We start from the raw sequence: 72,089 nt of genomic DNA on the forward strand, positions 1-72,089 counted from the left end.
AACTAAATTAATACACGGCTGAAGGCCTCGCACAGTACTTGACACTAAAAGAAAATCACAATCCAAAACTACAGAACAGTGGTGCTCAGAAGTGTTCCAAGGGTCGGCCTGGGGAGGAAACTCTAATATAAGTTTAGGCTAGACAGGCAGCCAAGCGTAATACTAAATAATCGTATGGCAACACGACCTAGGGGCATCTGAAGAACCAGCCAACAACTTTATAAATTCCCTTCCACCCGACCAACACGACAGCTGAAGAAACAACTAACAACCTAATCAGTTCCCTTCCACCCGGCCAACGGCACAACATCCTACAATATCAGCGAGGACTAAGATACCAGCATCACTGCGTCTTGATAACTGGCGTGTAAACACAGTCAAGGCACAATAGCCACTAAAAAAAAAAAAAAAATGAACAACACCAAGGCTGTCGAACAACACGCCGTAAGGACAGCATCAACACGGCGACAAAAAACACACTGTGGAACACTACGCTAATTGCCCTCGCCGCGGAGACTTCCTCGCTGCACTGTCCCAACCGACCAACTGCCTACTCCAGTACGCAGATAGCATTAACATAACTGCTCAGTCGAAATTACACGAATTAGACATAGTTCCACGATAACACTTCCAAAAGAAATCGAACAACCGCAAAAGCAATCACTGTGGAACAACCAGGACAAATGACAAGTCGACACACACAGAGAACCGAAGCGGTCGGCGACCAAAGATACGGCGTTCGATGAGATGACCCACCGAACGACCAACCACGGTTGGCCCCACAGAGGTCATGTGTATCAGCAACGGTCGGGCGAGTCTTGGCTGTCCGGACCTCACTGCAGCTCCATTCCGACTCAACGCCATGTCCGTTCCGAACTCGGAGACACGGCGACCCAGTCACACTGGCTCGGACCCAACCACGCAGAGGTAACTCTTGCCCACTGGCCATCGAACACCTCTGCACAAGGAAGGAACCGACCCACGTCCCGCAAGATGACCAACTGATGAGGCCCATAAACGGTCCAAAGACCAAGTACGTGGCGCCCGATAAGAGACGAACCCAACGACCAACCAGCGGTCATTCCCTCTCCAGCACAAGGAAGGAACCGACCCACGTCCCGCAAGATGACCAACTGACGAGGCCCATAAATGGTCAAAAGACCAAGTACGTGTCGCTCGATAGGAGACGAACCCAACGACCAACCAGCGGTCGTTCCCTCTCCAGTCTCCTTGTGTCGGACAGTGCATGTGTGCGCAAGCAGTCGGCGAGTACTGGCTGCCCGGACCCCACTGGCGCTGCGTCCCGACTGAACCCTCGAAACACGACGAGCCGGAAATATTAGCGGTCGCTTCAAGGATCATACGACAGTGGTCTTATAGATACGCGCTGCTGCTGGCACTCACGGGCAAGCGAGCCAGCAACATAGTGACGCTAGTAAATTGAATAAGAAGCGAGGCGACAGTTCCGTAAAGAGAAGCTCTCAAGGAAGGAACGACATGAACACGAGCCGCGCGCGGCTCAATATTACTACCTAATACAATTCTCCTTACTTTCGGATGAGGAGATTGCGAATCAGGGCTATGTATTCGTGGTCACTAATCTTTTAGTGGATACTTTTCAGCCATCGTTAAATATAAAGCACCACTTACGAAAACTAGTAAACTCTAAACACATTGAATGTATCTTCTAGCAAGTTTTCTGTCATATCCCTTCTTTCAAACATAGACAGTACTGAAGTACTCATTCGTAAAACTTCAAAGAACTACGAAATTTATATGTTGTGGAGTTCATTAACGAATAGCTACGAGACAGATCTTGGGTGCGTCAATATTACGTTGGCGTCTGTGTATTATTCCCCATCCACCGCTGTCCGCCTAACAGGAAGTAAGTAGTCCATTCAAAATTCTTCCCAACTATCCTGAATTAAATTGTTTTAGAAGTTGTCATTGTTGTCCTAAAAGCAAAATGAAATTACAAGAGTATAGAAATTCATTTTTTAAATCTTTGTATAAAACTTTCATCACCTGCGAAGATCTTTCTCTCTTTTAGAATTATCAATCAGTTCGGGATTAATCCTGTTGAGATAGCCTAGTTTGAGGTAGGTCGCGTTATTTGAACTCAGTATGCAGGAATGTGTTACGAAAATGATGGTCCTTCTGCTACACTTTTTAATATACCCTGAGCGACCCGTTGGGGATGAATGCGGTCTGGTAATATCTACAGAGGTAACCAGATTATCCTACGCTAGCATTCAGTATATTCTGAAACAGAGCCTAAATCGTAACCTTGAATATGCATCAGACTTCACTTACACTAGATGCAATGTACGTGTCAATAGAGATACTTATGCCATGACAAGAACCTATAACTGCTGACAGATACGACGAACCACTCAGATATTCCTGACTAACTATCAATTCATGTTATGGTTCTTCAGGGCAATACCTGCCCCATTTTTTCTACAAAAGAAACGAAAACGTGACGCTTACTAATTCAGAAATCTCGGGGGCGTAGTAATTCCACTTTTGAAGGGTATTTCAGATAACGAGTGATAGTTATTAATAATCGTCATCATTGTTGCATTAACAGGTCTTTGTGACCTATAGCAGAGAATGGAAAGAAATAACCACAATACAAAAGGAAAAAATACGAAAAGAAAGAAAGATTGTGTAACAGGTAAACGAAATAAGTAAAGAAAGCACGAGACTGAACCATCTCGAACTTGGTGCCTAGCCGGGAGCTTTTGTCGATGGACGCTTGGAGGCGTTAACGACTTTGGAGGATACCACGTAAGCCTACTGTAACAGGCTACTTAGCTTATTCCCTTAGTGAATAATATTATTATTACTGTTACAAATGCTATGAGAAGCAGAGAAGAGGAGGGGAGGAAGAGAAGGAGGTGGATGAAGATGATGTAGAAGACGATGATGTTGAGTGAAAAGATCAAGGAATCTTAGTTTCCATAAATGTTCTGGGTGATGCCTATCGTACAGCAATTTTTTTAATTCCTCCTCCCGCCCTCCAATTCCCTCTCATTGAGTTAATGTTGCCACTCAACTAACATCTGCGTCGACGAGACGTTAAACCACAACCTAGCTGAATTTTCTCATTTTGAGAATCTGTTTTATTTGCTAAAAACATTCGACAGCCTCAGCCTATATCGCACAAATCTTTCCATATTTAAGACTTTGCTGTCATCTTCAGGTCTTAAAAATCTTTTTGTTGTGAAGCGTGTTCATTTTACGTTGGGCCTCTCGCCATGTTGTCTCGTGGATAAAAATCAGCACGTTATAAAAGGTCTGTCACAACTAAAATATTTAAAAATTTATAGAACCTTGAGCAAATGGTATGATGACTGGAGTATAAGTTTGTATGGGACTGAAACATGGACTGTGGATAAATCAGGAAATAAAAGATTGGAATCGTTTGAGGTGTGCGACAGCAGGATGCCTAAAATTAAGTGGACTGACGAAATTAGAGCAAGGAGGCACCTCGTATAATCAATGAGAATAGGAACATGTAGAAAACACTGACCTGAAGGAAGAACAAAATATCACTCTGTATGTTAAGGTATCAGGGATTAGATTCAGTGTTAGTATAGGAGGCAGTAGAGAATAAAACTTGTAGGGGAAGACAGAAATCGGAATATATCAAACACATCTGGAACATTGGTCTACATGCTACTCTGAAGCGACTGGCACGAGACTGGAAATTATGGCGGCTCCCCTCAAAGCAAAAGATTGGCCAAGTGCGGGTAGGACACGCGCGCTGAGGGTTCTCTACACAATAACTATCCTGAGAATCCAGAGTCTCTATGATTTTGCCGGTTATCGATATCGGTGATGGCGAGAATTTGCCCCGAGAATACCATGACTGTGTCAAAAATTCTACCGTAATTGCTCAGACAAGGCCGGACACACAAAAAGAAGCGAGCAGCGAAATTCAGTTTATATATGGAGGAAGAGAAGATTTAATAAAACATTTCATGTTTGCATGCAATAATTTTCGTCTGTAATGCTTTTGACAGATGATGAATGCAGTGTATGTTCAAATGTGATATACTTAAAATTCAAAGAGCTACAGAATTTTTACTTTGCTTACACTGTGGCACTTTACTTCTTACTGAATTCCGTGACTCTAGGTCAACTGGAAATACCATATAGGTGTTCATTAATGAATTTTCGAGTATCAACGTAAACGACCGAACCTTTTATTCTACTTACTTCGAAGCTTAAAGTTTTCACACCGCCAAGGGACGATAGACTTTAGTATGTGACATAAATTTGATCTAGATACGCCAACCCGTTCTAGAAAAAAAAGTGGTCGTAAAACACGAATAGACGGATAAAGGGACCATAAATCTTAGTGTGTTACATGAATTTGAACTTGATACGCCAAACTTCCAGAGAAGGAGGTTCTTAACAGACGAACAGACAGACAGATGGATAACAAATATTTTTTTCGTGTCATATAATTACAAATTAGAAATTTTCCATTTTTTTCTTTACTTGTACTGCGAAGCCTTGCTTCTTGACAGATTTTGTTATTCTAAGTCAACAGAAAGAAACCTACAGGTTTCCATGAGTGAGTTTTCCAGTACCAAAGCCGCGGTTCTAGGCGCGCAGTTCGGAACCGTGCGACTGCTGCGGTCGCAGGTTCGAATCCTGCCTCGGGCATGGATGTGTGATGTCCTTAGGTTAGTTAGGTTTAAGTAGTTCTAAGTTCTAGGGGACTCATGACCACAGCAGTTGAGTCCCATAGTGCTCAGAGCCATTTTAATCTACTAAATCCAGTACCAAAATATGTGACGTAAATGGCCGTATCACTTGAGTGTTTACAATTTTTTTCCTCCAAGAGACCACAAACCTTAGTATGTAACACAAATCTGAAATTGATACTTCTACTCCTTCCTGCCACTAAGGGTTCTTAACAGACGAACAGACAGATGGATAACAAAACAATCCTATAAGAATTCCGCTTTTACGGACTGATTCAAGGAACAATAAAAATAAACTGTAACTGTGAGAGGACTTCAAATATATCTCTTGAGCAGAGTAAGAGATCTCCGTACACGTTTTCCCCCGCCCCCTGTAACATTCCGTTCCAAATTCACTTCGTTGCTAACTACTTGATCTCGATGTTTTTAACTGGGAACGACTCTCGGATAATACCTTCAGTATACTGCCACGCAACCTGCAGATGTGTTCCGTGATGTACAGACCTTCGTAAGGCAATCGTGTTAAGGGCTCTGTAGCCCACTCCGCCGCTGTGCTTCGTTACCTCAGGTGTCTCGTGTTACTCGCCTTGGGGAGACACATATTGCAGTTACTTCTAGGGTCGCCCCTCAGGAGTTACCTACTACGCTCTCCAGAGCGCCGCTGCACTCACAGGTCCTCAGCTGCCCACTTATATCACTTTACAATACACTGTCACCTCACATTGTTACGAATACCTTCTAGAAGCGGAGCCTGCTACAGGAACATTCTCTACCATCCACTGGTTGTGCCATTCCGAAGGAATATTATCGTGATATTACTCAGTACCAAGCTCCAGGTGGACACACGCTAAACACAGTTGCCTAGTAATCCAACTCATGTTGATATCCTCACAAAGATTTTCTCCTGTTAGGTGAACAAGGAGACGGTATATATTGAAGGGCGATTGAATAGCATCCTGCAGCAAATGAATGTGACTTTTGCACGACCTTAAGCACCTGAAAAACCTGCTATAAACAGTCACTAATTAACTGAAGGTGCATCCTCACTCCCACAATCGTAGTCTACCTGAATATCGATAGGAACTCTTTGTTCGTAATGTGGAATAACACGTTCCAAAAACAGTGGGAACACCTGGAAACAACAGAGCTCCAGACAGCTACCATCATCATTATGAGACACTTTCAGTCTTAATGTGACGTGTTTGTGGTCATAACAATGAGAATGAACAATGTACGTGGTTCAAAACCGGTTTAGTGTGTTTAAACTAAGGAATTAGGACTAACATTTGAAGGGATCATTGTCTACTCCCTGCCCTTCACACTTCACACACAAACAATTACTGACATAAGCGGGTCCCTTCCTATACAGAGTGAGGTGTCATAACTGTTAATGAACTTCTGTTAATTTATTGACCCTCATTAGCAAGAAACGTAGTTCTTATCGCTGTTCAGTCTCCATGACATAAATTTTCCATGATTTCTTTAAATCGTTTAAAGAGCCACCTTACTTCCTTTAAGAAGTCGCGGCCAATTCCGATTCGTCTTGAGTCCCAGCTGGTGCTTCGCTGTGATATGCGTTAAGACTGTGATCCTTGCTGTCTTGTTATTATTGCTGAATTTTATCGTAACGATATATCCTTCACCCTGATATGAAGTGGAATGATTATCATGTAAAAGTGGTTCATTAACGCCCACAAGAGATATTCAGAAACCTGGAGTCGAGATCGAAATACTAAGACACTATAAACTTACAAAGATGTACGTAGATATTTCTTTCAGTGCCAACAGCTTTTAGTTCTGGATCTACAAACCACCCACAATAAACAAGCGTATTATTTCTGTGATACCAAATTCAATATAACAGGTCGTCAAACGTATTCATCAAGATACATTGAAAGCATGTTTGTGCTTGATGGTTCCAACGAATTTAATTTCGATACAAAATGCTTGAATTTACGATGCTTTTATTTAAAGGAAAGTCACAACGCCAGATAATTGTAAGGAAATTCTAGAAAAGCTGCAAAGGATTAACACTTGTCGGTTAATGTTTACTACAATTGAAAGTCTAAATGATAACACTTCGGCCATGTGACTGTCATTTCACATTCATTTTCACACAATTGCAGCTGCGGCTCTTTAGCCATTAATTAATTACCATCGGAATTAATTATTATCCTATGGTAATTAGTCAAAATGAATGCCATAGCACATATGGCAAGACCGCTGATATTTTCTATAGACAAAAATGACCTGGCGGACAAGATAGGCAGCAATCTGAGGTTGTGTGCTGATTATACAGTGGTGAATGGGAAGGTGTCGAAGTTGAGTGACTGTAAAAGGATACAAGATGACCTAGACATGATTTCTATTTGGTCTGATGAATGGCAGCTAGCTCCAAATGTAGAAAAACGTAAGGTAATGTGGATGAGTACGAAAAACAAACTTTTGGTGCTCAGGTACAACAGTAGTAGTGTCCTCCTTGGCACACGTCAGGTCGTCAGGTGCGGCGTCGCACAGTTTCTATCACCTCTTCTAACGAAGCATTTCTATAACGATTGAATCCACGATATCCAGTGATTTATGGCGGTATATGACAAATTTGAGAATTAGGATAGATATGTATGCGGCCAGAAGATGGCATAATGAAATGCCGAAACTGGTTGCCTTCACAATAAAATAAAATAATATCTAAAAGTGCACCGCTGATGGTGAATTTTACTGAGACTAACAATTACAAACTACCGTATCAAATGTACAGATATTTTTTCTGAACTGGGCAACAGTGAAGAATCCAAAGTAATATAAATTTACCGCAATTTCATAAATTGACAGTAAAATTGTGTAGTATTTCCAAATCTACTCTACACTAATAGTGCAGTAACATTGGCGGAATCCCCAGATACATGAGCACGCGTTTTGATTCTCCACGAACGGAGTTTAGAACAAGGCGAAAAGCTAGAGAATTTGATGATTTCAGCAAAATGTTATAACTAGGTTACTATGACAGAGCAGAGTACACAACAGCAAGAAAAATACAGAGTGATCTCCATGAAAAAAATTAATTATTCTGGCTCGGATATACCCGCTGTTCTTCTTCTCCTCTCATTTGGTTTTTGATTCAGTAAGAGTGATGGGCGGTGAAATTTTTTAATCGAATGGAATCACACTACAGCAGTAAGAGCGAAGTTTTAGTTGAAAATGCTGTTATTGCAGACTGAGGGCAGTAGTTTTGTAGTATAATACGATAATACTTCGGTTTCACAAAACCTTACGAACAAATATTTTGCTCTACTTCAACGGAAATAATATCTGACAGCACCTAAAGCTACTTTTGTACTGGAAAAAAAACCGTAGTAGCGGCATACAAGTATTGCGCTCTGTCGCGCGTGAAGTCTCTTGTAAATAAAATGTGTTGTAGGTGACACGATACAATGATAGTTCAGGTGTTATCAAAATTAATTTTATAATTTTCGTACCAACTTTTTTGCTGGGAATTTCTACGAGGTCTAACAGAATGCAAATTGATCAGTGACGATATTCTGTTTCACGCATGCGAAAAAGTTTCATAGATTTTCGGCATTTATTTTTCATCTTGAAACACTTTTACGTTTTCACCATCAAGTATGTCACATGCGTCTATAAACGCTAAGAATGTTCATGCATTTTTCAGTTCATATGTGCTACTGCTTATGTTTTCTTTTTTTCCACAGGTTCAAAAAAAATTCTTGTTGCGTTAGTGTTTATTTATTTATTTTTTCGTGACGACTGGAAAGAATTTTCTTTTGGAAAATACTCCATCGTATTCTACATTAAAAATAGAGAAGCGTTATTCTTATCGGAATTTTTATTGGTACTTGAAATTGTCACTAACTGGCAATACTCTAAGAAGGTGAAATGATCTTGATCTGTCTTGTTTCGTGACGGCGACTATAGCCACCTTGGTTCTGCGCAAGGCATTGGTGTGTGGTGCTTCCCTCACTGCTTAAGAGGTTCGATAAACCCTCTCACTGTGCTTAGCTGTGGTGTGTAATACTGTATGTGTGAGAGCTTGTGTGCCTGTGGTGCGCCAGGGTCTTGGCTATGTAAAGCTGGGTAGCCTTGCTATTCCGGTCACACAAAGGAGATACTCATGGCGATATGTATCACCAACTCACATTTGAGCATGAGCAGATAGTGTGTCGCAATCACCTTCTTCGTACTGAAGGACGGAACTCGGTTCGCGCCGGAAATAACTCGGGGCCGAGAGCGGCATTCGGTACACGAGTAACCCCCGGAGCGCCGAGTGGTGGGAATCCCCTCCCCTTCCACTGCTGCTGCTGCTGCTCGAGTTATCTGCCCCAGTGAGCAGCTAATTAAAGCGAGTGCGGCGGTATTCTCGCGCTGCTAATGAATCAAGTTGCGTGATGCGCCCGCGTTGCATTAATGCGCGCGCACTTGCCGACTCGCCGCGCAGTCTTCAACGCCACAGCTCAGACGAAAAGTGCCGGCTGAGGAGCTCCGTGCGCATGCGTCGTGCCCAATGTGCCGATAGCACCATCTTCGCGAGGCGCCTAAATTTTATCCAGCGGATGTAAATATAGGGTGAGTCAAAGCGGACTTTGATATGATAGAGAAAATTATTAACATAAAAATGGTTCAAATGGCTCTGAGCACTATGGGAGTCACCATCTATGGTCATCAGTCCCCTAGAACTTAGAACTACTTAAACCTAACTAACCTAAGGACATCACACAACACCCAGTCATCACGAGGCAGAGAAAGTCCCTGACCCCTTCGGGAATCGAATCCGGGAACCCGGGCGTGGGAAGCGAGAACGCTACCGCACGAGAATAAGTAGATATGTCATTTTATAGCAAACAACCTCAAGTTTGTCACAAAGGTGTGGTGTTATTTTGGTTCCATTTGATGACAGTTTTTGATGCGGTAAACATCTCATGGGTATCAATTTATTCCCACACTCCTTGCTGCAAATCTTGTGTAATTTGTGCAAAGAGAGCGCTGATTCGATTAAATTGCTTGGTATGGGAGGAGCATACACACGATTTTTAATGAAATCCTAGAGAAAGACATATAGTGGTTCCAAGTGTGGGGACAGAGGTGGCTCTGCGACTGGCTCTTTACTTCCAATCCACCGACCTGGGAAGCGATTACCGAGGAGACCTCGAACTTCCGTGAGGAAATGAGGCAGTACGCGTTCTTGCTGGTAGTGAGCCATCCCATCAGGATCATCGTCATCCATCTGTGGAATTATAAAGTTTTCGAACATATCCAGACAACGCAATATCAGTGACAGCTTTCTCTATGAAGAAGAATGGGTCGTACACTTTCAGCTTGCCAAGGACACAAAACATGTTAATTTTGGGGCTGTCAAGAGCGTGTTCCAGGGTTGCATGCGGATTTTCGTTCCCCTGTATTTTGGATATGAAATGCTGGCTCATCGATGATGATTATTGTGTTCAGGAATGTCTCGTCGTCCTGTGTCCGATGCAATATTTCTGCACAGAATTCCCCACGAGCGACCTTATCTGCATCACTGACGTGCTGTGGCGTTGTCGATCTGTGTGATTTCAAGTGTAAACGTCTAAGCAGTACTCTCCAATCTTCTGTGGAATAACACACAGCGAGCACGCTCCACACCAGTGAAAGTAGATACTTCAACTGTCCGCTATGCTGGCGCTCCTGGTGGCGGAACGAGGTACTGATGCACTACGTGAATCAAACTTGGATTGTTTGCTACATAATGATACATCTACCGATTCTTTTAGTAATAAATTTCTATTTCATTCCACGGTCGTAATGTTCTTTCCCACTCACCCTGTACGTAGGCACCTAGACCGTCCTACTTTGGAGTTTGCGTTGCTGGTTTCCAGTTTTTACTGGCGCACGAGGTCACACCGATGTCCATTGTACGATGCCAAAGTCAATCGACAAGGCCTGTTTCGCAGTCATTATTTGGGAGTCTTGGTACAGTACGAACACTAGTGAATTGATAGATCCACGAGAACCTAATTTATTTGTACTAAATGGGGTCAGATGTAATCCGACTTAGAGAAGATCTGGACAATCCGAAAATATTTTACTTGTAGACAACTGCTAAAGAGCGCCGATTAACATATTTCAACGCACGCGGATGTTTTGATTTTCCTAACAGGGGATTTGTGTTTTCCGGATGCATTACTACAAGGCATAATTGTAACTCGATCTTTTCACCTCTTACAACCCCTTATCTAATCAGTAGGCTACTGCCTTACTGGACAGCATTCGATAAAGAAGTCCACATACATTATCATCATAAATCTGGTGTGGGATTAACTTTTAGGGAGGAAATTACTTCATCAAATTCTTGTTTGAAATTTTATGCAGCCATCGTATCCCTCGAGATGCTTTCACTTGTCACTGAAAGCTGGCATATGTCATGACGAGCTTTCCATCTTTCCATCGAACCTTGGCTGGTCGTGAACTTAGGAACATCATCGTATAGCTTGTTATATTAACTTTAGCGCCTTTCCCTGCAGAACTGGACCGGGTAATGGAAAACCATGCTCTTTTTCTCGCTGAAATAAAAGAACAGTGCTTCATCCAGTGTTTCATTTCTTGCTTTCTATATTGCACCGTGGTTCTGTAAACTTTCTATAGTCATCATTTTGAAGTTTTCAGGTTATTTCCGGGTTTTCCTCCAATTTCACAACATTGATGTTCCTACACCGGCTATGTTTTCATACAGTTCTCGTTGTCTATTTTAAGCGCTTCCAATTTTTTATCCATCGGAACAATCATTTTCTTTTGTGTGGAAGTTCCTTCACTCACGCGCACTCAAAACACGGAACCAAAAGTACAATTCCAGTACACCTTCCTAAATCTGCGAGGAACAAACCTTCGTTAGTAACGGTAACTGGAAGCTTCAGACCGGCGATCTCTGTTGTATCTGCGCTGCCAACATGACAACTATTAGCATACGCTCCGCACCAACCGTATAACACATTTTCGCGTTAAAAAAGGGAAAATAAAACAAAAAATGAATACAGATAAACCGGAAATCTGGATTCATGACGACCGTTTGAACGTGGTTCTTGTGTATCAGGAAACCGAAATTAAATGTGTCGCGGGAAAAGTATTTGTAAAACGTATTTATTACGTGTTAGACGTCAAACAGCAACAGCATGGGTTTGAAAGAAAGTTGTAATTATTTTTGCACGCTGTATAAAGTAAGTGTCCCATATTATTATGGGGTTTGGTACCGGTCCATCCAAGTTCTGTACGAGCTCATTGCCTAGCTGCTTCTGGAGAGCCGTTGTGTGCTGATCTGTCGTGTTGCGTCTCTTTGTCATGATGTATGGCCCCTTTTTAGTTGTCTCCTGGCGATGTCGGCTTGCAGCTGGCAAGCTCCTCATTCCCCATTATCTAACAGACTGGCGTTTCATAATAGCCTACGAGGTTATAGAGGTGAACGTGGAATGTTCCGGAAGTAAAATTGTGTAAAACGTCACTAAAGACTAGCCACAGCGGTCTGTTAATGGCCCAGAGTTGGAATTGGTCAATGACGTTGCCACATATCCATTGAAGTACTTAGAAAATAAAGTTAATAATAGCAGCACACAAAACACTGTGGTTCGTAGCGTGTCGTGTCGTGTAATGTCTGTTTGTATGAATCGTGTTATTGTATTAATGCAGTGTAAAGACATACATACGCTGTGAAATCTATCGTACGAATCTTGTTGTTGTTGTTGTGGTCTTCAGTCCTGAAACTGGTCACATGCAGCTCTCCATGCTACTCTGTCCTGTGCAAGCTTCTTCATCTCCCAGTACCTACTGCAACCTACATCCTTCTGCATCTGCTTAGTGTAGTCATCTCTTGGTCTCCCTCTACGATTTTTACCCTCCACGCTGCCCTCCAATACTAAATTGGTGATCCCTTGATGCCTCAGAACATGTCCTACCAACCGATCCCTTCTTCTGGTCAAGTTGTGCCACAAACGTCTCTATTTCCCAATCCTATTCAACACTTCCTCATTAGTTATGTGATCTACCCATCTAATCTTCAGCATTCTTCTGTAGCACCACATTTCGTAAGCTTCTATTCTCTTCTAGTCCAAACTATTTATCGTGCACGTTTCACTTCCATACATGGCTACACTACATACAAATACTTTCAGAAATGACTTCCTGACACTTAAATCTATACTCGATGTTAACAAACTTCTCTTCTTCAGAAACGCTTTTCTTGCCATTGCCAGTCTACATTTTATATCATCTCTACTTCGACCGTACGAATCTTACAAACTGAAAACAATCTGCGAGTATCTTGAATGTATTAAAATGCAGGTATCTAGTTTTATCTCTGAAACATCCTTTAAATTGAAGCAGCATGCGAATACGTAATAGCAGTTCTCTTTGATGGTAAGATTCTGTTAACTGTTCATCTGCTTTATCAGAAAATACATCTCACCTATACCCACAAACTACAACCACACCGAGTGAGGCGGCGCAGTCGTTAGCACACCGGACTCGCATTCGGGAGAACGACGGTTCAACCCGCGTCCGGCCATCCTGATTTAGGTTTTCCGGGATTTCTCTTAATCGCTCCAGGCAAATGCCAGGATGGTTCCTTTGAAGTGGCACGGCCGACTTACTTTCCAATCCTTCCCTAAGCCGATGAGACCGATGACTTAGCTGTTTGGTCTCCTCCCCGAAACAACCCAACCCAACCCCTACAACCGCATGGTATTAAACTGCCTTTCGTTGGTAGTGCTATAAGTTCATACTAGTAAGGTCTCAGGGCTATCTTTTTATTAAATATCAATATAGTTGAAACTTCCTGGCAGATTAAAACTGTGTGCCCGACCGAGACTCGAACTCGGGACCTTTGCCTTTCGCGGGCAAGTGCTCTACCAACTGAGCTACCGAAGCACGACTCACGCCCGGTACTCACAGCTTTACTTCTGCCAGTATCCGTCTCCTACCTTCCAAACTTTACAGAAGCTCTTCTGCGAACCTTGCAGAACTAGCACTCCTGAAAGAAAGGATACTGCGGAGACATGGCTTAGCCACAGCCTGGGGGATGTTTCCAGAATGAGATTTTCACTCTGCAGCGGAGTGTGCGCCGGTAGCTCAGTTCGAGTCTCGGTCGGGCACACAGTTTTAATCTGCCAGGAAGTTTCATATCGGCGCACACTCCGCTGCAGAGTGAAAATCTCATTCTGGAATCAATATAGTTGTTTAATAAAATAACCAGTATCATGGGTAACGTCCTAGCATGAACAACTGTGTGTACCATCTCGTAATATTTGAAACTTCTCTCGATAAATATTTGTGTTTTCTTAATTGATGAAACATCGTCTTTGCCACAGGTTCTATCAGCACACACAAGCACGATGTTTTCACGTAAAAGTCCTTCAAATTAAGCAAAATACCTAGACACTCTGAAGGATTATTATTAATATTTTTTAACCAAGTCTGGGTTGAGTATTATTAATCAGTTCAGAAATATAGTGAAATAACGTTATAGATCTTAAGATGGCCTACAACAATATGAATATCCTCTCGCGCCTCTCGCGCGTTATTTAAAATATCCACAGACACTTCTTAAAGCGTAGGCTGGTGCGGTTAGCAAATACTACAATAAGAGAGTACAAAAGTAAGTAAAATTTCATCTGTTGCTTGAAATTACGTTTAACAGCAATCGCATCTGGCCTCTAGCACACTCAATATATGAAATCAGAAATCGAAGAAGAAGAAGAAGTGAGAACGAAAAAATTCATCAGATTATTTGTTCTAAGAATGACAGTGATCATAACAGTTCTTTGTAGGTCATGCCACATTTAACTAATATTTTTCGTAATATTTGTGTAAAGAAAGTACGTCTTCATCAGTTTTTGTCACTTTATAGCTCGTAACGAAGTTTTTCGTGGTAAATAATGTTCACTTTCACGAAAGGTTAACGCGCAAGTGTCTGCTGCAGGGGGCAAGCGGTACAACACGTTATATGCGAAGAAAAGGAACGTTATCAAGAGCAAGAAATCACACAATCAGAATAAACAACTCACCTCTGAAGAGAAAAGATGTATATAGGTGCCTTGATGTAAACATTGATAAAAAAAAAAACTTTCATAAACACGTCGAAACAGTTAGCGTAAGAGGCACTAAAGTTCTGAACAAAGTATCAACAGTTGACCAATGAACCTTTCAACTGCCTCTAAGTGCAATAAGATAGAATCTTAATCGCTATTGTGGGCTGCGGGTCGTGCCTATGAGCTCTTATAGCAAGAAAGATAAAGACAATACAGGCTCTTGGGCGAGCACAGAGAAATGTACAACACCAACTGTAGGGACGGCGAAAGAAGTTCTCTGAAGGAAACGATGGTTCTGTACAGAGGTGTGACAGCACTGCGGCGTTGCCGAACGGACGTATTCAAGATCGCATTGTGGCGTGTATACGTCTGACTAAAGAAGGCCACGGACGACAGAAACTGGATTCGGCCGAACGTTAGTCGCGAATGCATTTACGTTCGACTTCTCATTCGCGCCAAACGAAGGGCTTAGGGCCAAAGGAATTCGGCTACATGGAATTCGCAGTTGGCTCTGATAACATGTTGACTTTGCTCCCGTTTTGTTATTATTTAAAATAGTGTTTTAATCACAGTTTCACCGGTCGATATTGGGAGGGAGGTAGAACATTACACAAGTGCAGCATTTATTGTACTGTAAAAACGTAATCTCCAGAAAATGAAGAAGAAGAAATGAAGCTGGTGGACAACCCTCTCTTGAAAAGAGGGGGAAGTGTGTTGGGACAAAATTAACGTTTACCTGAAAGTTGAATTGGAATATGGGCTATTAATTTTTTATTTTTTTATTTTTGTGAATAAAAGCTAAAGGTTTCGACCTGTTATTGAATTGGGTAGGTCCTAAGATATCCAAGGAAAACACTTCTTTTAGAAGAGCTGCACCTGCCGCGAAATATTAAGAGTCACTCCCAGTTTTGTTTCTCTTTGTCGTTCACAGTGAAATGATGTAATAAAGACACCATTTTCTTTTTCACTCGTGCATATCACTCTCCAATAACTGAGTTATTTTCCTCCAGATGCCTAGTCTTTTCATTTCTTTTCATAACCGCAGTCCTTAAGGGCCCATAAGCATTCCCATTCACGATAAAACTCCTTATTAGCTTTAAATCTCTCTCCGTACCACATACCAAATTCCAGTATTTTTAAACACAATAAATACACAGCGAGAGCAGGTGTTGCCTGCAAAGGAAACAGCGATTGTTGAAATTAAGTTTTTCAAGACCTCCACAAATCACAATCATTATGGTTTATTCGCTGATTTCGTTACATAATTTAACATCCAATTACAGTAAATTCCATGGTTTCTGACGAACCTCCTGCGAAATTAAAGAGCGAAACCGATAACACATACCAAGTGTGATTTGTGGCTTTCCTGAAAATATACGCACTTGTTCCAGAAACACACCAAATCGTCACTGGACGACGAAGCATTCTACCCGACGTCCACACTGGGCTCCAACGCTAACCTACCGCCAACGCTTAGATGTTACCGTCAGCAGACCGAACGGCAACCAACGGCTTTATTGACTCCGATTTGCAGTCCGTACACATTAAGAAAATCACGGCTAACGAAGCGGTTGGCTGCCGTACATTCGCCTTCGTTGACCTAGTGTGTACGCGCCTTTGTGTGGCTGGTCGTATCAGACGCACGAAGCGTCCACGCTGAGTCCTCCACTGTACCTGTCAGCGAAGTTCTTCCACTGACTCTACCATAGCTTTCTACTAATGTATACAGCCATAAGAAATAAGAGGTACAGCATATTGGCTTAAAGAACATGAATAATATGATGAAGAAGATACCGGGCACAAAAACCATATTCTTTGACAAAGAATGACAAGAAATCTGGTGTGACGGGATCGGGAGGGAAGGGGGGGGGGGGGGGGAGCAAGGAGTAAACCGTACCAGCTCGTAACATAAAAGAAAGATAAGAAGTGTCATATGCATACGGAGTAAGGGAGCTAAGTGAGCTATACACGTCGTTTCAGATCTCCTGTTTCAAATTGAAACAAGCGATAATGGGTCCACTACCGATTATACTGAGCTTACGGTATAGTGGTTCAAAAATGGCTCTGAGCACCATGGGACTTAACATCTGAGGTCATCAGTCCCGTAGAAGTTAGAGCTACTTAAACGGAAATAACCTAAGGACATCACACACACCCATGCCCGAGGCAGGATTCGAACCTGCGACCATAACTGTCTCGCGGTTCCAGACTGAAGCACCTAGAACCGCTCGGCCACACCGGCCGCCACGGTATAATGGAAAAGATTTTTAGTGGTGGTAATTTCCTATGGGATCAAACTGCTGAGGTCATCGTATCGGTCCCTAGGCTTTCCTTAAACTACCTTACTCTAAGGACAACACGCACACCCATCCCCGGGGGAGGACTCGAACCTACAACGGGGGGAGGGGGGGGGGGCGGGGGCGGGGGGGGGGGGGGAGGTTGGGGGAGAGCTGCGCGAACCGTGACTAGACGCCTCAGACCACAGGGCTACTCCGCGTGGCGGGTGCGAAAACCAGAATAATGACATAGAGAGACTTATGTGGCTATGATGAATCCCTTCCTTCGAAAATTTCTCTCCGTCATACCCCCTGTGTGTCACTGATGGCGTTTGTACTAAGACTGCAGTACATCCGAGGTGCCTATTTGATTCCACTGCCCTGGGGAGTACATGAGTTCTAATTAATGTTCGCCAACATGCAATCTTCTATAGTTGTTGTCCTCTGCGCATAAAACAGAACGTTGGTCATGAATCTATTATCTTGAGGCTGTAATAAACTCTTAGACATTAACTGATATTGTATAAATAATTAAATTTTCGATTAATTTGTTTATACGGGACGCCATTAGCTTTTTATTAGCAGAATACGAAAAACTGCACAATTATATTCCACTTTATGAATCACAAATAATTTCCATTTTTCACACTTTCACAGAAAATAAAACAACGAACTGCGTATTTGGGTAATTTCTATTAAGCTGTTCTCAATTGCAAATCCAAATAATCAGAGATTGCTAATTAAGATCGAAGCCGATATCGATCAAGGCAGACAACACGTCTATCCACCGATATCCCCGAACCGGCTCTGATCTTATAGCCGAACCACTTTGTCCGCCATCCACGATAGGTGCCATCCGAAGATCCCAGAAGTGCTTCGTCTGCCTTTTCGTTTAGTAATTGTTTATTATTCTGCTGGTAATTAACAATTTTGAAATAATGAAATGTTAGCCTGCTATTGAGAGACCTTTTGCATGAAATGCAAGTATTTCACTGTTTAGTTTTTCTAACCCAGCAGCCAGTCGCGGAGGAGCACGACAATTTAGCTGGTACCCGTGCCGCACAAACCATCTGTCATCGGTACCTCACATCACATTACGTCATCTTCCCGCTGCTGCCTTCTCAACTGCTTTAAGAAGAGCTTGTTGAAGCTGAATATGATAGCTGTAAAGCCAGAAATATTACGAGGTACGGAATCAATGGCCGGAAATGCATAGTTATTGTATTGTGGATATAAGCAGCGTACTCCGTATAAAAACAACGTAGTTCATAGTAATTATTCAGAGTGAAGTCCGCCAGTTTCAGTTCACACTTGGTATCGGAGCATGAAATTCTGCCACACTCTCTCACAGGTCTGTGATGTCTGTTGTACCACGAGGCAGAGAGCTTGGAACCTATCAATCATGTCTTCATTTGTTTCTTCAGAGGGTTTCATATACCGACGTCTTGAAGTAACCGAAGTGGAAAAAGTCAAGGCCGGCCGCTGTGGACGAGTGGTTCCAGGCGCTTCAGTCCGGAAACGACCTGCTGCTACGGTCGCAGGTTCGAATACTGTCATGGGCATGAATGTGTGTGATGTCCTTACGTTAGTTAGGTTTAAGTGGTTCAAGTCTAGGGGACTGCTGACCTCAGATGTTAAGTCCCATAACGCTTAGAGACATTTGCACCGTTTTTGAAAAAGCCGAGACGCGAGATCCGGCGATCGCGCTGGTCATGGGACAAAAAATGGCTCTGAGCACTATGGGACTTAACTTCATAGGTCATCAGTCTCCTAGAACTTAGAACTACTTAAACCTAAGTAACCTAAGGACATTACACACAGCCATGCCCAAAGCAGGATTGGTACGTGCGACCGTAGCGGTCACGCGTTTCCAGACTGTAGCGTCTAGAACCGCTCGGCCACCGAGGCCAGCTGTCATGGGACAGGACATCAACTTGCCAACCAACGATGCGGTTGCGTGTTGTTCAGATGCTAGTGGAGATTAACATCGAAGTCGGCTGGTGCAGTGTCTTATTGAAACCAAATCATTTCACAGACATAAAGCGATACGGTCTCCAAGAGTAGCGCATTTCACAGAAACAGCAGGTAATGTGGAACGATTAAAAAGGAGAGCAGCGACTAAGGTCCTATTGACGACGACCAATCGTACGTTGACAGAGAATCGTTGCCAGTGGTCACCGATGTTGGTGGAGTGGGAATTGTCCTCCATCCACACATGCTGTTACAACTGCTGAAAACATCATCATGGGTGAATGAGGTACAAACTGGTCAGGCGTATGTGCTGTTTATCACCAGAGATCTTTGCGAGAGTGCGGCAGAACTGCGGGCGTCGATGCAACGCATGCACTGAGACTGGAGGTCATCGCTTTGACTAGTTATATGAGCTACGTTGTTGTTATGCATTGCACGCATTGCATGCGTTTCCGACAATTAGTTCCCTACCTGAATATAATCGTTCGTGGTCCCTCTATCACCCGTGAAAACCTGACCTAAAAGGTTTGAGACACCCTGTATACTAATGGTTAGGACATGGTCCACGTCCCAGCTACTTACTGAAGACACTCTGTCGCAGCCGCGCGGGATTAGCCGAGCGGTCTTTGGCGCTGCAGTCGTGGACTGTGCGGCTGGGCCCGGCAGAGGTTGGAGTTCTCCCTCGGGCATGGATGTGTGTGTTTGTCCTTAGGATAATTTAGGTTAAGTAGTTTGTAAGCTTAGGGACTGATGACGTTAGCAGTTAAGTCCCATAATCTTTCACACACATCTGAACACTCAGTCGCATCACAGGCACTTGTCAATGTGCAGCAGCCGGTATCGCGGACTACATCTCTGCGAGTGTGCCAGTAGACAAGAGGTTACAAACCAGGAGAGGAACGTCTCGGGTAAAATGGAGGTATGCCTCGGGAGGGCAGAAGGTGAGCAGTCAGCTCTAGCGATGGTCAAACTTTCAGGAAACATTCCTCACACACAAAGAAAGAAAATATGTTATGTGGACATGTGTCCGGAAACGCTTACTTTCCATGTTAGAGCTCATTTTATTACTTCTCTTCAAATCATATTAATCATGGAATGGAACGTACCAGGGTGACTTCAAACACTTTGTTACAGGAAATATTCAAAATGTCCTTCGTTAGCGAGGATACATACATCCACCCTCCGTCGCATGGAATCCCTGATGCGCTGATGCAGAATGGCTTATTGCATCACTGCCGTCCGCAATACGAGCACGAAGAGTCTCTACATTTGGTACCGGGGTTGCGTAGACAAGAGCTTTCAAATGCCCCCATAAATGAAAGTCAAGAGGGTTGAGGTCAGGAGAGGGTGGAGGCCACGGAATTGGTCCGCCTCTACCAATCCATCGGTCACCGAATCTGTTGTTGAGAACCGTACGAACACTTCGACTGAAATGTGCAGGAGCTCCATCGCGCATGAACCACATGTTGTGTCGTACTTGTAAAGACACATGTTCTAGCAGCACAGGTACAGTATCCCGTATGAAATCATGATAACGCGCTCCATTGAGCGTAGGTGGAATGCCTGCCCAAACGTTCACAGAAAATCTGTGTTGATGACGTGATTGCACAATTGTGTGCGGATCCTCGTCAGCCCACACATGTGGATTGTCAAAATCTACAATTTGATCGCATTGTAGTGAAGCCTCATCCGTAAAGAGAACATTTGGACTAAAATGAGGATTGACACATTGTTGAATGAACCATTCGCAGAAGTGTACCCGTAGAGGACAATCAGCTGCTGATAGTGCCTGCACACGCTGTACGTGGTACGGAAACAACTGGTTCTCCCGTAGCACTCTCCATACAATGACGTGGTCAACGTTACCTTGTACAGCAGAAACTTCTCTGACGCTGACATTAGGGTTATCGTCAACTGCATGAAGAATTGGCTCGTCCATTGCACGTGTCCTCGTCGTTCTAGGTCTTCCCCAGTCGCGAGTCATAGGCTGGAATGTTCCGTGCTCCCTAAGACGCCGATCAATTGCTTCGAACGTCTTCCTGTCGGGACACCTTCGTTCTGGAAATCTGTCTCGATACAAACGTACCGCGCCGCGGCTATTGCCCCGTGCTAATCCATACATAAAATGGGCATCTGCCAACTCGGCATTTGTAAACATTGCTTTGACTGCGAAACCACGTTCGTGATGCACACCAACCTGTTGATGCTACGTACTGATGTGCTTGATGCTAGTACTGTAGAGCAATGAGTCGCATGTCAACACAAGCACCGAAGTCAACATGACCTTCCTTCAATTGGGCCAACTGGCGGTGAATCGAGGACGTACAGTACATACTGACGAAACTACAATGAGCTATAACACATGTCCACATAACACCTTTTCTTTATTTTTGTGTGAGGAATGTTTCCTGAAAGTTTGGCGTACCTTTTTGTAACACCCTGTATAGTGAAGGCTGTAGTGTTGCGTACACAACGTATAAAAGGTCAATACATTGGCGGAGCTGTCATTTGTACTGGAGAGATTCGTGTGAAAATGAGTCTGACGTGGTTACGGCCCCACTATGGGAATCAGCAAACTCTGAATGCGGAATGTTTGTTGGGACAAGACACGTGGACATTTCACTTCGAAAATCGTTAGGGACTTCAATGTTCCGAGATCCATAGTGGCAAGAGACTTAACGACCGAAAGTAGCCGTTTTCAGTGCTAACAGACAAGCAACATTGCGTGAAATAACAGCAGAAATCAACGTGGGACTTACGGTGAACGTATCTGTTAGGACAGTGAGGTGAAATTTGGCGTAAAAGGGCTATGGCAGCAGAGGAATGCTTCTGCAAGCACCACCACATCGATAGCAGCGTTCCTCGTGGGCTAGCCTGGCAGATGAGTGCCAGTTTCAGTTGGTAAGTGCTGATGGCAGGGTTTAAGTGTGGCGCAGACACCACGAAGCCTTGGGGCAAGATCGTCAACAAGCCACTGTGCAAGTTGGTGGTCGCCCTATAATAGTGTGCATTGTATTTACTTGCAAGGGACTGGGTCCTCTGGTCCAACTGAACCAGTCATTGACTGGAAATGGTTGTCGTGAATTATCTGGGACCATTTGCAGCCATCCAAAGATTTCATGTTCCCAAACAACTATGTAATTTTTATTTATGACAATGTTCCATGTTACCGGGCCACAATTGTTTGCGATTGGTTACAAGAACTTTCTGGACAATTCGAGCGAATGAGTTGGCCACTCAGATCTACATGAATTCCGTCGAACAACTGTGGGATGTAATTTAAAAGTCACAAATTTCTACACCGGCTACACGTTCGCAATTATGGACGGCAATAGAGGCAGCATCGCTCACTATTTCTTCGGCGGACTTCAAACTACTTGCTGAGTCCGAGCCACGTAGATTGTTCCACTAAGCCGGACGCCGGAAGTCTACACGATATTCGGAGGTATTCCACTCCTTTTTTCACCTCAGTGTAAAGCGCAATGGCACATATTCTGCCAGGTACCATCTTAAATGACTGAGTACAAGAATGATCACTTAGCACAGAAAAATAAATTCTAAAATATGCATCTAAGAACTTTTAGTACCACTGGAGTCTGCCTTACAGGAATCTTCTGTGCCATGAACGTGTGAATGCCGTTTGTATAATTTGCCAAATGCATGAGAATTTCTTAAGCGCACAGGTAGAATAGGTTCCTGTTTACAGATTTTGGGCTGTTATATTAAATATTTAATGAGAGAAAATCTGGAAACAGGGCTGATTGTAGTGCTGCTGTTGCTACAGTTTTTATAATTCCACAACTCGCCTTTTACTGACGGAATTCACTTAATATGAGACAGGAGAAAGCAGTGGCGCTGCTCGTTGTGTGAAACATTTGTAGTGGCTGACAAAGTTAAATGAAGAATGGGTGCTTATTGCAGGTCATGACTGCAATTAAGCAAGTGGTGAAAGAAAAGCAAAGGATATGTCGGAATAAACGAGTTATACAAACACAATATTTGTTAGTAATTCATTCAGCTCATAAAGAGTAATTTTACGGGACAAACAAGTCTGCAGTGGGGGTCATTACACAACACCATGCGAACACGTTAAGTCAAATACAAAATAAGTACAAAATTGTTTTCATTGTGCAAAAGATTTTAAATTACGACTTCCAGCAGTCGAAGAGGCTTGCTTCCAATTGAGAGAGGGCACGTAATGACGCAGAGTTTCGTCCTATGTAATTAATATGTGTCAGTTTAACAGTACATTCTCCTTTCTTAGTTGTGTATGCTTTCAATGGTGAGTTGTACACTTTTTATTTTCTTAATACAAAGACTAAACATACATATCTATTTTGGAATGTTTCAAATTGTACTTGCTACAGTATTCGTTTTTGTACTTTTCTGTAATATTAACATAAATTATGTGGCTTATGTAATTTAGTACTAAGCCGATAATGTTCTAATTATTATCTACTTTAGGTAAATGAAGAGGAAGACAGTTGAAAGAAGTTAACTGTGAGCATAGTCTGATGAAGCACACGTTAATGAAAAAAGGTTCAAGTAACATTCAAAGAAGTATTTAGAAGCAGTATTCATATTGTGACTTACGTAGAATTATTCAGGACGAAGTACTGTAGTGGAAAGGAGTTAAAACGAAGCTATTTTGAATACTTTTCAAACTAATGAAGTGCGGTGCAGCGAACAGTAGTGAAGCTGCGCTAGAAAGGGTCGACGAATTGTAAACTGAGGCATCTCATACACAAGAATTATTTAATGCACTGTAGAGGTGTGTCATGAAAAGCAGAGAAGGCGATTTGGAAATAGAAAAGGACTGGCATTAATTTTCTGAGGAAGCTTTACAAGAGAGGAGTAGCAGATTAATAACAGACGGAGATTCATTCTATGTAAAGGACGGAGTAGCGAAAAGGACTGTAAGGTATATCTGGTGAGCAGGAGAGGAGAATGAACTATGGTTACAAAGCGTGAAAAAAAAAAAAAACAAAAAAAGAAAACTGGAAAGCTGTAGTGTCAGCTACGGATTGTGTAGTGCAGACGGGCTGTGTCAAATGAACGAAATTTCTTTTAATTTTTTTTTGTTATTTTGTAATATTTGTTGAGTGTTACATAGACTCTTCTCGTGTTCGGCGGATAATTTAGAACTGCTTTAGCTATCTGTTAAAGATCTGAAAAAATTAAGTTTTGGATAAAAGTGTACCCCACTAATACAAATATGTGAAATAGCGAGACTGCGTATTGTAGCCATTGTTTTCGCACAAATACGTCATCTGAATCTCATCCACACGTTGCCGTTGGATAAGTTTTCTAGAGTTGCGTGTTTGACAATATAATTTTAAGAGTATTATTCAAATTCGAAGCGGGACAGCCATCTTAGATCAGCAAGGACTGTCAGGTCTAGAGACACATCTCCCAGTTTCCCGCTACCAGGAGTTGTCCCCAGTCTGTGGTAAGTACACCGCAGAGAGACATCTGCGATCACCAACATAATCGTAACAATTTTTTAAGACATCACGCAGTGCAGCAGTCATCGTTAAATCAATGCAGTTCAGTAAATTATTAAAATATTGAAATATTCCTCTACAGGAAAGAATTAAATACTAATAGTTAAATAGAATATTCAATGCCAAACCAAGTTTTCTGTAGCCAGCGTAACTGTAGTTGAGTACACAAGCATTGTACTTTCACTCGCAGTCAAATAATGGACAGCTTTCGTATATATTTGGTTATATGTTTGCTGGTTTTGTGATGGGTTTCCTAATGACGGCAAGCGAGAACTGGCGATCGAAATAGCTTCATCTTGTGTTCGAAATATATTTAATGTAGCTATATTTTCATGTGTGCAATCGGAGCAGGCAAAGAACTGGCGATGTAGGTAGTTACAGCTTGTGATCGAAGTATGTTGTATGTAGCAATTGCTTTTGATGTGTCACATATTGGACAATCACAGCCCCTATCAGTCTTTAACCTAAAGAAAAAGCTGAAACGGAATGAACTGCCTTAACATAAGAGATTCGCCAGTTCAGAGAAAACATATGGGAATGTGAGTGCCAAGGACTTGACCCACGTAACCCCACTCTCCTAGATCAGAGATTCGCCAGTTCAGAGAAAAACAGATGGGAAAGTGAGTGACAAGAACTTGACCCACGCAACCCCACTCTCTTCCGGAATAAATTCGAGAGTATCATGGGCAAAACCGTCACCGAAGAACTATCTTCGCGAATCGATGATCACATCACGGCGGACGAAAGTTAGAAGGCTCAAAATATTACGCCATTTACTCGAAAAAATACACGATCATCCACAGGATCTCAAATTTGGCGATAACCACGAGCAAATTATTACTAGAGAACTTCATTCACTTCTATACAAAAGTACCATAGCAGCCGACCATCGACTATTGAAAGAAAATATCAGAGTATGAGTTTCTGTCATACTGACCGGCAAAAATACCACTCATGGAAATGACCCATTACACTTCTACCACAGGGACTTGTTCAAAAACTAAAACCTTCATTTATTGCAGACTTAACTCAAAAAAACTGTACAATCATAATGGAAACACGCACATATTATTATTCCGAAACCTGGAAAACCCAAAAGCAACCGTAACTCATACAGACCATCAGATTACTTCCAATAACTGTCAAAATCTTTGAAGTAACAATTCACAACAATTTGCAGAAGCCTACAGCATTGTACCACATGAACAAGCTGGTTTCAGAAACGGTCACAGTACGCTGATCCATTATTAACTCTGAACTTGTGAAGTAGCAGAACAAACTACCTTTTGGCTTCTGTTTCGGCCGACGTTCGTCTGATGATTTTACTGACGTTTCGCCAGCACGAGTGGCTGATATTGTCAAAGCTTCACCCTCCGCTGCCGGTGGTGAGCTAGCAACGGAGGGTGAAGCTTTGAAACTGCCAGCCACTCGTGCTGGCGAAACGTCAGTAAAATCATCAGACGAACGTCGGCCGAAGAACCCGTGACAGAAGCCAACAGGCAGTTTGTCAACAAGTGGCCACGAATGCCTTGACAATTTTGTAAAGCAGCAGAAGCTTGCAACTTAACAGATGTAACGGTTGCCCGTTTTCTGAACACAGGCCCCCCTTCGATAACGCATAGCGTACGGGGCGTCTTCAAAAAATGCTAAAATACTGCTTTGCACCTGAAACAGTACAATTAAGAGAAAACCACATAGGAAATAGAAAAGTACGAGTTGGGGATCAAAAATCGTCCTACTTCACACCAGAAGAGTGAGTCCGTCAGGCTGCTGACATCTCTCAATTACTATATACGACATATATTTGACATCCTCAGACCCAGGGGGCCGAATGAGGATATAACTCTGTACGCAGATGTCACCACTTACTGGTGTCATGTGGGCATCTACAATGCACTCAATGAACAAGCCAACAGTTCCATCAGCAAACATGAAATTGGCTCAGTAAATGGGGAATCAGACCTAATGCAACCAAAAATCTTACTAATAGGCAATAACAAGACGCCACAAACTCAACATCCGACTTTGGAGACAAGAAATTACTCGCAATCAAACGTAAAATCTCTTGGAATCTATCTAGATGAACTCTTAAACTGGCAGAAAGTTAGTTCGTCTTACAAAATACCAAAGACGTGGAGTGGAACAAACCTGAAACCAGTTACCCTTCTTACATACATAATATTTGTCCAACTCATTCTCGAACATGAATATCAAGCATGGATTACGTAATATAACCCAACGGAAAAAAAAATCTGCCTAGTGACTAGAGGACACTCCGAATAGCTGAAGATCTACTCATGATTTCCCAACACATTCTCTTTATGAAACATTGAAAACAAAAAAACATACGAGATAGACTGAAACAACAAATCGCCACTTCTGGGCTGACAAAATCAGTTTTCCACAGTTCAAATATGCATTTCTTCCCTGCATTATTCTCGAAGCAGTATCGAATTCATACCAACAGAATCCTCTGGAAAAAAGAGAAATGAATGAATCTGTCAACAGACCAATTACACCTACAAGGATTGGGATGATTAAGCAACATATATAGAAAGAGCAACTTATTGAGCAGAATCACTTCATTCAACTCCTGTAGAACAAGACAATATGTTTTTACTCAGACTAGATTTTCAAGTTTTTCAATTTATAAAAAATTTAACAGAAATTTTCTACAAAATTCCAGGATCACAGTACAACATCATCAAGACCGCTGAGATAATGTGAAGATGTATTAACCAAACAACGGGCAACCAGTCCCAGCTGGGATTTTCTCGACCGTGAGATTTTCTCTCAGCCGTAAAGCAAATGTCGGGATTGGGAATGAAGGAAACATAATGAAGAACATCTGCCTCTCAGCTGCCATCCATAAGCAGTTAAAAATCCCACAACATTAAGTAAACGCCCAATTGTCATAAATAAATGGTATCACAATTATCACAAACTACAACAATTGCCTGAAAAAGTCTATGCTCTCCTGCAGCACACTATCTGCTTCAGAGATGGAATGAAAGATTAAATTTTTTTTCCATTCTTCCTGCAAAATAATGGTACGTTCAGGTATCAATAGTCACAGTTAGCGAATATTCACCGTCCTCTTAGGCCACAAACTCTCAATAATGTTGGTATCTGGTGCCTAATGGCCAGGTAAGATGCGATTGTTCATTCCAGATCTCACAGTGTCACTCTTAGACGACGTGAGCTGTGAGGATAAGGGCGCTGTCGTTGTGAGCTGTTAGCCCAGCAGCAGCTGTTGCATCCAAGAGCTACGTGTATAGAGCGTCCCCATATTGTTGATTAAAACATTTTGATTTTTAAGGTTTTTCATCTAGTAAATCTTTTGCTATTGGTTACTGCGTTAAGAATTTCTTCGTCTATAAGCCTCATGTAAATTTTGGTGGAGCCATCAAGTGTGTATTTCTGAATTCTTTTAAATTTTCTTAGCTTGGTTTAATTTCACTTGAATAAACTCCCATTTATTTGACGTACACTTTCACCCTATTTGAATTTCATTGAATATCTATATTGGCGTAAAGTTTAAAGCAGCCACAACTGCTGATCTTTGAAGTATGAGTAATCTAGGCTTGATGACCTTAGAGCAGTAAGAACAATTAAATTTTGTTAAGATATTGATTGGCTACGAGTCGTGTGTCATGCAAAATTGTTTGATAACGGAGCTCTGTAATTTGCCGAGATACCGAGTTTGTTTGATAAATTTGTATTGTGTACTAGCTCCCTAAAGCCTGAATGACATCGTGAACGAAAGTGGTCATGATGATACGCGCAAGGCCGGCCGCGGTGGCCTAGCGGTTCTAGGCGCTCAGTCCGGAACCGCGCGACTGCTACGGTCGCAGGTTCGAATCCTGCCTCGGGCATGTGTGTGTGTGATGTCCTTAGGTTAGGTAGGTTTAAGTAGTTCTAAGTTCTGGGGGACTGATGACCTCATCTGTTAAGTCCCATAGTGCTCAGAGCCATTGATATTCGCAAGGCACTAGGCAAGAGGAGATCCCGTAGCTAACCCTTTTCTTGTAAACAAGCGTAGTTCCCATATTTAAAATAATTAAACCTCAGAACTAGCCCGAGTAAATCCAGCACATCGTTAATCTCGTTCGTCGGACGACCGCTACGCGTCCTGAGATTGTAATCGATTACATCCTGTACATGATCAATAGGTATACTCGTATACATGTTCCAAATGTCCAGCATGGCCAGATGGTATTTTTCAATTCATGAGGTTTTGAGTTTAATGTTCCGTATTATGTAACCAGAATTGTGCAGGATGAACTTAATGCTGATTCAAATATGTGTCCAGGATTGGTTCAGTATGGTGGCTTTTGGCTTTTCTAGAAATCACAAGAATATACCATGGGAGTGTTCTATGCTGTTTTATGCTATTTCATATTTGACGTCCGCTACTTAGCAAAAAATTGCTGACTTTCATCTCTCGATCGTTTCATTCTATTTTCTCGATCAGAAAATGACTTTATTTAGTCAATATGTTGATCCTGTTGTAGATGGGATGTTGGACGAGGGTGGAAACTGTCTGGATGCGCTTTATTAAAACTCGTCTGAGTTTCACAAGTGGTTATTATTTCCAGCTACAGTGCCCCTCTTCCTCTCGGCCTGCATCACTGGGTCCCACAATGCTGAGGACACCACTTTGCTGTCTGCATAACGGTTTGTCATAGAATGACTGCCTCAGCGACCCATGCAGCTCACTGCTGTGTGTCAGCCTTGTATGGCTGTGGAGTCACGGCGACATCAGAATGCGTCAGCAGTCGACTCAGAGCTCAGCGGTCTTCGCCCCTGCCACCTCAGCGGTGCTCGCTGGGAAGCAGTAAGGCGGCCCGGACCGGTGGCGTGCTTCCTCGCCAGCATGGCTAAGATAGCGGCGAAACCAGACGCCCGTGATCCGGTATCCGAATCTGCGGCCCTCATTTCGGCATGCCTATGGCATGTGTTGGGAGCATACAGCACTGCCCGTAGTGGCCAGCCGTAGCGTGGCCCACTGCTGGCTGGCTGTGGACCATGCGCTGGCCTCAGAGGGTCAAACCAGAGACCTGCCGTGTACTGGAGAGATGGCGCGTCATCTGCTGCTGTGGGTAGCCAGTGGTGTGACATGCCCTGCCGTCCAGGAGAGCTGTCACACTTGAAAGCCTTGTCAGTGAACCAGCGTCTATTTATATGATGCTGTGCGCCTCTGTTTTGCTAAGGGCACAGTTCCGAGTCATGTACTCATAACACCTGGGCTGGGCAAGTGAACCCCTTCTGCCTGTACCTTGCGCCATGCAAACCACTGCGTTCTCTCTTTTCAGTGGGTCTACGGCCCTGTGGCCTCCATTCTACTTCGCAACCGCTGGTAGCATAACTTCCTGTCAACAGGCCAGCACCTGCCAGTAACTTCTGCGCTCCCAAATTTTGCACCGAAACTAACCTTAAACGGTGGTGCTGCTACACTGTATATCTTTCCACTTTAGTTGTGTTTTCTTGGTTCAAATTGCTCTGAGCACTATGGGACTTAACATCTGAAGTCATCAGTCCCATAGAACTTAGAACTACTTAAACCTATCTAACCTAAGGATATCACACACGTCCATACCCGAGGCAGGATTCGAACCTGCGACAATAGTGGTCGTGCGGTTCCAGACTGAAGCGCCTAGAACTGCTCGGCCACACTGGCCGGCTTGTTTTCTTGCCTTACACGAGCTTGTGCCTTTTAATTTGTACAGGTTGCACATGATGATGCTGCAAAACTGGTCGTAATTATAAATTAAATACTTGCAGCTGAAGTGGCCTTGTCTCGAAATTTAACTATCCCGTGGAGGGTACATGTGCTACACGGAATTATGGTGATTCGAATCCTGATGCAGGAAAATTTTCGCTGCCAGTGTTATGTTATGTCCATCGAATGGAGACGCTAATCGAGAGAAGTAGGCAATGTGCCGGCACCGGGTAGCGCCCTCTTCCTTGTCTTCACCCATAACAACACAACCTCGACACTACAATGTACAATCTCCTATCACAGTCACGGTTACGTCCTTGATGTTATAAAGTACCCTGCCTACAATTGCGATGCAGGATTCCTGCATCTGCTCCCCTACGCTCATGCCTGAGTATGGCAATTATTTGACTTTAACGAACAGGTTACAGATAAGAGGGAATCACTTATGACAGCCTCACTGCATCTGCTGGACCATCTCATGTGCTATGCCAGATGCAAACACGTATCAAAATTTTATGTGTTGTTTCCCAGAGATGTTTTATGTGACTTCGAGGGTTTTTAGAGGGTGTCAATATCTTGAAGAAATCGAGAATGGGAACCCTTGTATAGCAACATCATTCAACGACGCTACAGAGCATTGAATTTGTAGGCAATGGAGTCTGTCACAAGCAGTGTTGCCAACTTAGTGGATTTTCCACTAAAACTGGCCGTTTCTACCCTCATTTAGGGGCGAAATAATGCTTCTAGTAGCTGGTGGATTGCATAGTAGTTTAGTACAATCCATTTTCAGTTATTGAAAATGTGATCTCTCAACCACAAAACTATTGATATGTTTCGAAACATGTTCTTTCTACTTTATTTGATTTCAGGAGTATTTAACTTCTACTGCGAAGACAACACTAGTGCATTACAATGTCACATCAAACGAATCCTCACATTCGCATGCGGGATTCCCTGTATAATGAACAGTATGTAGTAGCAACAATTTGTACATTATTTCACATGCGAAGGCGGCTTGCACAGATGCAGCGAGTGCAATAATCGGTTTCAAAAAATGGGTGCTCACTTTTTTCATTGTCACGAATGTGCACCTAGCGATTGTTGGCTCATGCAGGGTGCGTCACATCTACATCTACATCTACATCCATACTCCGCAAGCTACCTCACGGTATGTGGCGTAGGGTACCCTGAGTACCTCTACCGGTTCTCCCTTCTATTCCAGTCTCGTATTGTACGTGGAAAGAAGGATTGTCGGTATGCTTCTGTGTGGGCTCTAATCTCTCTGATTTTATCCTCATGGTCTCTCCGCGAGATATACGTAGGAGGGAGCAATATACTGCTTGACTCTTCGGTGAAGGTATGTTCATGAAACTTTAACAAAAGCCCGTACCGAGCTACTGAGCGTCTCTCCTGCAGAGTCTTCCACTGGAGTTTATCTATCATCTCCGTAACGCTTTCGCGATTACTAAATGATCCTGTAACGAAGCGCGCTGCTCTCCGTTGGATCTTCTCTGTCTCTTCTATCAACCCTATCTGGTGCGGATCCCACACCGCTGAGCAGCACTCAAGCAGTGGGCGAACAAGCGTACTGTAACCTACTTCCTTTGTTGTCGGATTGCATTTCCTTAGGATTCTTCCAATGAATCTCAGTCTGGCATCTGCTTTACCGACGATCAACTTTATATGATCATTCCATTTTAAATCACTCCTAATGCGTACTCCCAGATAATTCATAGAATTAACTGCTTCCAGTTGCTGACCTGCTATTTTGTAGCTAAATGATAAGGGACCTATCTTTCTATGTATTCGCATCACATTACACTTGTCTACATTGAGATTCAATTGCCATTCCGCCGGCCGCGGTGGTCTAGCGGTTCAGGCGCTCAGTCCGGAACCGCGGGACTGCTACGGTCGCAGGTTCGAATCCTGCCTCGGGCATGGATGTGTGTGATGTCCTTAGGTTAGTTAGGTTTAAGTAGTTCTAAGTTCTAGGGGACTGATGACCACAGATGTTAAGTCCCATAGTGCTCAGAGCCATTTGAACCATTTTGAATTGCCATTCCGTGCACCATGCGTCAATTCGCTGCAGATCCTCCTGCATACAGTACAATTTTCCATTGTTGCAACCTCTCGATACACCACAGCATCATCTGCAAAAAGCCTCAGTGAATTTCCGATGTTATCCACCAGGTCATTTATGTATATTGTGAATAGCAACGGTCCTATGACACTCCCCTGCGGCACACCTGAAATCACTCTTACTTCGGAAGACTTCTCTCTATTGAGAATGACATGCTGCGTTCTTTTATCTAGGAACTCCTCAATCCAATCACACAATTGATCTGATATTTCGTATGCTCTTACTTTGTTCATTAAACGACTGTGGTGAACTGTGTCAAACGCCGTGCGGAAGTCAAGAAACACGGCATCCACCTGTGAACTCGTGTCTATGGCCCTCTGAGTCTCGTGGACGAATAGCGCGAGCTGGGTTTCACACGATCGTCTTTTTCGAAACCCATGCTAATTCCTACAGAGTAGATTTCTAGTCTCCAGAAAAGACATTATACTCGAACATAATACGTGTTCCAAAATTCTACAACTGATCGACGTTAAAGATATAGGTCTATAGTTCTGCACATCTGTTCGACGTCCCTTCTTGAAAACGGGGATGACCTGTGCCCTTTTCCAATCCTTTGGAACGCTTCGCTCTTCTAGAGACCTACGGTACACCGCTGCAAGAAGGTGCGCAAGTTCCTTCGAGTACTCTGTGTAAAATCGAACTGGTATTCCATCAGGACCAGCGGCCTTTCCTCTATTGAGCGATTTTAATTGTTTCTCTATTCCTCTGTCGTCTATTTCGATATCTACCATTTTGTCAACTGTGCGACAATCTAGAGAAGGAAGCACAGTGCCGTCTTCCTCTGTGAAACAGCTTTGGAAGAAGACATTTAGTATTTCGGCCTTTAGTCTGTCATCCTCTGTTTCAGTACCATTTTGGTCACAGAGTGTCTGGACATTTTGTTTTGATCCACCTACCGCTTTGACATAGGACCAAAATTTCTTAGGATTTTCTGCCAAGTCAGTACATAGAACTTTACTTTCGAATTCATTGAAAGCTTCTCGCATAGCCCTCCTCACACTACATTTCGCTTCGCGTAATTTTTGTTTGTCTGCAAGGCTTTGGCTATGTTTAAGTTTGCTGTGAACTTCCCTTTGCTTCCGCAGCAGTTTTCTAACTCGGTTGTTGTACCACGGTGGCTCTTTTCCATCTCTTCCGATCTTGCTTGGCACATACTCATCTAACGCATGTAGTACGATGGTTTTGAACTTGGTCCACTGATCCTCAACACTATCTGTATTTGAGACAAAACTTTTGTGTTGAGCTGTCAGGTACTCTGTAATCTGCTTTTTGTCACTTTTGCTAAACAGAAAAATCTTCCTACCTTTTTTAATATTTCTATTTACGGCTGAAATCATCGATGCAGTAACTGCTTTATGATCGCTGTTTCCCTGTTCTGCATTAACTGATTCAAATAATTCGAGTCTGTTTGTCACCAGAAGGTCTAATATGTTATCGCCACGAGTCGGTTCTCTGTTTAACTGCTCAAGGTAGTTTTCAGATAAAGCACTTAAAAATATTTCACTGGATTCTTTGTCCCTGCCACCCGTTATGAACGTTTGAGTCTCCCAGTCTATATCCGGCAAATTAAACTCTCCACCCAGAACTATAACATGGTGGGGAAATCTACTCGAAATATTTTACAAATTATTCTTCAGGTGCTGAGCCACAACAGCTGCTGAGCCCGGGGGCCTATAGAGACATCCAATAACCATGTCTGAGCCTGCTTTAACGGTGACCTTCACCCAAATCATTTCACAATTCGAATCTCCGTCAATTTCCTTCGATACTATTGCACTTCTTATCGCTATAAATACGCCTCCCCCTTCACTATCCAGCCTGTCTCTGCGGTATACATTCCAATCTGGGTTTAGGATTTCATTACTGTTTACATGTGGTTTCAGCCAACTTTCTGTCCCTAGTACTATATGGGCGTTGTGACCGTTTATTAATGAGAGCAGTTCTGGGACCTTTCTATAGACGCTCCTGCAGTTTACTATTAGCACATTAATATTGTTATTCCCTGTTGCATTTTTGCCTCCTCCTACCTTGCCGCGTCTCAGGAGGCGTCTTGTCGGGCCTAGGGAGGTGCAGAAGAAGTAACTCGACTGTCGTTCGTGGTGTGCACTATACATTTGTGATTCTCAGTGTATGGTATTATTTCACGACTTCAAGCGTTTATAACTATGCCGAAACCTCAATATACGCAAACAGTTTCGGGATTCTTGCCTTCAAAACTCACATTTGAAAGATAGGCTTCAAGTTACTGATAGGTCAGGTAGCGAAGTGCAAATTTGGTGGTACAGTTTTAATGAGTCACTATGGAGATTTGTAGTCCGATAGGATGTCAAAGGAGCATATACAAAATAGGAAGGTAAGCAACCATTTTTTAAATTCATTAGTCATTCATCGATAGGTTGTACATCTTTGACCACTCTTTGACTAAGTAAATTGTTGATGGTTGTAACTATGCAGCCTAAAATTGCGTGTAAGTCAGAGTCCATTGGGAATAAAAAAAAGGAAAAAGCATGATTTCCATTATTCACCACCATGCATACTAGTATAAGTGTCGTCGACCGTTTGGGAGAGGTAATTAATCACTGTCATGGAAAAGATATCGAAAAAGCTCAGCTACACCGTACTAAGTGTACCTCAATTAAAAAAAAAGAAGGAAACGTGTTAGCACCATATTTCACTGATGTTCTAAAACAATACCGCGAAGGTCACCAATTTAGAGCTTATAAATTGGTGAATCTACTGATATTGCTGTACATAAATACTTTGGCTTCATTATGGTTAATTACAGTAAATTACACCAAATAATAGTGTATACATACCTTGACCTTGCTAAACTGCCCGAGTGTAATGCTGCAGCTATTGTTTCTGATATAAAGAAGAAATTTCGACGATTCGAATCGCGACTTGAAAACTTAATGGGCATTGGTACGGATAATGCCTATGTCATGGTTGGACTAAATAACGGCCTATTTACGAAATTGAAAGAAGAGGTACCACACCTGCTTTTGGTACGTTGCTTGCGTCATTCCTTGCAACTGGCTGTTTCGCCTGCTGCAAAATGATTTTTACCGAGAAATTTGAAGTTTTTAATTAAAGAAACATATTGTTGTCTGAGTTGTTCCTCTTCCAGACATTCTCTTTATTAAGAGCTATACAAAACCATCAACTATGGACAGAAACCGTTAAAAATATTTCAAGCTTGCCGGAAAAGGTGGTTATCAATAGAATCCACTGTATCAAGAATACACTTGCAATGGTCAAAGCTAAAAACACATTTTTCCGTAGCTAAAATGCGCGAAAGGTGTCACAGGGCAGAGCTGTTGTACGCTTTGTACGCGAACGATATTAGTTACACATGTATTTCATTTTTATATCCAATATTAACTGAAATAAATTGAGTCAACAAAATGTTCGAGTAGAAAGATACAGATCACACCAAACTCTTTGATGAGTTGACCAACGTGATAGATATGCTTGCCAGCATAGATACGTCACTGCACATAAAGAGAACATTTTTACTCAAAATATTTGTGTTTTCTTCGGTTGAAAATGTTATCTGGGACTCCGCTTTGAGGATTACCATGGGAAGACGAATAAATGTTGCGTAATCGCTGGATAACATTTATAGTAAGTTTGATTGAAAAAATAAAAAAATAGATTACCATACAATTTGTCGTTGATGAAGAAGTTTCCAAAATAAGTGTTATACAAGCACTTAATCACAACAAAGATAATCTAATTAATATAATGGCTCAGTTCAATACAAGCGTAGAATTTTTATCAATAGTGGATGATTGGCGACGACAATTAGGAACGAGAGCAAAGATACAAAAAAATTTAGCAATGAAGAATTGCATTTCAAAGATACTCAAGGGGAATCGAGATTTGACGAATTAGCGACTTTCGCGATTCCTCTCGTAATACTGTATCATTCCAATGCCAATGTTGAGAGCCTATTTAGCAGTATGAATGTAATAAAGAACAAGAAGAGGAACAGAATGAAGTTAAGTCTTTTAACTGCTGTATTAAGAATACGCTGTGGTTTGAGGTTGGAAGGAAAAATCTGCAACGAATATGAAATTCAACTAAACGTTGTAAAACAAATCTGTACCGAAGAATCGTATTAATCTGTATCCGACGATGATGATGATGCAGACAAAAACGATTCATCTGAAGGACGATATCATTGAAATAATTAGCTATTGTTGTAGAACTTATTGTGTGTTCCTGACATTGACTTGCTGATTTATTTATTGTATGTTGTTTGAATTATCGTGAATATTTTATTACTCAATTATAAAAGAAACTATTACTAATATACTTATTGTTTTCTTTCATGATAATTTTTAAAAATCGTAGTGGAAATCATGGCGATTTTGAGAGTAGGGACAATTTTGTTAGTGGTTTTCTGGTAATTTTGCACTTGAAACGGGTGGGGAGCTCGCTTTAACTATTGGCAACACTGGTGACAAGGCCACCGCTTCGGCAGCAAACGTGACATTGTACACTGACGGACTGTAGGTGCAACATCTCACAATGTTGTTTGTTATTCAGTGATCGTGAATGAATGCCACGATCGCCATTAGAGAAGATCGAGTTAGCTGCTGCGTACACAGGCCTTGTCTCCTATGAATGTCATGCTCTGTTGCCTCCGTGGATGACCGTTTCAGGCATAAGTTTCCATCTGCAATTTATTTTTTTGCTGTAAACCGAAAACCATTGGATTTTAGAGGGTACCAGTAGAAAAATAAACTGCCGTTGGAAACCTACCTGACAAACCGTCATCTTCCGAGGCAAAAAAGTGTCGCACTCATAGGAGACGAGGCTCTTTCTCCACTGGTGATCATGAAAATCAGTCGCGAACACTGAATAACAAAAAACATTGCGAGACATTCCGCCTAGGGTCTGTCAGCGTCCAAATTCCCGTTTGCTGGCGAAGGGATAGCATACTGAGGGAGCCGGCGCCTGTGATTTCGGTGTTCCGTAGCGTCGTTAGATTTAGTTTCCGAACGTGGGTTCCTATCCACGATTTTTTCCTCAACACACGCTCTAGAAGCACTCGAAGGTTGTCGCAAAATTTCTGGGCCATTATGATAACATTAAAATGGAATTTTGTTTGACCAATTTAGATAACCGTTTGTGTCGTCTTGTGTACCATTGCAACACTGTGACAGTTACAGACTTTGAAAACATGCATTACAGTTACAGTTTTGCTAAAGTTGCTTGTAAATTGCGTGCCAAGTGTGGCAATATTTTGCCTACGTTTCCTAGTTTGGCATTACTTCCTGTGGGTTGTCGCTGGCTTGTGGCGTGTCTCTCTGGCAGAGGTTGGGTTGCGTTGTTTGGGGGAACAGACCAAACAGCGAGGTCATCGGTCTCATCGGATTAGGGAAGGACGGGGAAGGAAGTCGGCCGTGCCCTTTCACAGGAACCATCCCGAAATTTGCCTGGAGCGATTTAGGTAAATCAAGGAAAGCCTAAATCAGGATGGTCTGACACGGGATTGAGCCGTCGTCCTCCCGAATGTGAGTCCAGTGTGTTAACCACTGCGCCACCTCGCTCGGTCTGGCAGAGGAAATGCCTGTCGGCTGGCGCTGAGGGCAGAGGGAGTGGACTGTTATCAGACACGAGCATCGACGGTGCCATTTGGCCGCTGGCGGAAGTTTGGCTGCACGTCTAGAGCAAGCTTGGCAGGTATTTTGGGCCCACTGAGCTGACCAGATGTGGTATGCTAGAACCTATGGCTTATAGCCCCCCTCTAACCATGGGCCTTGCCGTTGGTGGGGAGGCTTGGGTGCGTCAGCGATACAGATAGCCGTACCGTAGGTACAACCACAACGGAGGGGTATCTGTTGAGAGGCCAGACAAACGTGTGGTTCCTGAAGAGGGGCAGCAGCCTTTTCAGTAATTGCAAGGGCAACAGCTGGATGATTGACTGATCTGTCCTTGTAACAATAACTAAAACGGCCTTGTTGTGTTGGCTTGCGAACGGCTGAAAGCAAGGGGAAACTACAGCCGTAATTTTTCCCGAGGGCAAGCAGCTTTACCGTATGATTAAATAATGATGGCGTCCTCTTGGGTAAAATATTCCGGAGGTAAAATAGTCCGCCATTCAGATCTCCGGGCGGGGACTACTCAAGAGGATGTCGTTATCAGGAGAAAGAAAACTGGCGTTCTACGGATCGGAGCGGATGTCAGATCACTTAATCGGGCAGGTAGGTTAGAAAATTTAAAAAGGGAAATGGATAGGTTAAAGTTAGATGTAGTGGGAATTAGTGAAGTTCGCTGGCAGGAGGAACAAGACTTCTGGTCAGGTGAGTACAGGGTTATAAACACAAAGAGTAGGTTTAATAATGAATAGGAAAATAGGAATGCGGGTAAGCTGCTACAAACAGCATACTGAAGGCATTATTGTGGCCAAGATAGATACGAAGCCCACGCCTACTACAGTAGTACAAGTTTATATGCCAACTAGCTCAGCAGATCATGAAGAAATTGAAGAAATATATGATGAAATAAAAGAAACTATTCAGATAGTGAAGCGAGACGAAAATTTAATAGTCATGGGTGACTGGAATTCGAGTGTAGGAAAAGGGAGAGAAGGAAACAGAGTGGGTGAATATGGATTGGGGGAGAGAAATGAAAGAGGAAGCCGCCTGGTAGAATTTTGCACAACTTAATCATAGGTAACACTTGGTTTAAGAACCATGAAGGAAGGTTGTAAACATGGAAGAACCCTGGAGATACTAAAACGTAGCAGATATATTATATAATTGTAGGACAGAACCAGGTTTTAAATTGTAAGACATTTCCAACGGCAGATGTGGACTCTTACCACAATCTATTGGTTATGAACTGTAGATTAAAAGTGAAGAAACTGCAAAAAGGTGGGAATTTAAGGAGATGGGACCTGGGTAAACTGAAAGAACCAGAGGTTGTACAGAGTTTCAGGGAGACCATAAGGGAACAATTGAGAGGAATGGGGGAAAGAAATACAGTAGAAGAGCATGGGTAGCTTTGAGGGATGAAGTAGTGAAGGCAGCAGAGGATCAAGCAGGTAAAAGGACGAGGGCTAGTAGAAATCCTTGGGTAACAGAATAAATATTGAATTTAATTGATGAAAGGAGAAAATATAAAAATACAGTAAATGAAGCAGACAAAAAGGAATACAAACGTCTCAAAAATGAGATCTACAGGAAGTGCAAAATGGCTAAGCAGGGATGGCTAGAGGACAAATGTAAGGATGTAGAGGCTTATCTCGCTAGGGGTAAGACAGATACTGCCTACAGGAAAATTAAAGAGACCTTTGGAGAGAAGAGAATTACTTGTACGAACATCAAGAGCTCAGATGGAAACACAGTTCTAAGCAAAGAAGGGGAAGTAGAAAGGTGGAAGGAGTATTCAGAGGACAACATTATGGAAATGGAAGAGGATGTAGATGAAGATAAAATGGGAGATACGATAATGCGTGAAGAGTTTGACAGAGCATTGAAAGACCTGAGTCGAAACAAGGCCCCAGGAGTAGACAACATTCCATTGGAACTACTGACGGCCGTGGGAGAGCCAGTCCTGACAAAACTCTACCATCTGGTGAGCAAGATGTATGAGACAGGTGAAATACCCTCAGACTTCAAGAAGAATATAATAATTCCAATCCCAAAGAAAGCAGGTGTTCACAGATGAGAGAATTACCGAACAATCAGATTAATAAGCCACAGCTGCAAAATACTAACACGAATTCTTTACAGACGAATGGAAAAACTAGTAGAAGCCGACCTCGGGGAAGATCAGTTTGGATTTCGTAAAAATACTGGAACACGTGAGGCAATACTGACCTTACGACTTATCTTAGAAGAAAGATTAAGGAAAGGCAAACCTGCATTTCTAGCATTTGTAGACTTAAAGAAAGCTTTTGACAATGTTGACTGGAATACTCTGTTTCAAATTCTAAAAGTGTCAGGGCCAAAATACAGGGAGCGAAAGACTATTTACAATTTGCACAGAAACCAGATGGCAGTCATAAGAGTCGAGGGGCATGAAAGGGAAGCATTGGTTGGGAAAGGGAGTGAGACAGGGTTGTAGCCTCTCCCCGATGTTATTCAATCTGTATATTGAGCAAGCAGTAAAGGAAACAAAAGAAAAGTTCAGACTAGGTATTAAAATCCATGGAGAAGAAATAAAATTTTGAAGTTCGCCGATGACATTGTAATTCTGTCAGAGACAGCAAAAGACTTGGAAGAGCAGTTGAATGGAATGGACAGTGTCTTGAAAGGAGGATATAAGATGAACATCAACAAAAGCAAAACGAGGATAATGGAATGTAGTCGAATTAAGTCGGGTGATTCTGAGGGAATTAGATTAGGAAATGAGACACTTTGTGGGGCGGCGAAGAAGTTGTCGAATGAGTTGTTTGAATGTTCATTTCACGTAACAGACTATTGCCGATGCAACATATGTGGGACGGCGAAGAAGTCGTTGTTTAATGTTGAATGAAAGTTGAACATTGCCACCTTAAATCACGCGAGCCTGGCAACTAATTTGGTGGCCAGTCAGAAAGCGAAGGGAAACTTACTGACCTTAGTTCCCAGTCTGCACGGCCACATTCCTGTACAGCCCAGCTAAACGAAAAATATCCATAGTTCTTCACGAGATTAGGGCTGCTTCAATAAAATTTAAAGTTCCAAACAAGATTTTATTATCTTAAAGGCTCACACAAATTACTCGAAACTTCTGAAAATGCTAAAGACATTAAATATTGTTAATTCAGCCAATCGTTTAATAGTTCAGAGGCGACTTCTACAGCAAGTTCCTCCCGAATAGTTCATTACTCTAACTAACGGTGCTCTATTAATAGTTCGCAATAATGTTAAAAAAAAAAGATTAATGCTCGCCTTAAAAGTGGAGTTAGTCACCACTTGCCACGCGGAATTATACTTCACACGGACGGCACAATAACAGTTTGTTACCGAAGTCTAAACGATCCAGGACGGTGTACAGTCCTCGCGATTTTCAATGTCCGTTTACATTGCTAAGTACGCGCATGTCACAGCCCGCTATGACGTCACCCGAGGCGAGGCGCGATCGGACGTTAAGCTCGCGTGGACTAGGCGTTGGTCTAATGCGGAGTGAGCTTACTACTGCCTCTGCCGCTCTTTTTATATAGCTCCGGCGCGTACCGCCAAGAGAGCATCTGTTCTTTCCGTTCCTATGCAGATGCCTGCAGCCTCCAAATGATCGCTATCTCAGGCACATAATCTTAAATATCACATTTAATAATAGCTTTACAAACTTCTCAATTTTTGTATACATACATCTGAGCAGTACAGAAGCACGTAGAAAATCTCAGCCCGCTAAAATTAAAACTTTACTCTCTAGAATTTTTACAATGGAACTAACGGTAGATTGTTACCTCTGAACCATAGCTTTATCAAGACTTGTATCAGCTGTTAATTATGCTACAAGACTAAAACTTGGTGTAGCTTTGTTAATTGTCCTATCTGATCATTGGTCTTAAAGAATTTGTTTTATCATTAAAATTTAAAGTACTTAATCTATAATGCTTATGTACATTTTACTCACAAAAGTAGTTTTTACTAAATTACTAAAAAACTAGAAGAGGTAACTGATTGTGGTATTTCCATTATTATTATTAGGGTGAACTGAAGCATCCTACCAATTTTCAATATTGTAGCTCTATTATTTCGCGCCTCTGATTTTTCCGAAAAACGCGGATTCTGGAGTCAATTTTAGTTTTATGGTTTTGGAAACCAGCACCACTCATTAATGACTTCTTACTGCACCTTCTCACCAAATTTTGGCTTCCTAGCGTCATTATTTAGCGCCTCCTATTTTTCTTTCAAAACGTGAATTTTACGTAAACTACTAATTTTATAACGTTAAGATTTGTTACCTGAAACATTATTACATAGAACTATACTTTAACAAAGTTTTACACACAAATCTTAATTTTTACTTTTATGTTAAATGTGGTGCAATACTATATGCAGGCGCGTTACGATGACGTGACGCTACTAGCAGTGAACTAGGGTAAGTCCCGTGCACTCGCTCGCCTCTGTATCTTATACATGATACAGCGCTTGCTTTGCTTCATCACCCCCTTTTTAATTTTCGTGAAAATCTATTTTTGAACAAAATTAAATTTCTAAAAGAACAAACAAGCGATGGATTACTTTAGTATACCTCTTTCAACTTAAGTTGCTTCTTCTTAGGAAATTCCTTATTACTACATACACAAAATAACCATACTCATATACACATAGAAAACCTAGTACAGAAGACATTCACAAATTATTTACATACATTTACATGGAAATATAAATTTTTCAATGGTTACAAAATAGTTATTTTTTTTTCTTTAAAATCAGTCTCTTCCTGAAAAAGAAAATACACACGACTTTTATCACTGCAACGCACTCACATTTTTCTTTTACTATAATACTCGGCACTGTGGTGGGTGTCCTATTGTAACACTCATTTAATTTCACTGATTGACAAAATTGTGGGAGGAAATTGTATTCACTGTGGTTTGCGTCTCTACTTCCAATCTCCCTACCGCTTGTTGTCAGTCATTCATGCAGCCTGCATGTCCCTGAGAAACAGACAATACAGTCTAAGTTTCTGTTTTCAACTTATATCCAAGGTAGGACAAAGTACATTTTATAGTTTATATTCTGGCACTATTTTACTAATTGTGAAGTTGTCAGAAAGACATTTAGCACTAAGTCGTATCTGATACAATAGCTCCTACTTTCTTCTTTCATAAATAATCTTTTAGGTTCCTAAATAGTGAAAATTCTTTTAGCAAATTAATATATTAAGATCTTGCTTCAACTTAGAAAATTGAGTAACCTTTTAGTTTTAATGTACTCTGGCTTAATTATCATATGGATTAGTTCATCAAAGAAGTCATTTGCTGACCAGCACTTTGCTTTATTGTATGAATTACTAAATAAATTAGTTATTTTCAGTATACCGATTCCAAATTTCTGCATTTTCCAATATTTGTGTGTTTCTGTTGTCTGTTTAACTATTTATTTGCCTCAAGCAAGATTTAGCGTTTTTCACCATTTCACGAGACGTGAGGGAATTATTCTTTAAGCCTACATCATTTACTTCAATTTACTTACTTCACTTCTTCACCTTATTCATTTTCTCCCTTTTCTTCCAGATTCAAAATACTTCATTTCTCCACTTCTTTCTCCCTTTTCCTTTTGTCAGCCTATTGACGTCCTGTTTCTATATATTTGGTGCGATCCTCACACCACTTCCACACATCTCCATTTATTTAATTCTAAAACGCCATTGCTTGCCTCTATGAGCATTACCTTCTTACGCTGTTTTCCTTCAGACAACCTTATTTCTAGCCACACACTACCTTCTGCATAATCTCATGGATTATTCATATTCATACCGTACTTCGTATACTGCAAAGTGTCTCTCTTAGTTGTAGTTTCTAACCCTTTACAATTACATGAAATATTTTAATTTATTTATTTTAGCCATGTTTGCCTCTTATTGGTACTCAGACTTTTGTTTTGCCATTCACTAGGTAGATCCTTACTAAGAATACTTAAAACCTAATAGCATATATACAACATGAAGACATATGTGATTCTTACCTGTTATGATAGACCAGAAGAAGGGAATGAAACTTGAAAAGGAAATAAAGTTTCACCCAGCTGGGACTGCACGGTACGCCAAACCGTGTATCCGTCAAAGAGTGGCAGACTCCCTACAGTAATTAATTACTGTTAATTTTAAATTCCTTTAGATCCACAATATTTCTAATAGGCAGTTCCCAAGTTTCATTACTACCGCCTATATGACTTCCTATAAAAGACTCTCTTATCACTTTAGAGTCAGGTAAAGTTAAAATTAAGTTGTTCTGATCAAAATTGACCTTTCCCTGGTACTTTGATAAGAAATCAGTACCAATCAACATATCAACACTTAAGCCTAGCACAATCAAACAAGGATGATCTATTACTACGTCATTTATACCAATGGGTATCAAAGCTTCGTGTTGAACTGGTCTAGAGACTTTTCCAGTAGCACCTATAATCTTTAAGCCACTTACTTTCATAACTGTTAACTTCTCTTTATTGGGTATGGTGTCAAAAAATGTTTGTGATAAAGCACTTGCTTCACTGCCACTGTCAAGCAGACAACGCACAGTGACTCCTGATATGTTTACTTTGATAACAGGGTGAGTTATTTTACATTGAACAGGTTGCTCACACACCTCGTCTAATAAATCTCGTTCTATGTTCTTCCAGCTAAAGTAATTCTGATCAGTTGCAATTACATTTACATTTACATCCTGGGGCTCATCATGCTCTATAATCTTAGCTGCTTTCTCTAATCTGTCCACTAACTTTAAATCGAAGCATCTGACGACTTTTTCTACTTTTGTTTGCTGCACATCAGCCAAACTATCCTCTACCTCTGAGCAACTGCGTCCCTGCGCAATATTGCTGTTCATAAGAATGTCGTCACCTTCAACCATTTGTGGCACGTTTACACAGCTACTAGATTCTTTCACCTCGTTACTATTTCTACCCCCTTCATTCATCATTTCCTCCTCTCTAAAGTTTTGCAGTACTGATTCTACTTCTGCTACTTCTACTTCAGCTTTTAGATTGCCATTTTCATCGAAGATGTAAGCTTTTACTTCATCATTATTCCCATCAGACTCAAACCCATTATCTATTTCTTCCCCATTATCTACCTTGAGTTCCTGTTCTTCCTTGACCCATTTTTCTAGTGTATCCAAAATATTATCCACTATTTTGTGAGAGTGGCTTAACACATCACTGGTATTATCTGTATTTATTTCGTCATCCATGTTGTCTGTCTGTGTATGTTGGCTGATTGTCTGTGTTTCCGTTACTGGCTGTGTTACTGTTACCGCCTGGTGAGCGCCAGTTTCCTCATAGACGGGATTTAGTTTCCCACACGCGGCCTGTTGTGTTCATCTGTGACACCACTAGATATAGTAGCATCATGACTCCCTTCTTGTCTTAATGGCATAGTATTTACTTCTCCACTTTCGTCATAGTAGTTGTTACGAAAGCGTGGTGAGTATCTACCCCCTCTTCCTCTGCCACGGCTTTGGTTTCGATAGTTTGTTTTGGTGTGCCTAACTTCCATATTTCTAACGTTCACGTTTCCATTATTTTGTACGTGATTGTTAGAAGATTTGTTATTCTGCTGCACCTGCTCCTCAGCAGCAGCTACTCTTTCCACTCTTTCCAGATATTCAATAAATTTGTCTATATTATCTCTAGGGGCGGAAATGATCCTTTTCTGCCAGTACCACGGCAGCTTACCTTCTAAACCCATAATGATCATATCTGGCTTCATCTTTTCTGTCAAATGTGACAGTCTTGAAACCCACTTCCTAGCGAAATCCTTTACTGATTCACGCCTTGGGAAAAACTTCTTACCACTCCAGAATTCCCTTAACACATCATTTTGTTTGTTATGTGACCAGTATTCGTTGAGAAATGCAGACTTAAATTCAGATAAAGTTTTACATTTGATCATTACATCCGCTGACCATCGCAAAGCATCACCTGACAAATGACTTCTTATAAATGAAATTTTTTCTCTTTCTGACCAAGTGTTGGGGAGAACATCCTCAAAGTCATTCCAAAATTCAAGAGGGTGAATGTACTTATCAGGATCAAAGCGCAAAAACTGTCGACACCCTATAAAAGCGGCGTCAACTGAAGTCACATGCTGTACAGTAGAATGACTAGAATTAACAGAGGTTACTCTATTTTCTAGGTTAGCAATGTTAGTATTTAATTCCTCTACTTGTGACTCTACTGCTTCTATCCTGGCAGAACATCTTTGTTCCACTGCACCACGAATTTCGGTACAGGTTTCTTTTACTTTCTCAATGTTTTTCTGACAAGTATCTACTTTAATTTGTACCTCTTTAACTTTGTCAGAGCAAAGTTTGGACTCGTTGCTCAATCTTTCGGACAACCTCACTTCCAAAAGTTCATCTGCCTCTTGATAATTTTTTTGAATTTGATCTATTTCACATTTGAAAGTACTATGCATTTTAGTTAACTGTTGCCCTACTTTTACTTGAATGTCATGATGAATAGCATCTATCTTATAATTCAAACTATTCCATTTTGATTGCAGTTCTTCTTTTAGTTCTTTATTACTATCCTCAATTTTAGCCTCAATTTTATTTTGGTTTGATCCGAGTTTGGCAAACAGTATTTGCATCCAATCCGGAGCTTCTACCTTGATACTTTGTATCTCTTGACTTGACTGAGCTGGAGATATATTGAGCTCAGTTTCACTACCTGACAAAGTTAGCAACTCTACTGGCTCCCTTTTGACTTTTATTTCACTTATTGATTGCATCCCTGCACTCTCATTTAAATTAAAGTCATAATTTACTGGTGACAAATTACGTTCTAGTTCAATATTTGAGGAATTAATGGAACCATCCTCATTAAACTCAATTCCTGATCCTGAGGATTCTTGGTCAGAGACCGGTTCCCTTCTGAAATGTACACTACTTTCCATATCTTTTAGTTTGTTAGCAGCAGTTAATAAATATTTTAAAAGTCTTTGGCTTAACTTAAATGCTTGATTTCGACGAATGATGTCGTCGCGGTGTACCAGCAATCGTGATGCGACGCGTCGCGACGTATTGAAGGCAGCAGCAGCAGCTGTAGCGTCGAGTACCGCCACAGGAATCGCCTACTGCAATAGCTCCAGGGGGGGGGGGGGGGGGGGGGCAGCAAGGCACCGTTGACCGCTCGGCGCAGCCGGCAGCTGTCTCGCAGATCAGCGCAGCTCCGCGATGACGCACCGTCTTCCTTTAGTCTCAGCGCCGTCGGCAGCCGCGATCCAGCATCGTCGCCTTCCTCACCATCGTCACTAACCAACGTACAGCGGTAGACACTTATTGTTTATACACCACACCCGCCTTTACTGGTAACACTGTTCCCACACTAGTTCAATTCAGTGTCCTGTTATTGCCTACCGAGTTCGTTAATTTATACCAATCGCTTTCACACATCGAGCACTTTTATTTGCTTTTAATTCAGTTTTCCCGGCCGATAAGCACCATATGTGGGGCGGCGAAGAAGTTGTCGAATGAGTTGTTTGAATGTTCATTTCACGTAACAGACTATTGCCGATGCAACATATGTGGGACGGCGAAGAAGTCGTTGTTTAATGTTGAATGAAAGTTGAACATTGCCACCTTAAATCACGCGAGCCTGGCAACTAATTTGGTGGCCAGTCAGAAAGCGAAGGGAAACTTACTGACCTTAGTTCCCAGTCTGCACGGCCACATTCCTGTACAGCCCAGCTAAACGAAAAATATCCATAGTTCTTCACGAGATTAGGGCTGCTTCAATAAAATTTAAAGTTCCAAACAAGATTTTATTATCTTAAAGGCTCACACAAATTACTCGAAACTTCTGAAAATGCTAAAGACATTAAATATTGTTAATTCAGCCAATCGTTTAATAGTTCAGAGGCGACTTCTACAGCAAGTTCCTCCCGAATAGTTCATTACTCTAACTAACGGTGCTCTATTAATAGTTCGCAATAATGTTAAAAAAAAAAGATTAATGCTCGCCTTAAAAGTGGAGTTAGTCACCACTTGCCACGCGGAATTATACTTCATACGGACGGCACAATAACAGTTTGTTACCGAAGTCTAAACGATCCAGGACGGTGTACAGTCCTCGCGATTTTCAATGTCCGTTTACATTGCTAAGTACGCGCATGTCACAGCCCGCTATGACGTCACCCGAGGCGAGGCGCGATCGGACGTTAAGCTCGCGTGGACTAGGCGTTGGTCTAATGCGGAGTGAGCTTACTACTGCCTCTGCCGCTCTTTTTATATAGCTCCGGCGCGTACCGCCAAGAGAGCATCTGTTCTTTCCGTTCCTATGCAGATGCCTGCAGCCTCCAAATGATCGCTATCTCAGGCACATAATCTTAAATATCACATTTAATAATAGCTTTACAAACTTCTCAATTTTTGTATACATACATCTGAGCAGTACAGAAGCACGTAGAAAATCTCAGCCCGCTAAAATTAAAACTTTACTCTCTAGAATTTTTACAATGGAACTAACGGTAGATTGTTACCTCTGAACCATAGCTTTATCAAGACTTGTATCAGCTGTTAATTATGCTACAAGACTAAAACTTGGTGTAGCTTTGTTAATTGTCCTATCTGATCATTGGTCTTAAAGAATTTGTTTTATCATTAAAATTTAAAGTACTTAATCTATAATGCTTATGTACATTTTACTCACAAAAGTAGTTTTTACTAAATTACTAAAAAACTAGAAGAGGTAACTGATTGTGGTATTTCCATTATTATTATTAGGGTGAACTGAAGCATCCTACCAATTTTCAATATTGTAGCTCTATTATTTCGCGCCTCTGATTTTTCCGAAAAACACGGATTCTGGAGTCAATTTTAGTTTTATGGTTTTGGAAACCAGTACCACTCATTAATGACTTCTTACTGCACCTTCTCACCAAATTTTGGCTTCCTAGCGTCATTATTTAGCGCCTCCTATTTTTCTTTCAAAACGTGAATTTTACGTAAACTACTAATTTTATAACATTAAGATTTGTTACCTGAAACATTATTACATAGAACTATACTTTAACAAAGTTTTACACACAAATCTTAATTTTTACTTTTATGTTAAATGTGGTGCAATACTATATGCAGGCGCGTTACGATGACGTGACGCTACTAGCAGTGAACTAGGGTAAGTCCCGTGCACTCGCTCGCCTCTGTATCTTATACATGATACAGCGCTTGCTTTGCTTCAACTTATAGTAGTAAATGAGTTTTGCTATTTGGGGAGCAAAATAACTGAAGATGGTCGAAGTAGAGACGATATAAAATGTAGACACGGGTTCACAGGTAGATGCCGTGTATCTTGACTTCCGCAAGGCGTTTGACACAGTTCCCCATAGTCGTTTAATGAACAAAGTAAGAGCATACGGACTATCAGATCAATTGTGTGATTGGATTGAGGAGTTCCTAGATAACAGAACGCAGCACGTCATTCTCAATGGAGAGAAGTCTTCCGAAGTAAGAGTGATTTCAGGTGTGCCGCAGGGGAGTGTCATAGGACCGTTGCTATTCACAATATACATAAATGACCTGGTGGATGACATCGGAAGTTCACTGAGGCTTTTTGCAGATGATGCTGTGGTGTATCGAGAGGTTGCAACAATGGAAAATTGTACTGAAATGCAGGAGGATCTGCAGCGAATTGACGCATGGTGCACGGAATGGCAATTGAATCTCAATGTAGCGAAGTGTAATGTGATGCGAATACATAGAAAGATAGGTCCCTTATCATTTAGCTACAAAATAGCAGGTCAGCAACTGGAAGCAGTTAATTCCATAAATTATCTGGGAGTACGCATTAGGAGTGATTTAAAATGGAATGATCATATAAAGTTGATCGTCGGTAAAGCAGATGCCAGACTGAGATTCATTGGAAGAATCCTAAGGAAATGCAATCCGACAACAAAGGAAGTAGGTTACAGTACGCTTGTTCGCCCAATGCTTGAATACTGCTCAGCAGTGTGGGATCCGCACCAGGTAGGGTTGATAGAAGAGATAGAGAAGATCCAACGGAGAGCAGCGCGCTTCGTTACAGGATCATTTAGTAATTGCGAAAGCGTTACGGAGATGATAGATAAACTCCAGTGGAAGACTCTGCAGGAGAGACGCTCAGTAGCTCGGTACGGGCTTTTGTTGAAGTTTCGAGAACATACCTTCACCGAAGAGTCAAGCAGTATATTGCTCCCTCCTACGTATATCTCGCGAAGAGACCATGAGGATAAAATCAGAGAGATTAGAGCCCACACAGAAGCATACCGACAGTCCTTCTTTCCACGTACAATACGAGACTGGAATAGAAGGGAGAACCGATAGAGGTACTCAGGGTACCCTCCGCCACACACCGTCAGGTGGCTTGCGGAGTACGGATGTAGATGTAGATGTAGATGTAGATGTAGACTGGCAATGGCAAGGAAAGCTTTTCTGAAGAAGAGAAATTTGTTAACATCGAGTATACATTTAAGTGTCAGGAAGTCATTTCTGAAAGTATTTGTATGGAGTGTAGCCATGTATGGAAGTGAAACGTGGACGAAAAATAGTTTGGACTAGAAGAGAATAGAAGCTTACGAAATGTGGGGCTACAGAAGAATGCTGAAGATTAGATGGGTAGATCACATAACTAATGAGGAAGCGTTGAATAGGATTGGGAAATAGAGAAGTTTGTCGCACAACTTGACCAGAAGAAGGGATCGGTTGGTAGGACATGTTCTGAGGCATCAAGGGATCACCAATTTAGTATTGGAGGGCAGCGTGGAGGGTAAAAATCGTAGAGGGAGACCAAGAGATGAATACACTAAGCAGATTCAGAAGGATGTAGGTTGCAGTAGGTACTGGGAGATAAAGAAGCTTGCATACGATAGAGTAGCATAGAGAGCTGCATGAAAATAGTCTCAGGACTGAAGACCACAACAACACCAACATGGCTTATGGATATTGGTTGTAGCTTGTCACTGTTCTTTATTTGTCAGACCAGGGGAATTACGCGATGTACATGATGTGCAGACAGATACCTGTGTTAAGCAACTCGGTATACTTAACAGGTATAGTAGCGTCGCATTAACTATAACCGGCATTATCTAATAATTGGCCAAAGACAGTGTGTCGTTCTACTGTTTCACTTTATGTAATTATAGGAGTCCAAAGAACACTTAAAGTACCGTACAACATAATAAAACTGCAATCTAATTAACTACAGAGAATTCCGCGTTTTATGAATCAGGTATGCAGCCCCGGAAAGGCACGATCATTCGCTGCCAACAGTTCTTCCTTGTGACAGGTTTCGCTTAGGTCACTGCAGACCATAAAATGTTCATAGCCCTGCCTAGCACCGCATTAACAACATGTATCATCAAATAAGTCTTGTACCTTGTCACCCGTCTTCTCAAACTTTTGATGGTTTTCCAGGTTCCGTATTGGATATGGCAGCCTCATAGTAGCTTCTCTTTTGCTGTCCCTAATTTCCCAGCAGACGTTGTTCTCCACAGCCCAGTTTGGTTGGCTTTTGCTGAGCTTGTAATTGGTGCTCTTGTAAGTAGAAAACTTCTTCTGGATTTCAGTCATAATGGGTACGTGTAGTTTCCAAAACTAAAGATGCCTGGAATCTGTTTCTTGGTCCTTCTTTTCATTCTCTGCTGCTAACTGTCTTCTTACTTCTGGCGGTAATACTCCCATGAATGCAAAGATGTTGTTGATTGGGATTGGTCTTAAGCAGCTTGTGATTATGCAGCCTGTCTCATAAAGACGCACATCCACTTGGTTAGCAGACTGGTGCGGTAGACTCTGCAGCAGAGAGACACGATGCAAGTGCAGATGAGTGAAGAACGCTGGGCTGCACTCCCCATATAGAGTTTGTCAGCTCGCGGATAAGAGTGTTCCTGGTGCATACCTTCTGTCTAATGTTTTACACTGTTGTTCGTAGGTTAAAGCACGGTATGACTTTGACCCTAGATTTTTAGGCTGGGCACAGTGATTTAGATTGCATTCTTTTCAGGTAATGTTCATCTTTCTCCTTAATGCGTAGGTGGTGAGCAATGGACTGTGTTAATAAGTGATGGTGTGAGGTGGCCTAGAGCGTGTTATGTTGGCTATATAGGATACATACTATACACTGATAGTATGCTAACAGTCAGGTAAACAGTTTGCTAGATGTTTTTAAATATTATATTTTATGAGCAACGGCGCTGCTATTCTGGTCGTGAGCATGGTGAATAGCTCATGTTAATATTAGAATAAGCCAAGGTTGTTTTCTGTTTCTAATACTGAGATGTTTCATGTTGGTCTGTGTTATTTTATTGTGCCTTTTATGTTCACATGTGGACTGAACTTTATGTACTAAGGTGCAAGTTTATGGCAGTGAATTCAAATGGTAGAAATTCTATGGGTCTTTAAAACGGATGCTATTATTTTAATAATTATAGCATATATGGTAAACATTTGATCTTTTAGACGCAGTATTTTTCTTAAGATGCCTTGCACTGGCTCATTTTCGTAAGCTGTAGCGTAGATTCATTTCAGTTTCATTTAACCTGAGTCTGTTTTGAATAATTTGTTGCTGTTGTTAATATTTTATTTTCGTTGTAGTTCGGTTATGATTCCGGTGGTCATAGCCGGTTCTTCATGTAAATTTTGTTTAATCTCAGTTTTTGTTAATAATATATTGCTTAATCAATATTTGGTCTTGGAAATATATTGTGTATGAATCTGGTGGTTGTAGCCAGTTGCTGCAGTCGAATCATATCTATATCTGAATGATGTTATTTTATCACTAAATATATAAACATTGCACTGTGTGACGGTACGTCACATAAAGGACATTTGGAGAAACGGAAAGGAAGTTTTTGTTATGAGACGTGTGAATTATAAATTATTTCAAGACTGTGTACGTGTACGTGATGTATAACAAATAATAAAGAACGTAAGATATTAGTATCAAAACACAAATATCAACGTAATTAACAAAACACAGTTTCTTTGGTATAATCTCTGTGTAACGTAGGCCATGAAGATCAGAGACAATGCTTTCATTGAATTATCCTGTTTTGTTTCGTATAGCGGTAGGGCGTCATTGTAGTGCTGCCTGATAATTAACGTAAGTTTTATCTGTATTTTGAAAAACGTAATAGAAATTGTAATTAGAATGTGTGTATTATTGACTTAGTTGTTACCTCTCATAATCGCAACCATTAATTATAATTAACGAAGTTTTTACAGGACTTCGTAGTGCAGTGAGTTCACCTCCCCTAGCAGGATTTGGTCAGCCATTATGCTGACGATTCACGTTATTAAATGTAAATGCGAGAGACTTCTCAATTTTGATCTTTCATTAATTTCGAAGTTAAAATTAATTTTCAGTTACCAAAATACACAGCACTGAATGAGTTCAGTATGTTTCATTTTGGCCGCCTAACGGCAGACGAGATTCTCTCCAGTTTTGCCTTGCAAATAATGAACAAGAAATATTGAAAATCATTACATTCTGCAATATCTCAGTTAATCTTTCTATAATTTTGTACACAAATAACCAGTAGCCCCTGAGACCCATATTTATAATTACAGTTTGCGTAAGAATACGCATATTTTCTTATCTAAATAGCAGTGCTCACGCAAACTATTTATTAGAAGGCGCTGAGTCGCGTGCTGTGTTTAAGAAATATTATATCGTACGTACTTTGAGGGAGCCGATGTCCGTACGAGTGTTATCGCGGTATAAGTTGATTAAAAGTCTAATGCTAGCCCTCAATATTCAAAGCCACCCCAACCAAAATCATAAAATACATAATTATAAAAATAAAAATATACACTTATACCGTAATAACTGGTAACCAACACTCAACCAGTCTATTCCAGCATTTCGTCCTAAGGGCTCAGCTGCACGTAACAGTTACCACTGTACACATTGCAGGTAAGTGTCATCATCATGCGCGAACTGACCTACGATGTCAGTGTTAAACAGCAAAGCGTCGGTTCGCTTTCAGTGGTAAAGTAACGCAGCAGCCGTTCATCCGGAACGAACTTCGTTTGAGAGCTGGATCATTAAGCCCTGCTCGCGGTCTGTTTGACTGTTGCCGCCTGCAGCGACAACAACGCGTTTTGTCCGCGCGAGTTGCTCGCTACCAGTTTGACCGAGCCTGTGACTACGGGCAGCTGACGGTCGCGGCAACTTTGTAGTCATGGAACGTTAGAGATATCGGCTGACGAGCAAATTATCACTGGATTGAACTAATTTTTGCCTTAGTGCTGCTATTAGAATGGATGGAAATGTGGGCAAATGGGAAGTGTGTTGTTTGCCGTCGAGAGGGGAAGATAATGACGACATTTTGATTGCAAGAAAACAATCCATTTCATTAATGTTTATTTACTGTATATTGAACCTGAAAATGGACTAAAGGAAGACCGTTGTCATAATTTAATTGCGGAGAATGGAAATTAAACCATCCGTTAACATTTACTTTTACAAAACGTGAATAATGCTTAATCTCGCGAAATTTGTTAGGAAATACTATTGTTAACGTACTGTTCTAGTGTTTTTGCTTAATAATTCTTAAGACTGATACAGTCACTACTGAGAGTTCGTTTAGTTTTCATAATTAATCCGAAAACAAACTGTATGAGTTATTGATATGCATGAACATCGATTAAAGGTTCTGGTCATGCTGATTAATATTATAAGGTAAGGACGCAATGTTATTCAGTTGATACATTTCGATTCTATTGAAAAATGTGTGGTTTGCCGTGGATACACTGAGCAATTCCCGCAGCATTCAGCCGACTCGATATGCGCGGAACATTAATAACTGCGATCTGTATGAAATAGTGTGGTATTTTACTACATTAATGCATGGTATGAATTTCTTCCAGAATTCTTTAACACTACGTTAACAATGAACTCGTTACTTTTTTTCCCTTTAGTCCATTTGCAACTGACTGCATAGCTTTGTCATTAGTCTATCACTTTTCACTATCAAAATGCAGCCTATGTGATAATAGATGAATTTTAAAAGCCTAAATAATATCATTTTGCTTTATATTTTATTGTGCATTCTACCTCTATGCTACAATTCAGCACTGTCACATTTGTTTTTAGAGAGGGTCCGTTCTGAGCAAAACAATTTTTATTTTTATTCCCCAGACATATTTCGCTGAAATTTCAGTGTCATCTGTGGCTTTTTTGTTATCTTCTATAAAACTACTTTTACACATGAACTTGAGTTTTTATGACAATATTTACACATTGAAAAACATACACTATTTTGTATATACATTTCCTGGACTTTTGTAGAATTTAACACAGTTGTTTTGTTTCACAGTTTGTTATCTGGAACCGTACATAAATTAATGTAGAATAGTTATGTACTTCGAAAATTTCTCAGTGGGCATGTTGTGTTAAGCCTACAATTAACCAATATTATGTGGAAGATGTGTGTGTGTGTGTGTGTGTTTTGCAATATGTTTCACTTACTTTTGCTAGTTTCCCATTATCTTCACTTTCAAGACCTGCACTAAGTAGCTTATCAGGTCACTCTTTACAAACTACAGAAAGAAGATGGCAGACAGCTGAACAGTTAAATGTTTTCAGGGTGGGGGTTTCCAAACTTTGAAGGGTTTATCTGCAATTGTGTGTATGTATGTGTGTGTGTGTGTGTGTGTGTGTGTGTGTGTGTGTGTGTGTGTGTGTGTGTGTGGTGTGTGTGTGTGTGCGTGTGTGTGTGTGTAAGTGCGTTTTCCGAATGGGGGTTTGGGGTACTTGTGGGCTGGGGTTGTCCGATAGTTCTTTGAGGGTAAAGAACAGAGTTCTATTGCAAAGAACTGTGTATTCATTTAATATTTGTTTTCCTTCAGTTATTGCTTTTCGTATTTGATAGTTTTCTTCAGTGATTCGTTACTGTGTGGGTACACTGCTGCATTTGAAAATTTTCAAGTCAGCTTTGATGTTTGTTGGTCTGTGTTTCAAGTCCAAAAGGTGTTCAGCAAACATCGAATGAGAGCTATGCTCTGTGTATCTGGTGTTTAAGTTTCTGCTTGTCTAACCTATATTAATCGATTTGTTGTCTTGGCATATCGGTTGGTAAATACCAGATGTGATGTGCTTTTCTGTGCCTGTGTTGGTTGCTCTTTGTTTTGTGTGAACTGTATTGTATGCCCTGTAGGCTATTTGTAATTCTTGTTTTTTGAATATGCTGCCTATTTTATGGGAGCGTTTATTAAAGTAAGAGAGAGTATATCATCTGCTCGTCATTATGGGTGCCTCTTGTTCATGTGTGCGTATGTGTATGTTCTGTGTGTTTGCATTATGTGTGTTTGTGTTCTGTGTGGCTGTGTTAGGAAGCTGGAGACAGATTGTTTGTTTTTGTATGCTGTGTGACCACATTTTTTTTAAATCTGTGATTCAGCTTTGCCTATAGTTTTTGTATCATGTCCATTCTTAATAGTTATTTGTTTGTCAAATTCTTGTCGGGTTTCCAGCCGGATCAAACTGTCATCCTAGCACAATATTTCAGCAGTCCACTTGGCCGCCATCATCAGGTGAGAAAAGCTACGCTGCTCTCGGCATATGATGTCTCCTAAATAGCGATATCAATATACTATCCTTGTCTAGGTCTTAATATTGTTTCAAATATTTTTTAAGGTGATTAAGGGAGATGTTGGCTGGGAGTCCAGTGATCGGTGATCTCGTGGGATGTCAATCCTACTGTGGGTAGAACTGGTGGCCAAATGAGAAATGGTTTTGCTCTGTGATTAGTTTTAGAATGCTAGGTATTTCTTTTATGTGGGTTTTGGGAATGACACTCTTCTGTCCTAATTATTGTTTGGTGATGTTGGAGCTTTCAGTGGTAGAAATATTTATGTAAATGGATGTGAGTAATGTTGTTGTGGGTATTTGATATTTTTCTGTCTGCTCTTCAGTGTTGTTTACGCTGCTGGTTTTTTGAGTATACATAATGTTTCTGTAAGTAAGTGTGTATATCTCTCACTATGTGATACGTGGGTGCACTTCTGAAATTTACCACTGGACATATTGGAGATTCCTTCTTGTGGAGCTATAGTAGGGTGTTCAGTGTAGTTGCCTTGGATTTCTGTTGTTTTAATTTCACTATCAGTTTAGTGGATATGGGTGAGATGTACTTCAGAAGTGTCTGTATATTTGTATGGTGTCTTTGTAACTGATTAGCTTTGTTATGTTGTTGTCTTTTACATATTTTAATAGAAACAGAAAATGACAAAATGTTAAACTCTCTTGACCTCACAGTAGACAGAAACAAGAACCAACACTAGTTCTCCATATTCAGGAAAGTCACCATCATCAGTACAACAGCTGTACACAAATACTCTAACCATCCAATTGCGCACAGACTGACTGGTTTGCAATATATGCTGCACAGACTAAACGAAACTCCACTCAGTGAAGACAGCTACAAAAATTAATTACAGTGAATCACACAAATAGCTATACAGAATGGCTATAATACAAAAAATATAGAGAAACTGATCATCAAACTGATACAAAAATAAAGTGGACAAGCAGCAGATGAAAACAAACAACCCGTCACCAATTTACGAACACAGCCACATGTAACATAATCACACAAACACAAATACATAGAAAACACACACACATGAACACATGAACAAGAAACACCTATAACAATAAGCAAATGATACACTCTCACTTACAACAACAACAACAACAAAAACACACCCTCATGAAACAGGCTACATATTAAAAAAACAAGGTCTAAAAATAGCCTACAGAACAGACAAATCATTTCACTGAAACCTAGGAGCACCCAGAAGAAGCACAGAAAAACAAAACACATCTGGTATTAACCGACATCCTGGGACCCCAAATCATTTTATATATTACAGACGAGCAGAAACTTTAATAACAGATACACACAACACATAAAAGCATTAAAAAATAACTGCTGTCGTTCTACATTTGCTGAACACCTTATGGACATGAAACACACCACAACAAACATCAACACTGACTTCAAAATTCTCAAACGCAAAAGCAGCCCCTCACAAAAACTAATAATTGAAGAAAACTATCAAATACAAAAACCCATAACTGAAGGGAAACAAGCAATAAAAGTTCACACAGTTCTCTGCAAATTTAGACTGTCAGCTGTTACTTTTTAATGTTCTTTTGGGTTCTGTGTACTTTGTGTCAAAGTTTCTGCTGGCCAGCAATAGAACTCTCTGTCCTCAAAGAACGGTCACACAACACAAACACATAAACTCCCCTTCCAAACGCAAACACAAATACAAAGAATATTCCAAGTAGTATTAGTTAATGGTAGGCGTAACATAAAATGGCCAGTGATAAATTTTGCAAGTAAATTTCTGGTCTACATTTGGTTCTACATGGTTGCTGATGACAAACTGTGGAACGAACCTACTGCATTAAATTAAATAGAAATCCAAGAAATGCACTGCATGTGGTTTTAAGGTATATATACAAAATGGTGTCCATTTTCAAACATGAGAATATTGTTTTAAAAACTCAAATTCACATGTTTACAAGTAGTATAAAGCATTTTCCTTGTTTTACATGAGATAGCAAAAGACCCACTGATGATGCTGAAACTACAGTTAAATGTGTCTGGGGAATAAAACGAAAAAGAATCATTGTGTTTTGCTCAAGGCGGAGCCTCTCCAAAAACATATCGATTTGTCAGCAAATGCAGACAGAAGAGCTTCAACTTCAAGATGATCACCGTCACTTTGTTTGTCACATCAAATCTTTTTATTTTTACGACCTAATGTTTTAGCTTGCTATGCTTTTTCATAGACGGAAGATATACCACTCCCACCTTTCATTCCTCCTTGTTAGCTGCAAGTAACACTTTAAATAAGACATTCCTAGGTCATGATACGAGAGTAAACTATTGTTTTACGGATTATATATTTTACTGTCATGTGTCATAATACCCTGGCACTTATTTGACTCCAGCAAACATGCATGATTTGCCATATTAGTTGCTGGTGGCCCCATTTCCGCAAGATGACCTTTGGTCATGATGCCAAATCATAGAACGAATCTTTTTTTCTCAAGTTGTCCTTCTTTTGCTAACCTAAGCAATTCTTGTCACTTTTTCAGAATCCATCTCTAGGTTTGCATTTTGTAACGTGAAAACCATCTTTTTGTCGTTTGGTGAGCCATGTATAAGAATAACAGTTCTGATTCTGAATGTAAGCTATCGCCAATCATTTAGCTATTGCGGTTATCCATTCTTCACCTAAGTGCTCGGTTTGTCCACGGGGGCGTGGTAGACGAGTGTTGACGCTCTCTGACGGCTGGAGACGAGAGGTGGCAGTCAGCACAGAGTGGAAGCGGATCCTTCCTGGCTGAAATAGGAGAGAGAGGAAGGGGAGCTGCTTCTTTGACGCGAGTCCAACAAGGTAGCTTATGCAGTTGACACCTTAAGTCACTGAAGGACTACTGTTGATTTGAATAAGATTGCCACATGTGACCGCTTTCGTTTTTAGTGACACATGGTTTCGCTTCTGTACTTTCAACCACAGTGGACTTGTCTCTAACGCAACCGCAACATTCTGAATGGACCGTTAATTGCATGTTGGACGGATGAAGGAAGTGATTGGTTCGATAGCCTGTCCCGAGCTGTGATGTCAAGTGATTTGTAAGCTATTAAATTTCTGCTTGTTAATACTGTCATTTATATGCAGTATTTTACGAATTTGTTTGTCAGCACAATTTCTTCTAAAGTCTTGAATTAATCTATTGCTGGATACTTTTGTGCTTCGGGAAGTAGGTGATATAGTTGTTAATCTGTTTCTTCTGTTCAGAGGCTTAAAATATTTGACTAACGTTTCTCTCGTTGTGTAAAATTATATTAGTAACATCTAATGTACCAGGTTAAGCACTTTATGCATTCAGTTACTGCAAATTCATAAATCTTGACATTCATGTGGCTCTGTAGTAAGCTGGGATAATAATCCAACGTCGTCATTTGCTCGTTTTCAAAGTTTGGTTTTAAATTTGTATTTGTATTTTTAAATAACTCATAATTTGTAGGTCAAGTAATCTCACCTGGCGCTGTATATAATTTTTTTATGCCGTTCACGTTAATGCGGAAGTGGGCCTTGTTATTCATTATAATATGGTTCTGAGTTCATGCGTAAGCACATATTTTTCTCAGGTTTCGGTTTAAATTTGTGGTCCGTTATAAGCCAGTGGGTCAGGGTAGTTGGAAGTGCTGAATACTATGATAAATTGTGTTGTGACTTCATGTTTGTTACGCCTGATCTTTGTGTGGTATGTTTAACCTTGTTACTTCAATGTACTGATCTGTGGTTTGTATGCCAGGTAGCATTCTCAAGATTTTATTTGTCCCAGTCCGGACTGGTTGCTGTGCACCGCGTGACCAACTTCCTCTATGCACTCCCGTTCCTGTTTGGTCTTTCTTAGCCGACCGAATGGAATCTGACTACGACGTGGACGATTTGTGACCATTCTAGAGGTTCCTTGGTCCTGTGTTCAGTTGAGGAACTAAGCCAAGCCGTATCGTTCGGCAGTTCCGGGACAGAAGTTAAGTTACGTGCCAGATCTTTTCAAGTTATTTAGGCATCAGCCACTAGAGTCCAAGCTACCCAAGGGTCCGCTACTCCTAATGTATCAACAGATCAGTAAGTAACTTGGATATTATTTTGTGTACCTATATTGGGGCCATTATTTACGTTGCTCTTGCTGTGTTAAAGTCCACTTTGTGGGAACGGCATTGGCGATCTCATTACCCTCTTCGTTAATGGCAATATAATATTCATGTTCTGCTGAATGTTTGTATAGAGGAAATTGTTCCGTGTTTCTGCTTATGCTATATTAAGTTTAGGCCTTGCTTTGTTCTGAAATGGGGTTGAAGTCTGAAGGTATTCTTTTTATGATAAAATTTTGCTCCAGGTTCTTACCAAAGGTTAAATTAATGTTATGATTACAGTTAATTAATGGAGTTTGCTTTCTTTGGGATTTAAGTGCCTTCCACATTAACTGATTGTTTCGTAATTTACGTCACACAAAATCTCTGTTCATGTTTGTTAATATTCAAAATTGTTTTGGTGACCATTTTGCCAGAGATATTTAATGACTGAGTATATTGCTCACTTTAATGGTCACTAAAACTGTGTAATAAAAAGGTGGATAAAAGTTTGTAAACCTCTGGTCCAGTCCTTCACCGAAATTCCCAGCAGTCACAAATCAGTCATGAATGTCGCCTTCATTTACATTTATAAATGTGTGTTACATTTATGTGTATTTATTGTAACAAAGGCTGTATTTCTAATGATGTACCGTATGGCAGAGTGTATTTCTAAGTTTCTTCTTTTTTTTTTTTTTTTTTGGTTCGTAACTTAATAAATACTTGCCCTCTTTCTGTCCTGGATTTCATCGCACTCGGCAGACGTATGTGATGTCTTGTCACACTATTCGGCCTACATTTGATTTTACGCTTTTGACCTTTTAATATGTGCTTATAATAGCAAAACGTACGTTACAGCTTTCATCCAAGTATCGATCTGTGATCACACTCATTCAAATTTCGGTATCTTTTCTGTAACTGTTTCCTAGGTGGACTTAAGTGACAGTTCGTGTTCGACAACGAAAATAACGCAGTATTATCTATAAACAAGACTAATACACGCACTAAGCTCTCCAGTTTTGATTCCGACGCTTGAACATTTTCAGTTCGGCTATATCGCCGGTTATTTACAGAATAATAATTGTATAACACATTGATACCTATAGGTACAATTTCAGACTGTTCATAGTAAAATATTGTTTTTGTAAGTAAAGCAAACATACTCGTATATTTGTATCTTTGGTATGTTCCTATGTAGACGTCGCTTGAAAATAGCCTGTAAGGACCAAATTGGCCACCAGTGGGAGGTATAATAAAATACTTAGGAAAAAAACAGCTGAGGTAGAATACTTCAAAATACAGCACACGTGGTTTCATTTTGTGCGCTTCTCATGACAGGGAAGTGGGAACTGATATTTTAACCTGGTAGTCTGTGTTTCACGTTCTTCAAAATTCTGGTAACTAAAAGGTCAGTGACTTAGTTATCTTTTCACTGCAAACTCTTCATAACCTTCTTGTACTTCTTCAGCCATCTATTACGGACGTCCTGTGCGTTCTATATTCTGAATAATTTCTTGTCCTGAATAAATTACTAAAATGGATTGCTTTAGAAGTTTAACTTTCCCACCTAATTTCTCTTTCTCTTACAATTTCACTAAAACTTTTGTTGTACCGTATCTAATGTAAAATATTAGGTTACAGAATGTTAATTATTATATAAAAATACGTGCAGCGAATTAACCGAGAGCGCTTTGGTCATTAGTGCTTATTATCGTATGATACTTTAAGTGCCAACTGAAATATTGAGGTAAAGATAGGAAAACATCCAACAGATGCAACACGACAGATGATGTTTCAGTTCACAATACAATCCCCAATTATAGTTCTATGTAACAAAACGCCTCACTCAGAAACAGAAAAAAACACTTTTTCGCCGCAGATAATACGAATTGAATGGCGAGCGTCTGACATGAAGAGGAGACGTCAGACCATCTCACGGGGTTGCATTGTGAGCAGCCGACAGCCATAACAAAAAAGAGAATGTGATACGCGCGCACAACATATTCATCCGTTCGTGTCGGCTGACGTACTTCTGCTTTGCAGAACCGCTGTGAATATCATAACTAAGGGTGTTAAAATGTGAAAAAATAATGGAGGATCCCGACGGCGTAGCAAATCTGACCATAAGTGGTCTTCGTAACTTAGTGCTCAAAATGAAAGTCCAATAAAACTTTTTCTTATTGCTTTTAAATTATTCCTAGCTACTGACACGCCATATACTAAATATCAACCAGTAGGTTCACCGTGAAAGGACTTCGTTCCAACATTCTTTTAGGAAGTCGTCCAAGAATATTTCCTGCCTGCAAACTAAGGTGCTGACCACAGCGACCTGTTTTAATCAGACATAAGAGGAATAATCTGTCGTAGCTGTACATAAGGCTACAGAGTACACTGATTAGTAAAGAATTCTTTTAAATTACCGCTATCAGTCACAACCGGTCGAAAAATAGTCAAAACGGCTACAAACACAGATTAGTAATTGATGAACAGGTATGTGACATGAAGCATGTCAGTAATTGCTTACTTTGTTGACAAAACCCGATAGTGTTGAAAGCGTTTTTGAATTTAACACATATGGTATGGAGGAAGAGTGCCATCTCACGGCATATTACTGCTGCCACTTCTGTGTTGAGTTATAGTCAATACGTTACGCCTCGTATCCTCACTCCGCTATTGATATATTGTAACTGGTAAACGGAGTTTACGTTTTGCAAATTGACTACGTCCCCGAAAATATGAAATGATGCATCTAGTGTGCCTAAATTATTCAGTAAATGGAACTGATATCTTAATAAATTACTCACAGCTGAAGACCTAAGATCGGCAACTGTTGCTCATCATGAAATTCCTGGTTTCTTGAGAACAAACAGATGTATTATGACTTATTACAAGCTTAAGTCATAATATGCTGGCTGACAGATAATATATAACGCAAGTACAGAGTGCACACAAACCAGCAGTTTCCACACACTAATATCTTGCGGATGCATATTCAAAACATTAAGTATTTTAACCAACCCTTCACAAAATGTATATTCGCTAATGGAATTCGTCACAAACAATTCGTTTCAATTCGAGAATAATAGTTTCCCCCAGCCAAAGCACTAGAAAAAAAATTACTTAAGCTGTCAATGGATCAGAAACGAGTTTAGAACGCATTTTCAAAAATCTTCCATAACTTCCCAAATGACTAACGTGTAGTAAAGTTAAGAATGAATCTGGCTTAAGATAATTTCTTCTTGACAATCCCTTTTATACTGTAGACGAACCTCCTACTTGCTCGTACATTGAGGTGACAGAAGGGCAGCAACTCGACGCGGCATGGATTCAACAAGTCGTCAGAAGTCTCCTGCAGAAGTATTTAGCCATGCTTCCTCTACAGTCGTCCATAATTGATAAAGTGTTGCCGGTGCATGATTTTGTGCAGGATATGATTTCTCGATTATGCCCCGTAAATATTCCATGGGTAGGGTAAATAATTCGCTCTAATTGTCTATAATGTTATTCAACCAAAATGCGAACAATTGAGACCTGCATGGCGCATGGCGCATTGTCATTCATAAAAATAAGCATTTCCAGTCAGTTATTGGTTCAGCTGGACCAGCCCACACTATTATGGGGCCTTGATGACAACTTTGGTCCATTGAGCCACCCTCGAATCCTATCATCCGCAACTCAATGAACTCGGGACTCACCTGACCAGGACACGGTTTTCCAGTCGTGTACGTTTCATCCTACATGCTGTACTCACAAGCCCAGGAGACGCTGCAGACGATGTCATGCTGTTAGCAAAAGCAATAGCGTCGGTCATCTCCTGCCATAGACAATTAACGCCAGATTTCGCCGCACTGTCCTAACGGATACTTTCATTGTACGCCACACCACAGGGTTATTTCACGCAGTGTTGCTTGTGTGTTAGCACTGACAACTGTTCGCAAACTCCGTTGCTCTCGGAGGTTAAGAGCAGGCCGTCAGACACTGCGTTGTCAATGGTGGGAGTTAATGCCTGAAATATGGTATTCTCAGCACACTCTTGACACTGGGGTCCTGGAATACTGAATTCATTAAGGATTTCCGAAATGGAATGTACCATGCGTCTAACTCAATGATTCCGCCTTCGAAGTCTGTTCATTGCACTCATGCTGCGATAATTATGTCCGACATCTTTTCACGTGAACCACCTGAGTACAAATGACAGTTGCGCCAGTGCAATGTCCTTTTACACTCCTGGAAATGGAAAAAAGAACACATTGACACCGGTGTGTCAGACCCACCATACTTGCTCCGGACACTGCGAGAGGGCTGTACAAGCAATGATCACACGCACGGCACAGCGGACACACCAGGATCCGCGGTGTTGGCCGTCGAATGGCGCTAGCTGCGCAGCATTTGTGCACCACCGCCGTCAGTGTCAGCTAGTTTGCCGTGGCATACGGAGCTCCATCGCAGTCTTTAACACTGGTAGCATGCCGCGACAGCGTGGACGTGAACCGTATGTGCAGTTGACGGACTTTGAGCGAGGGCGTATAGTGGGCATGCGGGAGGCCGGGTGGACGTATCGCCTAATTGCTCAACACGTGGGGCGTGAGGTCTCCACAGTACATCGATGTTGTCGCCAGTGGTCGGCGGAAGGTGCACGTGCCCGTCGACCTGGGACCGGACCGCAGCGACGCACGGATGCACGCCAAGGCACGCCAAGACCGTAGGATCCTACGCAGTACCGTAGGGGACCACACCGCCACTTCCCAGAAAATTAGGGACACTGTTGCTCCTGGGGTATCGGCGAGGACCATTCGCAACCGTCTCCATGAAGCTGGGCTACGGTCCCGCACACCGTTAGGCCGTCTTCCGCTCACGCCCCAACATCGTTCAGACGGCCTCCAGTGGTGTCGCGACAGGCGTGAATGGAGGGACGAATGGAGACGTGTCGCCTTCAGCGATGAGAGTCGCTTCTGCCTTGGTGCCAATGATGATCGTATGCGTGTTTGGCGCCGTGCAGGTGAGCGCCACAATCAGCACTGCATACGACCGAGGCACACAGGGCCAACACCCGGCATCATGGTGTGGGGAACGATCTCCTACACTAGCCGTACACCTCTGGTGATCGTCGAGGGGACACTGAATAGTGCACGGTACATCCAAACCGTCATCTAACCCATCGTTCTACCATTCCTAGACCGGCAAGGGAACTTGCTGTTCCAACAGGACAATGCACGTCTGCATGTATCCCGTGCCACCCAACGTGCTCTAGAAGGTGTAAGTCAACTACCCTGGCCAGCAAGATCTTCGGATCTGTCCCCCATTGAGCATGTTTGGGACTGGATGAAACGTCGTCTTACGCGGTCTGCACGTCCAGCACGAAAGCTGGTTCAACTGAGGCGCCAGGTGGAAATGGCATGGCAAGCCGTTCCACAGGACTACATCCAGCATCTCTACGATCGTCTCCATGGGAGAATAGCAGCCTGTATTGCTGCGAAAGGTGGATATACACTGTACTAGTGCCGACAATGTGCATGCTCTGTTGCCTGTGTCTATGTGCCTGTGGTTCTGTCAGTGTGTTCATGTGATGTATCTGACCCCAGGAATGTGTCAATAAAGTTTCCCCTTCCTGGGACAATGAATTCACGGTGTTCTTATTTCAATTTCCAGGAGTGTATACCTTCTGTATTCCATGCTACCGGGATCTGCAGAGGCATGCATATCGCTATGCGATGACTTCTGTCAGAGTGTATTTGGTCTTCACTGCGGCACACTACGGATTACAGACAAGGTTGGTCATACAAGGTTAAACTAAAACTGGGTGTACAGGTTCTAAAATAAACATGACAACATGCGTTTCTTAAGTGGACATGACATAAATTAGCACTGAGACTAAGATAGAAGTTTATTGTAATCCTCGTTATAACATTCAGTGAGTCAAATAATCGTGATCTAAGTACGTATTAATAAATGATATAAATGAATCAAATAGATATATAGAGATCAAGTAAGGCAGAAGGGCTAGACAAATTTCCAGTAGAATTTTTAAAGTCGTTGTTGGAAGTGGAGACTGTTCGATTATTCACGTTGGTACGGAAGATGTGTGAGACTGGCGATATACCATCAGACTTACACAGAAACGTCATCCGCATAATTCAGAATGTAGTAAGAGCCGTCCATTTGAATTCACAACCAGTAATGTACCTGGTCGTAGTGATGGACGTGCCCTCTGAGCGGGAGTACTCATTGCAAATCAGACTGACTATAGCCTTACCTCCTTCGGAGCATTATACCGTGTGTGACCACGAGTTTGCAAAAACTTCTTAAGTTTTTTAGCACGGATTTTGGACAGATGGCCGCAAGTTTTATGGACATACGTGCAGAGTGGAAGGCCGCATATTATTCTACATCTACATCTACATCTACATCTACATCGATACTCTACAAATCTTACGCAATTTCCTAGCAGAGAATCCATCGAAGAACCTTCAAATAATGCTCTGTTATTCCAGTCTCGAACAGCGCGCAGAGTAAACAAACACCTCTATCTGTCCGAGCAAGCTTATTTTATAATGATGATCATTTGTCCCTGTCTAGGTCGGCGTCAACAAAATTCGCCGAATGGACAGATTTAGATGAGTACTGGCGAAACAGAAATACGTGGTCCTCTCCCCATAGTGACTGCACATGTGAGAAGGGAATTATGATATTAGAATCAGCCTCAGTGGTTCGTTAACTTTGTTTTAGTCTAGCACAAGGAGACACGCCTGGTGTCTCAATCTTAGGATAAAAGCGAGTCTCACGACGTGTCCATGAGGAAGAATAATCATCTTTCGAGAAGATTCCACTAAAAACTGTGCGTGAATGCTTTGTGAACTAGCTGCTGAAGGTACATAAAACTTAGATTTTTGAGCAGGCAGGTAGCTTAGATCTTACTCAACATCACATGGTACGTCACTAAACAAAGAATCAAGTTTTTACCATAGAACAGTTTAAAGCGAATCAGACAGAAATAAGGGGAACTAACATTCTTAATGATTATGGCAAGAACAAATATTATGAATCGCACAGGATTTGAATGGTTTGCTGGAGAGGCATAGGGCACGTGCGAATCCAATCACAAAAACAGCTACTTCTCCAGATCTGATGGTTCAGACAAGATTATCTGTAGAATACACACTGTTCATGGCGTTAAGGGTACAACTATGGATATTTTTATTGGTGACTCACTACAGTGAGCCGATAAAAATTACATCAGTACACGGAGGACCATCTAAATAATAGCCGTTATGTTGACCTTTGGCACGGATAACAGCAGTGACACGTCGTGACATGGAAGCACTGAGGCCTTGGTAGATCGCTGGAGGGAGTTGGCCCCACATCTGCACACATACAAGTCGCCTACATCCCTTAAATTCCGGGGAGGGGGGGAGGTGCATGAGCTCTGATGCCACATTCAGTCACGTACCAGATGTGTTCGATCAGGCACAGATTTGACGAGCTGGGGGCCAGAACATCAACTAGAACTAGCCACTGTGTTCCTCGAACCATTTCATCACACTTCTGCCATTGCGGCATGGCGCATTATCTTGTTGAAAACTGTTACTGCCGTCTTGAAACATGATCGTCGTGGTGGGGTGCACGTGGTCTGCAACCGGTGTACGATATTCCTTTGCCGTCATGGTGCCTTTCATGAACTCCACTTGATCCATGGAAGCTCGCGTGAATGTTCCCTAGAGTATAATGAAGCCGTCGTCAGCTTGCCTCCATTCTGCAACACAGGTATCAAGGAATTGTTCCCCTGGAAGACGACGGATTCGCGCCCACCCATCTGCATATGAAGAAGCTGTCGGGATTTATCAGACAGTGCAACTTACTGCCACTGCGTCCACGTCCAGTCCCGATGGTCATATGCCCATTTCAGTCGCAGTTGCATATGTCGTGATGTGGACATTGGCACATGTAATGGGTTGTCGGCTGCAGAGGCCCATGGTTGGGAGTCTTCGCTGCGTTATGTGATCAGACATACTTGTGCTTTGCCCAGCATTAAAGTCTGATGTTAGTTTTGCCACAGTTCACCGCCTGTCCTGTTCTACAAGTCCGCCCAGCATACAACATCCGATGTCTGTAATGAGCGGGGGCCGCCCAACCCCACGACGTTTTGGACGTGGCTTCTCCCTGATTTCGACACGTGTTGAAAACAGTTGCACCAAGCGATAAGAGTGTTTACATAACAAAACTGTTGCATCCTTGAGCCTCCGGTTCTAGATGTACCCTTGTCCGGTTAGTGGCTGACGCTACAGATCTTTATTTATGGAAATATACAGTACAATCACCAATAAATTTTACATATCCACATGTCTTTACCACGTGGCTCATTCTATAGCCAATGTGTAGTATGACAGTTGTCAAGACTACGGAGGGAGAACAAACGTGGCAATGACCCTACGGAAAGTTCATAATTATGTGAAACAAATGGGTCACGAGGGAACTTTGAACACTGATCTCCCTCTTTAAAGTCCAAGACCGTGACCACACAACCACGACGCGATCGCTATGCAAATTCACTCAATGCTGCACATCTTGAGTTGGACGGTTCACTGTTTCTATTTTGCTTTTCTTATCACAGTTCGGTACACCCTCTTCCTGTTAGTTTTTGACGGACAGTCCACTGGGTCATTTTGCCTCTGAATCTGAGGGAGAGCGATGGGGAGTTCCCCTCGAGGGAAGTATTTAGCGGCTGAAGCAAGTAGCACCTACTATTAGTGCGCTCTGTGGCAGCTGACTACTGGTGGCAGCAGTGGAGTACTTGTTAGTTGTGTAGAGCCTCTATGAATAGGTTTCTATTATATGTGCATGTAAAGCGACTGATCACAATGTGTGGTGTCACTCTGGAAACTGCCTGGTTAATGGCGTCCTCTGTGGTTACAGCTATGTACCGTGGCTATGTACCCTCCGACTGGCGGGGTGGGGGTGGGGGTGCTGGGGGCTGATGAAGCATGGCTTCATTAGCCTGAAAGCCTCTGTGCTTGCTGACGTGCATATGTGGTCGGTGAACACAAGCAATTCGCCTTGGCATTTACCCACGGCACTGGATAAAATCCCATCTAAAACCGCGTTGATCTGGTAGTCTGTCGAGCCACTTGTCGCATCTATTTCTATAGACTCGTTTGTGATATGAGGCCTATTTGCCGTCTCTATCTGAGCATCGGCTCTGGGCCTTTCTGCCAGAGGTGAAGTCAGGATTGACTGCTGTCTGCAATTGCAAATCCCGAAGATCGCGGGTAGCAATGAAGTCATTAGAGCCTGAAACACAGAACTGCTTAAGAGTTCTCACTGTAGGTGCCTGAGCACGTTGCAGCCTTTTTTCTGTGGCACTTCGTAATACGATTAGGAGCTCGCAAAGCTGTATAACTTTGCCTGGAAACCAAGATTTCTTTCCAATCTTTTTCAAGGGCTTATTATCAGTAACTTAAAAAATCGCCTCTACTGCTGCTGATGCTCAGTTTCTGGATGCTTGAATGGCTTTAAAACTGATATTAAGTCGATGCCATGTCCCAGGCAATTTTTCAGCTGTATATTTTGTACAATGTAAAGTTGCTCTGTACTGAGAAAGAAATATTAGCAATGCATGTGCGACTTGAATGTCTGTACAAATCGCTCAGCATGTCCGTTAGCTGCAACATGAAATGGTAAGGGATTGTGAAGTAAAACATCATTTATTTCACAAAATATTTGAACTCCGGAGATGAAAGTTGAATGCTCCTGTCTGCAACTGTTGATTGCAGCAATACTTCAATGGAGAAAATCCTTGGCAACCTGAACTGTTTTGTAGAAGAAATCGCTTACATTTGTGTCAGATATGGAAATTCTGAAAGTGCATCGATAACAATGGGACATTAGTTTCCTAAAAATTGTCCAGCAAAGTGTAAATGTAACCAATGTTTTGATGCCTTGGGTCACGGAAAATGTTGTCGCGGAGAAGCTGACTTGTAGTTTTCTCTGTGTATATTTTTCCTGTGTCAATGCTCCCAGTCAACACTTTTGATAGGGACGATGATGCCCCAGTGTCAGTGATGTAGTATTTGAAGCACTTTTGGTTTAAGCACTTCGTAAGTAGTCACTCGTGTCTCTCCTACATCTGACACTAGATCTTTCGATAATGACACATGGTGTCAGTTCCAGATAATGCCTCAGACAGCCCTTCTGTTATGAAACGGTTCAGATAGACCTGTTCAAGATATGAGTATCTACATTTTACTTTGGAAGGGACACAAGCTCAGGATTCCTGAGGTATATCAGTTGTGCTTGTAAGTTATAGTATTTTATGACTGTGTAGTTTTGGAAGTAAATTAAACACTCTTTCACCTTTCTAATTTTATACGATGTGGCTAACTGCAGGTGCTTACAGTTACAACACGCTTATTGCAGTTAACCATGTTCTTCACATCCAAAAATTCGTCATTGACATGACAATTAATTAGAATGTTTTGAAGTCAAGATTTGATAAAAATATATACAAATGCTCTTGTCACTAAGTCAATACTCAAAATGCGAGAGGAGTTCAATAAGTGATGCAACACATTTTTATTCTGAAAGCAAGTTGGATTTATTCAGGATTCCAATACACTGCATTATTCCCCACTCTTCTGTATACAAAACCCCAGTTTTCGACTGAATCTCCCTTCAGTACGACGGCCTTACACAAGCTTGCTGGGAGGGCCTGGATGCCTGAATGATACAGTTCTACTGGTCCACGTTAGAGCCAACGTCTTACTGTATCAATAACATCCACACCATCCACGTACCACTTCCCGGGGAATGCATCCTTCATTGAGCCAAACAAGTGGAAGTCGGAAGGTGCGAGATCCGAGCTATAGGGTAGATGAGGAAGAACAGTCCATTGAAGTTTTGTGAGATACTCTCGGGTGCGCAGACATGTATGACACTTCGCGTTCTCATGGACAAAGAGAAGTGCGTTTGCAGTTTTGTGGCGACGAACGCACTAAAGTCGTTACTTCGTTATGTCGTAGTGAACTTACTGCGATGATGACAGACGCTTCAGCCGATGGCGCACCGTGCTTTTGTTCACTGAAACGTCTCCGTAAACATTCTTCAAGCGCCTATCAATATCCGTGATGCTCTGGTTTCTACCAAAATGAACTCAATGACAACTCACTACTTGGAATGCATCTTCATTGTATAGCACCTATTCGAACTCCTGCAACTATAGGAGCTAAAGCGGAAATATTCCATGGTGCCCCACAAAAATTTCCGCATTTTCTTTCAACCGAAATTGGCTGGTAAAAAATATGTTGCATTTCTAATTGTATGTCCCTCATATGTCCACATAATACGAAATCATCTGTCAAAATTAATTAAGTAAAATAAAAAAAGTAGA

The sequence above is a fragment of the Schistocerca gregaria genome, chromosome 1 (assembly GCF_023897955.1).
Source record: "Schistocerca gregaria isolate iqSchGreg1 chromosome 1, iqSchGreg1.2, whole genome shotgun sequence".
Classification (NCBI taxonomy): domain Eukaryota; kingdom Metazoa; phylum Arthropoda; class Insecta; order Orthoptera; family Acrididae; genus Schistocerca; species Schistocerca gregaria.